At 43.1% G+C, this 54,025-nt stretch overlaps 2 protein-coding genes and 1 long non-coding RNA gene across 6 annotated transcripts; 2 read left to right on the forward strand and 1 right to left on the reverse strand.

Annotated features, from left to right (window-relative positions):
- The first annotated feature begins 1,761 nt into the window (after positions 1-1,761).
- STAR (steroidogenic acute regulatory protein) lies at positions 1,762-6,176 on the forward strand. The gene is made up of 7 exons (NM_001246196.1): positions 1,762-1,827; positions 3,194-3,307; positions 3,635-3,762; positions 4,397-4,555; positions 4,696-4,880; positions 5,449-5,542; positions 6,037-6,176. The coding sequence occupies exons 1-7, from the start codon at positions 1,764-1,766 to the stop codon at positions 6,148-6,150; spliced, it is 858 nt and encodes a 285-aa protein (NP_001233125.1). The 5' UTR covers positions 1,762-1,763; the 3' UTR covers positions 6,151-6,176.
- A 3,065-nt stretch (positions 6,177-9,241) lies between these two features.
- ASH2L (ASH2 like, histone lysine methyltransferase complex subunit) lies at positions 9,242-41,410 on the reverse strand. 3 transcript variants are annotated; one of them, XM_023252610.2, is made up of 17 exons: positions 41,193-41,410; positions 40,459-40,525; positions 40,182-40,327; positions 36,179-36,267; positions 35,799-35,893; positions 31,165-31,260; positions 30,441-30,536; positions 29,004-29,079; positions 28,253-28,270; positions 26,706-26,799; positions 25,751-25,968; positions 17,602-17,769; positions 17,111-17,304; positions 12,265-12,357; positions 10,874-10,972; positions 10,074-10,133; positions 9,242-9,979 (listed from the first exon to the last, which is right to left on the reverse strand). In XM_023252610.2, the coding sequence occupies exons 1-17, from the start codon at positions 41,378-41,380 to the stop codon at positions 9,872-9,874; spliced, it is 1,905 nt and encodes a 634-aa protein (XP_023108378.1). In that variant the 5' UTR covers positions 41,381-41,410; the 3' UTR covers positions 9,242-9,871. The 3 variants fall into 3 exon arrangements, with proteins under 3 accessions (XP_023108378.1, XP_023108379.1, XP_003984832.3); XM_023252611.2 differs by lacking the exon at positions 41,193-41,410 and adding an exon at positions 40,744-41,058; XM_003984783.6 differs by lacking the exon at positions 28,253-28,270 and having other exon boundaries at positions 41,193-41,409.
- Positions 41,411-41,433: 23 nt separating this feature from the next.
- LOC109498849 lies at positions 41,434-43,540 on the forward strand. 2 transcript variants are annotated; one of them, XR_002155809.2, is made up of 2 exons: positions 41,434-42,389; positions 43,076-43,540. It is a non-coding gene; the product is annotated as an uncharacterized LOC109498849 (long non-coding RNA). The 2 variants fall into 2 exon arrangements; XR_002155810.3 differs by having other exon boundaries at positions 41,434-42,096.
- Positions 43,541-54,025: the final 10,485 nt, after the last annotated feature.

A 54,025-nucleotide genomic window follows, 5' to 3' on the forward strand; every position in this document is an offset into this window, starting at 1 on the left:
CACCAGCACCCCTCCCTGAGTCAGTGGCAGCTTCTGACATCAGCAACAGCTGTGTGCCTCAGTCCCGAAGTCTCCCCCCCACCCCCAGCTGCGCCCTCTCACAGTGGCCATAACTCTCCACAGGATGGCAACAGCAGGGCCTTGAACATTTTCTGCACCGTCCGTCCATAATAAGCCCCTCCCCACTCCCCACCACCTCCACTGAGGTACACATGTGCATGAGGGCTCACGTGTACAGGCAGAGAGGAGAAGCCTGGGTACCTGGTGTCCGACTTCTGCCGCATGCCCTCTGCACCTCCTCTTTCCAGCCTGTGAAAGGTTAAGTACCCCCCAACCCCTCACCCAGGCCAGAGATGAACCAGAGGCCAAGGCCCATCCCTTTGGTGTTGTCTTCCCCAGGACTCCACAGGGGCTGGAAACGAAGCCTACAGGCACGTTTCCTAAGCCAAAGACATAGCTACACCCCCACCCCACCCCACCCCCCCCCCGCGGCCCCGCAACTGTTCACCCAACAGAGAAGCACCAGCCTGCTCTGTGCCCCGCCTCGAGCTGAGTGTGGGGGTGGCGGGGGGGGGGGGGATGCGGGGAAGGGGACATGCCTCAGGGAGAAACAGTCCCACAGAAGAGACAAGCCAACACTTACCAACTGTTATACAAAAGGGGACTTGAGATGATGAGCCCTCTGGGGATAGTGACAGGGTGTGCTTCAGAGGAACAAACCATTCCAGAAGGTTGAGGTGGTCAAGGAAGGTTTCCCAGGGGAAGAGGGCCCACAGTGGGCCTCGAGAAATGGGCCTCCAGGCAGCCACCGCTCGGAGAGGAGCCCAGGACAAGGGCCTCTGGATTACTGGACCCTTCCCACTCTCCATGAGGAGTTGACAGGGCGGGTGTGGCACTCTGTTCTGTATGGGCTCCGGGTACTGGGCCAACCTGAACAGGTCCTGTCCCCTTCATCTTTCTGTAGTGAGGAACCCAGCAAGAGCCAGTGGGGACCGCCACTGCTCCCCACTTTTCAGGCCTTCCCTCTCTGACTCTGGACAGCAGTGCTAGGACACAGAACTCTCTCACACAGAAGGCCCTGGGCCAGGGGCCAAGCCAGTGTGCTTCTCTCGCCCCCAATACTCTTGCCAGGTGAATCTGGCTTGAAAGCAACCTCAAGTTCAACCTTAAAGGGAAAAGACTTCGTCCCAGACCGGGGCAGGGTTTCTCAAAGAGTAGCGTGCAGTTCACAGGATACCTGCGCGGCAACCCGGGCATTCTAGCCTCAATTCTAGACCGGGTTAGATCTAGAGTTTCTGAGGCCAAGGGCCGGAAATCTGCATTTCACATGCTCTTTGAAAACCACAGTTGGATGGTGTATGCTTTCTTCTAAACCGCCTTGACCTCAGCTGCTGCTTTTTCTCCCCGCTCCATCCGCTGGAGTCTGGCACCAACCTCCCTGCTCCTTTCTGTGCACCCGCCTCCCCCCCCCCCCCACTCCCCGCAAATGGCCAAAGCCATGGCGTGAGGCAATCCCTCTGCCCTTGACCCTTTCCTTTGCATGGCGAGTGATGGCTTTTTTATCTCCTGATGATGAAGTACAGCCTTCAGCCGGGGGCATTTAAGACACGGGACATGCAGCTGGGCGCAGCCACAGCCGCAGGACCCAGAGGTAGACCTTGACGGCTGGGGAAGGAGGGAAGAAGCCACCCTCGAGAGCAGAGGCCACAGCAGCAGTGGCAGCAGCACCGTTACCCTGCCTGTCCCCCCGCTGCCTGGAAACAATGCTCCTAGCGACGTTCAAGCTGTGCGCTGGGAGCTCCTATAGACACGTTCGCAACATGAAGGGTGAGTTCTGGGGCGAGAGGCTGACTGCGTGGAGGCCATGTGGTTACTGGGACGGTGGGGGTGGGGGGGCGGGGGGGCGGCCACTCCGCACTCATCTCACTTGCGCCTCTTGTTGGGTGAATGTGAGCAAATCTCTCACCTTCTGGGACCTCCCTTTTCCCACCTGAATGGTTGGCCTGGATACGAAGACGCTTCCGTCTCTTCTGGATTCTGTCACTTGTGCTGTCCTCTCTGGGGCACCAATCTTTCTTGAACTTTGCCTGGATTGGCACTAAGGGTACCAAGAGAGCCACAGCCACAGTGGCAGAGGTGGGAGTGAGCCTTGACGCCAGCAAGCAGTGTTGGCAGGCCTGAGACATCATGGGCAGGGAAGAGAGGAGAAAAAAAAAGAAAGTGGGGAAGGCTCCGAAGAGCAAGGCAGAGAGAGGAAGTGGGTGCAGCAGGAAGTCGTGTTCCCATCCTACAAGGAGGAAGCAGAACCAGGTACCGAAGTCTGATTTGGTAGAGCTAGTCAGGACCCAGGGCCATCCTAGTCAGTCCCCTGCAGTCACTGAAGGGTACACAAACCAATCTAAAGTCCTTTCCAATTACCCTGGGTTGAACAGGCTTCCGTTTATTTTATTTTCTTAAGTTTATTTATTTTGAGAGAGAGAGAGAGAACACACAAGCAGTGGAGAGGCAGAGAGAGAGAGAGAGAGAGAGAGAGAGAGAGAGAGAGAGAATGAATCCCAAGCAGGCCCTGCACTGTCAGCATGGATCCCAATGCAGGGCTTAAACTCACAAACTGTGAGATCATGACCTGATCCAAAACCCAAACTGGACTGAGCCACCCACCCAGGCACCCCTGGGTTCTGTTTAGAAGGAAGCCGTGCTTAGAAGACCCGGCCCAGCAGTAGGGCTGTTCCACCAGATCAACAGGATCCCTTGCTCAGACCCCAGTGGCACGCAGAGCAGTTACTCATGCGAAAGACCCCAGCTGCTGACAGCTACACAGGCCTCAAGGGCTGGGGGTCTTGAATTCTCCTTCCACAGCCAGGATTTTTCTGCTTGTTTGAACAGAGCTTCTTTCCCTTTCAAGAAGGAAACTGCAGCAGGTTCTGGTGCAGCCCCTGCCTCCAGGCAGCACCAGGCCTGGCCAGCCCAGATGGAAGACCGACTCTGGGCCCAAAGGCGGCCTGGCACAGAGTGACAGCACTGGGTGGAGGTGGCCTGGCTCTCATTCAGACCCCACCAGGGATCTGTGTTCCTGTGCAAGTTACCTCTCCCTCCACGCGTTTCCTCCCCTGTGGCAAAACGAAGGGGTGGAACCATCTCGCTCTAAGGGGATTCCTCTGTTCTACGCAACAATATTCTCTCCTCTCTGCAGGGCTGAGGCACCAAGCCGTGCTGGCCATCGGCCAGGAGCTGAACCGGAGGGCACTAGGGGGCCCGACCCCGGGTGCATGGATTAACCAGGCTCGGCGTCGGAGTTCTCTGCTTGGTGAGTGCTGACGCTTCTGGGCTTGTGCCAGTGGCAGGAGCTTGTGTACATTGCTCTGTGCACGACCCACCTCCCCCTAACTAGCCCTCAGCTGGCCTTTCTCACTTTGAGGGGGTGGGACTGGGGTGCAAGGCTCTGCAGACCCCCTGTCGGCTGTAGCTGTGTGTCTAACTTCACCTGCAGGCCGGACCCTATGACTTTGGCCTTGGCTCTTCAGAGGAAAGAGCAGATCCAGACTGGAGGATGGAAGCGCGGGTGGCAGGTGGGGGCGGGGGATAGGCTAAGGAAACGTAAGCAAGCTCGGTCTCTCCTGGGCTGTGTATCCAGGTTCTCAGCTGGAAGACACTCTCTACAGTGACCAGGAGCTGGCCTATATCCAGCAGGGAGAGGAGGCCATGCAGAAGGCCCTGGGCATCCTCAGCAGCCGGGAGGGCTGGAAGAAGGAGAACCAGCAGGTGAGGGTGGGCCTGGAACCCCCGTGCCTCACTGTTCCATTGCCATCCTCAAGGCCATTCTCACAATTCCCGCCTCACGCAGCAAGTGGTTTTAACTTACATGCTGCCTAGTGTCCAGAGTTCAGGTAAACCCTCTCCTTCTCCCAAGTTCTGAGTTAGCAGACACTAGTTTGGGAGTCAGGAAATCGGGGATCGAGACCCAGCAGTGCCCTAAGGGTCTCTACATCTTTCTGGTGTAAAATGAGGACTGAAAACATCCTTAAGATCCCACCCAATACTGTGTACGTAATGAGCTGGTTGTAGACCACTTTCCCGCTTCCAGTTTTGTTTTGCTCAGGAAATTTGAGCTTCTGAGGTCAGGTAGGGGGGCCTTTGCAGTTGGACCTACCCACATTTACCACCAAGAAACAAGGGTCCAGAAGCAGGCAGGTTACTGCTCAAGGTTTCAGCAGATGTATGAGGCTCATGGCGGGAAAGATGACCAACTGTCTTAGAAGAAGCAATTTTAGGCTTCCTCATGCTTAGAGTTCTTTGTGCTGTTCCCCTTCCTGCCTTGCCTGTCCTGGTCATATTCCTGCCTAGGAATATTTTTCTGTAAACTTTATCCTGAAGCTCCTTTTTTTCTCCCGGACAGGCAAATGGGGACACAGTACTGAGTAAAGTGGTCCCAGATATGGGCAAGGTGTTCCGGTTGGAGGTGGTGGTGGACCAGCCCATGGAGAGGCTTTATGAAGAGCTTGTGGAGCACATGGAAGCGATGGGAGAGTGGAACCCGAACGTCAAGGAGATTAAGGTGAGGAGGTTCCAGGTGTGGGTGGCAGGAACCCATGGGAGCCCAGTCTGAAAGGTGTGCCAAAAAGGTTGCAAGCTGTGGGTGGTGCCTTAGCCTCAGCACTAAGGCTCCCCATGATTCTGGCTCCCCGTGGCTGGTAGGTCCTGCAGAAGATTGGAAAAGATACAGTCATCACCCACGAGTTGGCTGCAGAATCAGCAGGAAACCTCGTGGGGCCCCGGGACTTCGTGAGCGTGCGCTGCGCTAAGCGCCGAGGCTCCACCTGCGTGCTGGCTGGCACGGCCACACGTTTCGGTGAGATGCCCGAGCAGAAAGGCATCATCAGGTAATACTGGCAGTCGCCCAAAAGCTCTCTTCCCTCATGCAGGCTTGTGGGCACGTGCCCGGCGAGGGTGTGATGAATCCTCGGCTCCAAGAAACCAGTCCTTGGTCCCTACCTTCAACTGCCTTTTGCACAGGAATATGGAGGAAGACAAGTTCGGCCCTAACCAACCTTCCTAGAAAGTTTAAGAACCTTAATAATTTTCTAAAACATGAGGTAGGGCTGAGGTTTAGCTGGTACGCTCAGGTCTGGCCGTACTGGCGACTGAAATGCAAGCCATACTGCTTAGAACACAGCTGCTATTTGTGAGGGGCCACACCCATCACCCGGGACGCTTTCCCTGGCATCCGGCAACTCACAGGCACCACAGGGGCCTTCAGGCTCCAGCCCCAACCAGCATGTGTTCCGGTGAGCTGGTAACCAGGCCAACTGTTAAGTTTATCACCCTTGACAAAATAGTTCTGAGACTTAGAAAAGACAAGGTACCAGAGAAGCGTGGCTCGTATAACTGGTCAGCATAAAAAGAGCATTCTGCCTTGTCCTCCTGACTGGACTGCTCTCCATTTGCCAGAGGAGAGCATGGTCCCACTTGCATGGTGCTCCGTCCCCTGGCCGGAAGTCCCTCGAAGACCAAACTCACGTGGCTGCTCAGTATTGACCTCAAGGTGAGGGGCACAAGAGGTGGCTAGTGGGTAGGGGGTGGGGAGAAAAACCGACTCTTACCCTCCCACGTGATCCTGCAAGAACAGGAAAAACCCTCCTCCATTTTGAGAGACAGACTGTTGGGAGAAGGACGAGGCTTGAGTATCGGCCTGCTGTTCCATCATCTCCACAGACTACAATAGCTCCCTTTTACCTCATATCAAATTTCAACTCTGTAGTTGCCCGTTTGGAAAGAAGGAAACTTAGGCCCCCAAAGATATGGTTGCTAGCTCAGGGTCACACAATTGACCTTTGTCTTGACACAATTGACCGTTCTTACACGGTCATGACACAGCAGGGCAGTAGGGCAGTCCTCCCGGGTCAACTCCAAGGTCACACCTATAAACAGAGCTGGAAGACCAAGCCCCAAGCAATCCATGTTTGTCACAGGGTACAGAGGTGTCTACAGGGGAACACCACCCACAAGGTGGCCAAATTCTTCTATCTTCTACTCTAGGGATGGCTGCCAAAGACGATCATCAACCAGGTCTTATCACAGACCCAGGTGGACTTTGCCAACCACCTGCGCAAGCACCTGGAGTCCAGCCCCGCTCCTGACGCCAGGTGTTAAGGACCAGCCTGCTGCTTCCAACTGTTTCTAGCGCACTGGCTCGCATGCCCTTCAGGGAGATCCCTGCTAGAAGCCTACAAGTCTGTTTAAGCTCTTCATCCGGGGACTGTGGAATGGGCTGGAGTATATTTAGGATGCTGGGACTGGCAAAATTTTAGGACCAAAAAAATGGGGACAGAGCTTTTAAGAGAAAGAGCTTTCTAACTCTATTCAATGATTAGCTCTGAAATGAAGGTTAAGGGCTCCAAAATATTTATAAAACTCCCTTCTGGGCCCTTACACATCTATTTAAAAACATCTTTATAAAATGCTACTAGCTGACACAGGGTGCAAGTACAAGGACTGGGACCTCATACTTTAGGGGCTCAAGAGCTCCATTCCCCACAGGCAGTGTGGGGGGGTCTTACAAAAGGGACTCCAGCAACCCTCTGCTCCTCTACCAAACAGGTAGAGAGCTGCATCAAAGACCAACTAACTCCCCACAGCGGATGCGTTCTAGAAATGTAGTCTAAGTTTTCTTGATTGAAAAAGATACGAAACTAATTAAACTAGTTACCCTATTTCTTCCATGGGCACCCGTCAGAATAAAGAGTTGTAACTAAGACGCAAACTTCAGTCTGTACCTGTTTAAAAATTCTACTCTTAAAAAAAAAAAAAAAAAATCATTCTAGTAAACAGCAACTTCATGCTAAAGGAGTCCTGGACAAAGATTTTAATTAAACTAGATCCCCGAGCTCATTAAAAGGAAAAACTACTGGGGACATAGGTCACTCAATTATTTAGAATCTGCTGCCAGAATCTTTCATGAGTACTTAATTTCCACAATAAGCACAAGCCTAATTCAATTTTTTAAAGTTTATTTAGACAGAGAGAGCAGGAGTGGCAGAGAGAGAATCCCAAGCAGGCTCAGTGCAGAGCCTGATGTAGGGCTCGAACTCACGAACCCCAAGATCATGACCTGAGCTGAAATCAATAGTCGGATGCTTACCAACAGAACCACCCAGGTGCTCCAAGCCTAAATCATTCTTAAAAGAACTCTAGAACTGGTAGCTGACAGGCATTGCAAGATGAAGGTGATGACTGAGGATTTTTATGTATGTAATTAAAAGATAGGATGGTACCAAATGAAGAAAATTAATGATATTACTAAGATAAACAAAAACAAATTTTATTATTTTCCCTTCTGTGAATGTTGACACCTAACAAGGGAACTGAATCTGTAAGGTTTACTTATTTATTCTGAGAGAGAGAGAGAGAGAGAGAGAGAGAGACAGGGGCAGAGAGAGAGAGGGAGACTCCCAAGCCGGTTCCACACTGTCAGGGCAGAGCCTGACACTGGCCTCTCACAAACCCCAAGATCATGACCTGAACTGAAGTTGGACACTTTACCTACTGAGCCACCCACGTGCCTTGGAAACTGAATCTTCAGTTCACTCAATTACATCTGCTTCCAGCTTGGCTCAGGGCTGCCAATTTCACGGCTTTTAACAAGTCACTGTTTTACTACTTTGAGAGAAAGCCAAAAGAGGGAATATGGTGAGAGCAAATTCCCCTTTCAAGATTCAGAGAATTTATGCTTTCAAAATATAGATTGGGGTGGGATTACTTTGCTAAGAAGGGTGAGTAGGATGAAAAGCCAGCCATTACCACTTGAAACTTTCCCATTCTAGTTATAACAGCACTGATGATTTAAACCATCCAGAAACAGAGCCCCGGCTTGTTAAGTAAACAGGTTAGCAGTCGTGGGAATGCTCATATTTATGGAGGTACTGAAATTTTATATCTGATAGAAGTGTTTCTTCTTATTTATTCTTATCTCATAGAGTAGTCTATTTTTAGCACAGACCAAATTATTATTTACCAGGGAGCCTCAGAGCTGTAGAAAGTATTTCTAGAACAGACTATCCTCCACCCCCAGCTAAGTAAGGGAAAATGACCATCTAAAGATGTGTAAAGTGATACACACTGATTTCAAAAAAGAGCAGGCTGGAAGCAAGGAAATGGGCTTTCTTGCTGCACACCACTGTTTGGAGCTCAGTTAAAATTTGCCTTCTCCAAACCGTGCAACTGTGTCTTTGGGGGGACTGGGAGCCACTTCCCCACTTGTTTAATTTTATGTTGGAATAAAGTAAGTGGTCAGTGATGATATGCTCACTGACACCATTTTATAGAGGACTCCATGGAGAGTGGGTATCCTGTGAGTCCTTCAAATGAACCTTCTCAAAACACACACACACACACACACACACACATTTAAATATGAAATATAAATAGGCAACATCATAACTTCTGTAACCTGATTTATGAAGATCCAATGTACAGAAATTTTATCAAATGGAGAGTGGGTGTACAAGTAATAAAATACGTGGTAATTTATATTACAAAGAATTTACCTCCAGCTTCCTCTACAGAACACTACCCTCATTCTCTTAGAGTTCTTCAAACTCTGATGGTCCAGCTTTATGACCAAGTCTGTCCTCTAAGACCGGCCACGAATGAATGGGTGTCCAGCGGTGACAGGCTGAGCCTTCAGCCTACAATCACACTGATTCTGTTAGGTTTCCTGTTAAGAGATGTGGAATGGCCAAAACAGCCTGGATGGTTCATTAGGAGACAAATCTATTAGTCAAAGCTACCAAGTTAAGGTACCAATAGTCACATGAAATTTGGGAAATTCCTGGGAGGCTGCATTGTCACTGATGTATTAAAAAGGGGGACAGGGAAGCCATAAGGGAGCTCAAGGGAAGGCTCGTTCTTACATTCCAGTTTTTAGTATTCTGAATCGTCACGTATTTGGAAGGAAGGTAAGTAAGGCAAGAAAACAACATGCACGCATTAGCATACACATTCAAAGGGAAATGCTGGAGGGACACCATTAACCCTTTTAAACTCTTGTTCATCTCCTTGAGGTGACTTCCACTGGAGAAAAAGGGTGGCTGAGCTGGCTAGAGAGGATGGAAGCAGGAGAAGAGGGGTTGGGATAGTCAGAAACCCGCCTCCCTCCCCCTGCGCTGGCTCCCTTCCTCACTGCCCACATAGCTACCCCTGTCACCAAGAGGAACCCACCCCGAAAGGGAAGCAGAGTGCCACACACACTTGAAGACAGGTTTTATTTGGGAAGAGTTTCTAATTGTTAAAGCTGCAAGCAAGTTCTTTTTACAATTACAGTTCTAGAGACCTAGTAGTTTCAGAGACCCCAGTGTTCAAAAATATTTCAAAAGGAATAAAAACCCATACCAAAAGGAAAGACCTTTTAGATCTGGAATGTACAGCCACTGATTTCAGCTGTTCTCAGAAACAGGCCTACTACTTCCTTGGAAATCGGATGGGATGGAGTCAATGCCACAAAAGGAGAGGTCTTTAAATAAGTCAGTGCCTTAGACGAGATTATTCACTCCTTAGAAAATACAATAAGGTAACTAGTCCTGGTCGGAGGGATACGTGGTACAGCACCAGTTTCACAGGGGGCGCAAAGGATCCTGGGGTCAGCAGCTGTTGGCATATGGCACACAAAATAGAAGCAGTCACCAGAAGTGGGGAGAGTGTTGAAAAGCAGGGAGTCTCCCAGTCTCACCCATACTTTTAATTTGCCTACAGCACAGGCTGTGTCCTGCAGTATCTTTGGGAGAATGTTTGCAACAGTTCAAAAAAAACAAAAACAGGCCTCCCTCCCCAATTTATTCCCCAGCAAGTCCATGTCTGCAAAGAAAGAGGGACCTGGTCACGGTTCCCATGGAGGACTCCGCCTCCCATCCACTTCTGTTTCCACATGATATAAGACATCAGCCAGAGTATGTTCTACCACAGCGCCCCAGCCCATGTCACTCATCTGTGGGAGGAACAAGAAACAGAAAGGAGGTGATCAGAATAAGTATGGCAAGAAGGAGCAGAGATACTGAGGATGCACTGTGAATGTTACTCACAGGGCGGTAAGTGAGATCCTTTGGAGGATACTTGAAGCACGGTCCAAAGTTAATGGAAACCTGGGATAGATCAATTCAAGCAGACAGGAGAAAACAGAGGAAAATAGTGAAAAAAAGCTTAATGTGACCTGGGAACTTTTTATTTTTAAATGTAGCTATGATATTCAGGGTATAAGTGGAACTAATGATATAGATTACCAGTGCTAAAAGTGGTCAACACCCTAATGTCCATCAAAAATTAGGTAAATAAAATAGACTTTTGTTGATTTCTTTTTATTACCTGAAGATTTCCTTATCTTACTCCAGTGGTGGTTACTGACAGACTAAAAAGTATATGTAAATTTCCAGATATTACCTTTTCAAATCACTTAAAAAAAGACAAAAAACCCCACAATAGGATCTGATGATAGTCCCCTTCATACTGTATCGTGTTAAAAAAAAGATTGGCATAAGCAACACTTACTAACCAATGATGGTGGGTTATCATGACATATAACACCAAGCTGACTTCTGCATGCATATACTTCACATCCTTTACACTGAACAATGACATTTACCGTACAGCACATTCAAAGTCAAAGTATGGAGCACACTAGTTGCACAATCTTTTAACTATCCAAGCAAATACTTCCTAAGACACCCAACTGTTTTTGGAACAAACAGTAACAACAGGAACGCATTCCCATCTCATTCTTAGGCTACTCAGATTTCTTTGTAGAATTCACATCAATGGTCATCCATCACAACCATTCACCTATTTCCCTCAAGTTCTGTTCACAGGGTGAACAGACGATACATACCGTGCAACTCTTATACAGTGAGATGGCCGGAAAGTAAACCCCTTCAAAAATATCTTTGTAGGCCACACCTTGATTGACACCGTTTTTATAAAATATTATCTGAAACAAAAACAACGGTTTTACTTCAGAATTTAACAACAGAACAAGCAAACTGAAGAACTCCCTTGGAGAACCCTTTACAAGCACTGCCACCACACTGGTAATGATGTCTTCTCAGAAGAGCATACAGCTGGTGTAATAACGTCTTCTTACATTTTTAGGGCATATTTACATGCACCAATCTAGCTGGTCTTCAGGTTTTTCAGAGCATATTTATATGCACCATGTAAATGGTGGTCTTTAGGTTTATTTGCTTCGGAATTCCTACATTACCTGTACCAAAGCATTCTTTCTATTATTCGTTATACTATCTGTATAACAAACAAACTGGTCTTCTGCCGATTCCTCAGAACCGTACCTACTTAAGCTTATTTATTTGATCCCTTCCCTTGCATCAGATTCTCACTTCTGCATTTTTACTTTGAAAATCTCTTCAGATCCTCTAAGTTTCTGAATCCTCATTTTCTTTGTCCTTTCTGTCTGGAAATTATTCTGAATATCCTCTCTTAATCACTACATATGGACTTCAGAAAAGACCCCCTTTTCTCAAGTAACTTTCTCGGCCTGTTCTTCCCAGCAAGAGCTGTCTTCTCCTGGGCTGGATTTTCTGGCTGTATCATCCTAGGTCCATTACCTGTTTCCCTTTACTATTTTCTCCCCTAAAAACAACTGGAAGCCTACTTTATTTTCTCCTACATTAGCTTCTATTACTGTCCTAGACAGCGATCACAGCATTTTTAGGGAACAGTGTTTCCAGCTCAAAATTTTCTTCCACCCCTTCTCCTATTTTGGGCCAGACTGTATTTATGGTATGACTTTGGCCAACAACCTTGGAAAGGGGAAGTAGGGAAAGTTCTAGAGGAACTAAATAAGCCATTACAGCTCCTGCTGCCTCTGGGTCACAGAGCAAGGTCCCCTCCTCTTCTATTCAGTGTTCCTCCCTCTGTACTTGATACTTCCCGAGCAGAAGAAATATCTCTGCCTTGCTTCCTCAATCGCATATGGATTTCCTTATTAGGCTGCTGCTTTTACCCTCTGCACTGGAGACTGTCCCTAGAAGAACACTGATCATCTCTCTGAAAGCGGGATGGTGACACAGGAAGAGCGATCTGGTCCCACAATCACAGCAGGCAGGAGAGGGAGCTTGCTCTGCGGCTGGCGAGCTCTCATAGCACATACCCCTTCAGTCCTCTCTGGGCCTCACTTTCCTCACTTTCATAATTAGGAGCCTGGTCCCAATCTTCAAAGTTTTCTAGTTTTGACATTTTTATGATCATGACTCACCGACTCACCTCACTATGGGGGGTCTGCTTTAGGCTCTTCTCTGCTTTATCCACAAAGTCTTTTTCCTCAAAATACAAATAACTCTTGAACTTTATCAAAGCCTTGAAAACCAAGAAAGAAGGAAAGGGAAAAAAGGGAACATTGAAGAATCAGCTACATCATTATCAAATTAAAAAAAAAAAAAAAAGGCAATTTCAGACAAGTAGCACTGAGTCCTTGTGTTTTGCAACAGAAATTAAAAATCTATGCAGGGCTAGCTTTGCTAGATTTTATTTTATTTTTTTTAATTTTTTTTTCAACGTTTATTTATTTTTGGGACAGAGAGAGACAGAGCATGAACGGGGGAGGGGCAGAGAGAGAGGGAGACACAGAATCGGAAACAGGCTCCAGGCTCTGAGCCATCAACCTAGAGCCCGACGCGGGGCTCGAACTCACGGACTGCGAGATTGTGACCTGGCTGAAGTCGGACGCTTAACCGACTGCGCCACCCAGGCGCCCCAGCTTTGCTAGATTTTAAACTATGTGCTTCTTAAAAAATACCAGATGGCACATACTTGCTAAACATTTTCAAAAAAAGACATTTTCTAAGATTTGCAAGGAAATACATACACACATATATATACTTTCATCACAACAAAAATACCCATTAAGTTAAAAATAATTCAGTTTTTTTCCCCCTCAGTAATCTCAGTGAAAGAAATGACAACCTTACTGGGCCTAAAATCTCCTATTCTATAAAAACATTTTTTTAGGGCCAATTCCTTCCCTCCTAGTTCCCTACCTGTTTCTCCTATAGGTGGGCCTCTGGGTCACCCCTTCCTTGCTGGTTCTCAAGAGATAACTATTCACTCCCAGGGAAATACATGACATTAACTTTTAAAAATTTTAATCTCTAGCACATACATATATTAAGCATAGTAAAAAAAAAATTCAAGAGATATATAAGAACATGAAATTTCTCTACCTCTCCCCATGTCCCTCAACACTTAGTTTCTCTTTGCCAAAAGGGATCTCTGCTCCAGTGGCCTTGTATCCTTCCAGAATGTCTAGGCATATATTAATATCTTCAAAATTAAAATCAAACAAAAAACCCCACATCAGACAAAAACACAAAGAAGCAAAAAGGACTGATACTACCCAATTTAAAGACTGACTCTAAAACTACAATAATTAAGACAGTGTGGTACTGGCATAAAGATCAACAAATAGATCAATGGACTAGAGAGCCCAAAAGCTAAACATCTGCAGTCTACTTATAAAACCATCTGATTCCGGGCGCCTGGGTGGCTCAGTTGGTTAAGCGACTGACTTTGGCTCAAATGATGATCTCACAGTTCATGGGTTTGAGCCCCACATCAGGCTCTGTGCTGACAGCTCAGAGCCTGGAGCCTGTCAGATTCTGCCCTCCCTCTCTCTCTGCCCCTCCCCCACTCACACTCTGATCTCTGTCTGTCTCTCTCAAAAATAAACATTAAAAAATAAAAAAAATAAAAAAAAAAGGGCAAAGCAAGACCCCAAAAACTCATCTGATTTTCACAAAGGGCACCAAAGAATTGAGAGAAAAAATTTTCAAAAACTGATGCCCATATGAGGCGCCTGGGTGGCTCAGTCAGTTGGGTGTCCAACTTCGGCTCAGGTCACGATCTCATGGTTCTCATGAACTCATGATGTGGATTTGAGCCCCACATCAGCCTCTGTGTGGACAGCTCAGAGCCTGGGGCCTGCTTCAGTCTGTGTCTCCCTCTCTCTCTGTCCCTCCTCTGTTTGCTCTCTCTCTCAAAAATAAATAAGAAAATTTAAAAAAAATTAAAAAAAAACCACACCCATCCATGTGGAAAAAAAATTAAGCTTCATCTCTACTTTACACCATATACAAAAAGTAATTTGAGGTGGATCAAAGATCTAAATGTAAAAGCTAAAACCATGTTTTCAAAGGAAAACATGGAATATCTTCATGAGTGGGGAGTAGGCAAAGAATTGTTAACTTATAGAAAGCAATAGAACTATAAAAAAAATTTGACAGATTTCATAAAAATTAAAAATGTCAGTTCATCAGAAGACACCATTAAGAAAATGAATAAACAAGTCACAGACTAGGAGAAAAAATTTTTTTAAAAAGTCATTTTTTGTAATGTGTATTCATTCTTTTTTTTTTTTTTAATTTTTTTTTCAACGTTTATTTATTTTTGGGACAGAGAGAGACAGAGCATGAACGGGTGAGGGGCAGAGAGAGAGGGAGACACAGAATCGGAAACAGGCTCCAGGCTCTGAGCCATCAGCCCAGAGCCTGACGCGGGGCTCGAACTCACGGACCGCGAGATCGTGACCTGGCTGAAGTCGGACGCTTAACCGACTGCGCCACCCAGGCGCCCCTGTAATGTGTATTCATTCTTGAGAGAGAGTGAGCAGGGGAGGGGAAGAGGGAGAAGGGGACAGAGGATCGATCTGAAGTGGGCTCTGTGCTGACAGCAGCGAGCTGGATACGGGGCTCAAACTCAGGAACCGTGAGATCATGACCTGAGCTGACGTTGGATGCTCAACTGACTGAGCCACCCAGGAGCCCCCAAAAATAATTTTTAACCAAAGACCGTAATCCAGAATATATTAAAAAAAATTCCACAACTCTATAAAAAAAGATAAACAATCTGATTCTTTTTAAAAAGGCAAAATATTTGAAAAGAAACTTTACAACAGAAAATAGATGAATGGCTAGTAGCACATGACAACCTGCTCACCAGCATTAGTCATCAAAGAAACGCTAATTTAAACCATAATGGAACACTATACTAGGCACCCATCAAAATGGCTACAATTAAATTGGCAAACAACAAATGGTGACAAGGATGTGAAGCAACTAAAATGACCTTACATCACAGGTGGGAATGGAAAGTCTGTCAATTTCTTCTAAAACTAAATCTATAACTACCCTTTGACCCAAAGAAATGAAAACATGTTTACAAAGACATTTGTACAAGAATGTACATCGCAACTTAATTCATAATAGCCCCAAACTTGAAACAGCCCAAGTGTCCATCAATAGGAAAATGGAACCATACAATCCAGTAATCCCATTACTGGATATTTTCAAAAGATACATGAACACTTATATTTAGTGAAGCATTATTTACAATAGCCAAATTATGGAAGTAACCCAAGTATCCATCTATAGGTGAATGAATAAAGGAGATATGGTATATACATACAATGGGATATTAGTCATAAAAAATAAAACCCTGCCATTTGCAACAACATGGATGGATCTAGAGGGTATAATGCTAAGTGAAAGTAATCAGAGAAAGACAAATACCGTATGATTTCACTCATATGTGGAATCTAAGACACAAAACAAATGAACAAAGAAGAAAAGAGACAAACACAAAAAAAGACTCTTAACTCTAGAGAACTGGTGGTTACCAGAGGCGGGGGTGGGGGAGGAATGTGTGAAATATGTGAAGGGGGAAAACAAAAAATAAAAAAACAAAAAAAGGAACATGTGAAGGGGATTAAGAGTATACTTATCATGATGAGCACTAAATAATATATTGAATTTTTTTTTTAAGTTTATGTATTTATTTTGAGACAGAAAAAGTGTGGGCAAACTAGGGAGGGGCAGAGAGAGAGGGAGAAAGAGAGAATCCCAGGTAGGCTCCGCACGGTCAGCACAGAGCCTGACGTGGGGCTCAAACCCATGAGCCACGAGATCATGACCTGAGTTGAAGTCGGACACTTAACTGACTGAGCCACCCGGGCTCCCCTGTATGGAATTTTTTAATTACTATATTACACACTTAAAACAAATGTAACACTGTATGTTAATTATAATGGAATTTAAGAATTTCTAAAAATAGGAAAATGGATAATTATGTCAACTATAATCAATAAACCTAGAAAAAATGGGAAAATAGATAATGCCCCTTCCTCACATGCTCTCTCTCACAAAATAAACATTTAAAACAACAATCACAAAAAATCCCAAAACCCAAAAGATTATGTACTGCATGGTTTTATTTATAAAATAAGTTTAAGAACAAACAAAACTAATGGAATAGAATTATGATAGGGAAAAAAATTTCAAGAATGGTTGGCTCTGTAGGGATGGCAGTTGGGACTGATTGGGAAAGAGCATGAGGGCACTTCTTGGGGTGATAAGATTCTAGTGTCTCCTTAGGGGTTTGGGCCAAACTCAAAACTCAGTGAATATACATTTAAAACTTATACATTTCATTTTATGTAAATTTTGTATCAAAATAAATAAATAAATAAAGGTTGAACTCTAGCTAATGATATGTATCTTGAAGTACTTGGGCGCAGGTGATGTATACATATTTTTAAAGTTCATTTATTTTGAGAGAGAGCGTGCACGCACACACACAAGCATGAGTGAGTGGGGGAGGGGCAGAGAGAGAGAATCCCAAGCAGGCTCCACACTCAGCGTAGAGCCCACAAACTGTGAGATCATGACCTGAGCTGAAATCAAGAACTGGATGTTTAACTGACTGAGGCACCCAGGCGCCCCCTCCCCCCTCCCCCCTGCTGGTGAGGTATGTTGATGGCTGTAATATTTTCTGAAGTGCATTAAAACAAGATGGATGGATGGATGGATGGATGGATGGATGGATGGATGGAAGAATGAACAGATAATAGGTTAAGGTAGAATCTAGGTGATTGGTATTTGGACACAGACTTTAAAATTCTTTCAACTTTGTTACGTCTAAAAACTTTCAAAATGAAATCTTGGAAGAAAGTGTGAATGCTAGGTCAGCATTACAAGAGAACACTCAGGCCACAGGTGCAGGAATATATTGGTTGCCATAGGTCTTCAAACCCAGGAATCTCTCAGGGATACAAACTCACCTTATCTTTATAAGTATCGGGCAGTGACTTGGCTGTCTCTGTATCTTCAGGAAGATTGATATAGAATCCCAGGACGTCTCCCTGTCCATAGCCAGAAGAGTAGTGTTTGCCAATTGACTGGTGGAACTTGGTTCCCTTTTTGCTCCTCCACGAATAGCTAAATTTATCATAACCTAAGGGAGCTTGGAGGTTACCTGTCCCAATAAAGAGATGTACAGGAAGTCACAAGATTGCAAATTGACTCTGGTTTGCTAAAAGAAAAATTTCTACTCCTTTTCACTGTATTTTTTGGTCGGTTTTGCAAAATTCCTGACAAGCTATTTCTCACAAGTAAAGAGTTATAAAAATATTTCTAGGAAATGCAAACCACCTTATCCTTTAGGAAGTGAATTTTATGCCCATAATCCAATAAGCCAAAAAGTCATGAAGCACAACCACATGGTCTATACCTTTCTGCCTGCTGTGATGTCCTCATGATCGCTCCCACTCACCTAAGGGCTGGGACCAACCCAGTCTGGCAGCAGTGTCAGGCGGCATCTCATCCACTGTGATTTCAAAGTACCAGGCACCCTTCCGTACCCCATGAGAAGCCCGGACCATGGAGTAGCCCTTCTCTCCAACCACAGTCAGCCGGTCATCAGAGATCTTTAACTGGGGAGCTGCAGTGTGGAGATGGAAACAAAGGCCTGCATCTTACTGGAGGCACTTAGAGACGATTGCCACAAAAACCGGAGTCTCCTACACTCCAGTAAAACAAAGTAAAAAATCAGAAATACCAGATCAGGGCTCTCAAGTTCAGAAGGTTCAAAATCTCAACATTAAGATACGGCCGAAGGAGAGAGGAAGAAAACGGAAGTTAAGTGGTCAGATAACCTAGTTTCTATTAAATGTGATATTTGAGATAACAGGTTAAGAGTTAATTATGCTGTCTATTCCCTAAAATATAACAAACCAACTGTAATGTGCTTGGATCCTGATTTGTATAAACCACCCCCCTTTTTAAAAATAATATGTATTAATTTTTGAGAGACAGAGAGAGACAGAGCAGGAGCAGGGAAGGGGCAGAGAGAGAGGGAGACATACAATCTGAAGCAGGCTCTACGCTCTGACCTGTCAGCACAGAGCCCAAAGTGGGGCTCGAACCATGAACCGTTAGATCACGATCTGAGCAGAAGTCAGACACTTAAATGACTGAGCCATTCAGGCGCCCCCTTCCGCCCTTTTTTTTTTTTTTAAAGTAAGTTTTAGGCCCAGCATGGGATTGAACTCATGACCCTGGAACCAAGTCACATGCTCTACCTACTGAGTCACCCAGGTGACCCTGTGTAAATCATCCTTTAAAAGACTTGATATTTTAGGGGTACCTGGGTGGCTCAGTTGGTCAAGCGTCCGACTCTTGGTCTCAGCTCAGGTCGTGATCTCGCAGTTCGTGGGTTCAAGCCCCATGTCAGGCTCTGCACTGATAGCACAGAGCCTGCCTGGTGCTATCTGTCTCTCTGCTCTGTGTCTCTCAAAATAAATAAACTTTGTCCCTCCTCTGCTCTCTGTCTCTCAAAATAAACTTTAAAAATAAAATAAAAAAATTAATAAAAGACTTGGTATTTTATTTTGAAACAATGTTAGACTTCCAAAAACAGTACACATTCCCCATATGCCCTTCACTCAGCTTCCCCAAATGTTAACACCACCTAGTCATAACACAATTATCAAAACCAGAAAATTGACAATGATACAATGCTATTAAATAATCTATACATCGTCTTCAAATTAAGCCGATTATCCAAATAATATCCTTTTTCTGTTTCAGGATTAATCCAACATCCACATTTCATTTAGTTGTCATGTGTCCTTAGTTTCTTCCAATCTGGGACAGTTCAAGTCCTTCATGACCATGACATTTTAAAGAGTGCTGGTCACTTTGTTTGTAGAATGTCCCTCAATTAGGTTTGTCTGATGTTTCCTCCTGTTTAAGCCCAGGTTAAGCTTTTTGTAAGGAATATCACCGAAATAATGCTGTGCCTCTCAGTGCATCATATCAAGAAGCACATGATGTCAAAATGCTGATACTGTATTAAACTTTGATCACTTGATTAACGTGGTACCTTACAGGTTTCTCCACTATAAAGTTACTATTTTCCCTTTGTAAATAATGAGTATTTTGTGAGGAGATAAAAAGATATTTCAAGGAAATCTGATTATGGACTGAATTCAGATGAGAGCAAGAAATGATCTATTTTGTTAAGTGTGATAATAGCATTGTGGTTATAAAACAAAATATCCATATTTTTAGAGTATGAAGGGTGAGATTTACTTCTTACAAATTGAGAAAAAAAAGAGATGCAGAAATAAACAGATAAAATAGAACAAAAACTTGGTAATTGTTAAATCTGGGAGAAAAGTATATGAAGATTCATCGTATTCATCTTTCTATGAGGCCGTTATGTAAGATAAGGGGACAATCTAAACCAATAGGAGGGGGCATAATGACTTGGAAGTGAAGAAAAAAATGACAAAAGATAGGAGAACATTTCCAGGTGGTGTAGGTTGATTTTATCAATGTAGAAACATCACAAATCCAATTAAGACTTAATTGAGGAAAAAGTATTTGAAACAGTGTTTAACACTAGAAGTTGTCTGAATTCTACTGGAGGAAGCACAAAACTTAGCTCTAGCTTTTACAAAGGCCTTTACGACTTACACAGTACTTTCGTAGGTAGACAGGCAGGTAGGCAGACTCTCTGACCCTTGCAACCACCATGCCTACTATGCAGATGCGGAAGCAGAGCATGTGGCTGTTCAAGATCACACCGCAGGCCGGTGTGGCCTGGCTGACAGTGGCAGAGATTGAAAAGCCCTGGATCTGCACTCTTTTGGTTATGCCACCACGGCTTGTGTACCAGCCAGATACAATGGCAACCTATTTAAATTAAATGCATGTTGTTTAGCAGAACTTTCTTAGGTGTTTGGGAAATTCTACCTTCTCAAATACAAATTCTTCATCCTTTACTCCTTCCTGAGAAATTCAGCCCCTGAAATCACTAGGTGGGGGCTGAGCAAGGCAAGTGTTCAGGACAGAATAAAACACTAAAGGACTTACCGCCTCATAAAACACTTATTAATTACATAGGGGAAATAAGTTAACGTTACAGTGGCTAAAGCCAGCCGATACCACCTTAGCAAAACGATCAAAGTGGACATGATCAGTAATGGGACAAATTAAAATCAAGAACCACCTGACAGGATGCAATATGAAGAACACAGCATTTTACTGATATTTCTGTCAAAGATGCAGAACTGAATTGAATCCCAAGTATTCAACCAGACAAACTCAAACTGAGGGATATTCTATAAAACAAGTGGCCTCTAATTTCCAAAAGCTTCAAGGCTGGGGTGCCTGCGTGGCTCAGTTAATTAAGCGTCCGACTCTTGATTTTGGCTCAGGTCATGATCTTACAGTTAGTGAGTTTGAGCCCCGTGTCAAGCTCTGTGCTGACAGAGCGGAACCTGCTTGGGATTCTCTCTCTTCCTCTCTACTACTTGCCTGCTCACACTCTCTTTCTCAAAATAAATAAATAAACTTTAAGAAAAAAAAAAGCTTCAAGGTCATCAAAGTCTAGGAAAGACAGAAAAACTATTCCAGATTAAAGAAGACTTGAGACAGGACAACTAAATGTAGCACACACTTCTCAACTGGATCCTCTGTTATAATGACATTGGATCAACTGGAGAAACCTGAATATGATCTGAGGACCATCAGAGAGTAGTTAATTAGTGTTAATTTCCCATCTTTGATGGCTATATACTGGTTCTGTAAGAATGTGAAAGTTTAAAAAATACCCACTAACTCTTTGATACTCTTCCTTTGTAGAGGTGGAGCCTAATTTCCCTCCACCTGAGTGTGGGCTGAACTTAGTGACTCATTTCTAACAAATAAAACAAAATTGAAGCGACCAATTTCAAAGATAGGTCATAGAAGATACTCAAACTCTATTGCGATCTTGGATCACTTGCACCAGAACTCTGCTTCCAGGGTGAGGACAAATAAGTGGTCTATGGAGAGGCCCACATGGTGAGGATCTAAGGGCATCCTGTCAAAGCGGCATGAGTGAGCCATCTTGGAAACAAATCCTCCAGTCTCTAAGTCCTCAGAGACGGCAGGCTCATCTAAGAGCCTGATCTCAGCCACGTGAATTCTCCTGAGCCAGACCACACAGTCAAGCTGCTCTCAGATTCCCAACCCTCAAAAACCATAGAAAATAATGAACATTTGTAGTCTTAGACTGCTAAGTTTTATGTTAATTTGTCAAGCAGCACTAAATAACAACAGAAGGATAATGTCCTTGCTTGTAAGAAATACACAATCAAGTTCTCAAAAACCAGAGGGCATCATGGCAACTTACTCTCAAATGGTTAAAAAAAAAAAAAAATTTGGTACTGTTCTTACAGCTTTTTTTTTTTTAATTTTTTAACGTCTGTTTATTTATTTATTTATTTAAAAAAAAATTTTTTTTTCAACTTTTTTTAATTTATTTTTTGGACAGAGAGAGACAGAGCATGAATGGGGGAGGGGCAGAGAGAGAGAGGGAGACACAGAATTGGAAACAGGCTCCAGGCTCTGAGCCATCATCATCCCATAGCCCGACGCGGGGCTCGAACTCCCGGACCGCGAGATCGTGACCTGGCTGAAGTCGGACGCTTAACCGACTGCGCCACCCAGGCGCCCCTGTTTATTTTTGAGAGAGCAAGACACACACAGCGTGAGCAAGCAAGAGGCAGAGAGAGAGAGAGGGAGACACAGAAACCCAGGCAGGCTCTAGGCTCTGAGCTGTCAGCACAGAGCCCGATGTGGGGCTTGAACTCATGAACCACAACACAGTATCATGACCTGAGCCTAAGTTGGACACTTAACCAATTGAGCCACCCAGGCGCCCCTGTTCTTACAACTTTTTTACACATCTGAAATTATTTCAAAATAAAAACATTAAAAGATATAATACAGATTTATCATTAATTTTTATTAGGCTCAGCATGAGTAGCATAAATGGCAAGCATGCATTGCTTTTCTATATATTCTAATAAATGAATTTACTATTAAGGACCAGTGTTCCTACTTTTTCTCCCCTCCTCCAGAATTAAAGCTGTGAAGTATAGTGAAACAAGACAAGTCTCACTTCTTAAAACCTGAAGTCACTTATTTGGCCCTCCCCTACTTGCCCTACTAGCAAAGTATGCTCATCACTACAAGAAGTCAAACAATCCACATATAATGGACATCACACCATGGAATTACATCACTTCACTTCCAAATGACCAGTATCAATACAAGTGTTCATTTCTAGCATGAAATCAAGAAATAACGGGCTTCCAAATGCAATAAATATATGACCTGTTTGGATCCAATTCAAAGAAACAACTGAAAGAAGTGTATTTTAAACAACCGTGGAACTGTGAATGTGGACTGGGTATTAGATCATTAAGGAATTATTATCCATCTTATTTAGGAATAATAATGGTATAATGGTTTCATTCTAAAGAATCCTTGTTAGACACAAATACTGAGGGTTTTTTTTTCATATTTATTTTTGAGAGAGAGGCAGAGAGAGAAAGAGCGAGAGCACAAGCAGTAGAGAGGCAGAGAGGGAGACACAGAATCCGAAGCAGGCTCCAGGCTCCGAGCTGTCAGCACAGAGCCCAACACAGGGCTCGGACTCACAAACTGCGAGATCATGACCTGAGCTGAAGTTGGACGCTTAACTAACTGAGTCACTCAGGTGCCCCTAAATACTGAGGTATTTATTGGTGGATAATATGCTATTTGGCACTTGCATTAATACTCTAGAAAAACAAAGACAAAATTCATAAGGTACGCTTGTCTAAAAGTAGTGAGTTTATTATTTTAAGTAGTGAGTGTATTTAAATTCACTTTCACATTCTAAAGGATAATGAAGGCTATTCTGAATAAATCATGTCATTAAAAGAGCTACTAAACATTAAAGAGTTTTATGACAAAAAAGTCATAAAATCAAAAGACAACTGACAAACTAGGAGAAAATGTTCACAATATGTACCACAAAAAGCCAATATTCCTAGTATATAAAGGGACAGATAATTCAAGGAAACACAAATTAAAACAGCACTGGGATATCATTTCTCACTTATGAGACTGGCCAAAGTTAAAACACAGGACAACACATTCTGTTTGTGAGGCCACGCGGAAATAAACACGCTACATTGCTGATGGGAATACAAAATCACACAACCTTCTGAAGGGAAATTTGGCAAGGCTAGCAAAACTACATATATAGTTGCTTATCTTTTGCTCCAGCAATTCTACTTCTGGAATTCTACCTTGAAAACACACCAGCAACAATACAAAACACACATGCTCACGGTTATTCACTGTCTTTTTGTGATTGCGAAATACTAGAAATAATCTAAGTGCCCACAGAATGGCTGAATAAACCAGGTACATCCACATAATAATCATGAAGCTAAAAAAATAGAAAACAATTAGGATGATCTCTTCAAAGTGCTGTGGAGTTATGACATGAAGCAAAACGCAAAAGAGTATCTATAGTATGCTGCCCTCCGCATACGAAAAAAAGAGATAAAAGGAAATACACATATATCTGCTTATTTGTGCAGAAGAAACACAGCAAAGATAAACTAGAAACTAAAGAGACTGGTGGTTACCTATAAAGGGTAGGTGAGGGGAAAAAAGGGAGAATGGGGTTGCAGGGATGGGGTTGCGTTAACATTTTCATACAACTTTACTCCTGGAACCACAGTAATGTTTCACACACCCTTCACATAACCCCCTGACACAGACACATAGACACAGACACACAGACACACAAACACACACACACACACACACACACACACACACACACACACACACACACACACACACTTTGCCCCTCCCCCGAAAGAGATGGGAGAACCTAAAAACAGCATACAAAGAGTAACAAATGAGCCTGTTATAAATGAGAAACACAAGCACACTGAAGGTGGTGAGAAAGAACAGAATGAATCTAAGTTAACAGTAACTTGAAGGGATACTGCGAGGCCAAAGACAAAGAGCTGTGCGTAAACACTGGAAGCTCGTGAAGGTTTCTCATAGAGGTTAGCAATTCTGAGACTGCTTTATGTGCATATGAGAAGTGAACAAGGGAATACAATGCAGATAGAGTCAGGTGTCTCACAGTTGGAGAAAGAAGTGACAAATAAGGAAAGGTGGAGGCCTGGAACAACCCTGCAAGCATTTGGGAGCCAAGCTATCAGTACAAACTCAGTCTAGCCCTGTATGTACACGTGTCAGTTGGTATACATATACTTTCCTACTTCTGTCGAGGGAGTCTGGAAGTGACACCCAGGGAGCATACCTAACACTTAGGTCTTTATTTCTAAACATCATTTTCCAATCAAAGGAACCAGGGCTCTTCAGAGAAATAGCAGATACTTGGCCTGGGGCATGGAAAATACAAGATAAGCCAGGAACATTTTGTGATGCCAGAAAGTAAAGAAGTACTTAAAAAAAAAAAGATGAGGCTTATCAAAAAAAAAAACCACACAGGAACTAACCTAAAGAAGCTCCCAATGGCCAAAGCGGGAATAATTTGAGCAACTAGATAAAGTATACCCCAACAGAATAAAATAAATATCTGAGTTCACACTGATATAAATAATCGAGTAAATAATAAATGGAGAAGAAATAAAAAATCATCAGGCAAACACCATGTCAATAATCACTGCAGAAAAGATCCAGGTACTAAAATTAGTGAGCAAAATATAAACAGAATCCAAAACAGACCTGGGAAAGGTGGCCAGAGATTTACAAATTGTGAGATCCTAGAAAAGAGGCATTAATGAGGAAACTAGTGAAATGTAAATGAAGTCTTTAGTTTCATTACAGCATTTACTAATGTTTACTTCCTGGTTTTGACAACTATCAATCCTATAAGATGTTACCATTAGAAGCTTGAGGAGGAGATGTTACCATTAAAACTATTATTTTTGTAACTTTACTGTAAGTTTAAAATTAGTTCAATAAGGGCACCTGACTGGCTCAGAAAGTAGAGCATGCAACTCCTGATCTTGGGGTTGAAAGTTTGAGCCCCATGTTGGGTGCAGAATTACTTAAAAAATAAAAAATTAAATTAAAAAAATAATAAGTTCAAAATAGAAAAGTTAAAAAAACCCATATATACATATATATATGTATATATACAAATGGCTAGAGCTTAAAGGAAGACAACAAGGAAATTATTTCTTGTGTGTTCAGCTGAGTCTAGTTAGAACTAGGCGGCAGGGGAGTGGTAAAAGACCGACATGTATATCTAATTCTAAACTGGACAAAGCTGAGGACAATATTCAAAGTAACATCTGGGTCCAACATGAACATTATTATTTTAAAGGTGTTTTTAAGTTTGTTTTTGTTTTTTTGAGAGAGAGGGAGAGATGGAGACAGGGAGGGTGAGAGACAGAGAATCCCAAGCAGGCTCCATGCTATCAGCACAGAGCTTGATGCGGGGCTTGATCTCATGAACCGTGAGACCATGACCTGAAACAAGAGTCAGACACTAAACTGACTGAGCCACCCAGGCACCCCCCGACATTGAGTATTAATATGTTACATACCTCGATCATGTAGGGCTAACAAAACCCGTTCATATAAACAGGCTCTGTAGAGGTCTCCAGGAATAGGTTTTCCTGCCCAGCAGTCAAGTTCAAGTTTCTCAGGGTCAGGGGCATGGGGATCAGGCTCAGCTAGAATATACCGATAGCCGTCTTTGTTAAACGGGTGTTCCAAGGGGTAGCCATGAGGGGGAAGGCGCTGAGCAGAAAACAAAGGATCACTGCAGAAAGGAAAAAAATAATATCAAGAAACTAAAACCCCCTTAGCTCAAATGGCTTCAATTCTTTAAGAAGGACATCTGATTTATTTAGATTTCAGCAGGAACACATGCAATTTCACACATGCTTTTCATTGCTCAAACAGAGGATCCTGCCCTCTGCAGGTAAAACAGGGAAACAAAAAGCATCCGCTTTTAAATTTAGCAAAGTAGTTTTGGTCAAATTACTCTAGCCTGTAGGAATAGCTATGAAAAGGAGGCAGTATGTCCTAAGGGGAAAGTAAGGAAGAAGGGGAACAAGGGTGATTTCCTTTATTATGTTAATTACTAAAACTAATGAACAGAAACTCAGAGATAAGACTGGGAGTACTTACAATCTTAAATAAGAAAAGACCAGGATTTACTGAATAAAGAGAAGGGAAGAGGCTTGAGGGCAGAGGCACACAGCTGAAGTAAAAGAGATAAAGTTCAATCCTTTCTCAGGATGCTTAACAGCATTGAACTCTACTCCCCAGGCAATGTGCCCCAGCACTCCCCTAACAAAACAAATGTGTAAACTTCGATTCCCAGCCTGGCATTATTTTATCCCTCAAAGCGCTCAAGATTTGAGAAAAATGGACAGGCTTTTTAATCTCAGACACCTGAGCTACTGAAGAGTGCAGCTCTGTTCCCTCTGATGGGCTGTGCCAGCACCAAAGATGGCCTAACAGTGGTGAGTGCGAGTGGGTGTTTCTGCCCACCTCCGGGCCTTCTTGGTGGTCCCCGCGGTCCCTCCATCTTGCTGCTTGCGCTTCGCTCCTCTTCCTTTTCCACTGCTTCCTGCTGCAATTCCCCCTTTGAAGAGAAGGCAGATCACTTTCAATAAGCTGTCACAGAAGCTTCATGTGGATGTGGAAATTCCATGGTGACTAACACTCCTGTCGTGCATTTGTGTAACACCACACACAGGAGGATTTCCTTCCTGAAAGCATATTGGGGTTTCACCCTGGTTCTGAGAGAGTTGGCTGAAGGTCTCACAGCTCAGAACGTTGGGTTCTGGCAGTGAGCTCAAATGAACCTAGCACTAATGACACCTGTGTTACACACTCAACCTTCCTTTCTTAAGGAACTGCAACTACTGGTACACTTTCTGAGGATGTGACACAAATGCATTTTCGCGCATTCAGACTCCAAACACCCACATCTAAAAACAACTGCAAGGATAAAATTTGTTTTCCACCCAAATCAATACGAACACCCACAACGAATATCCTCACTACAAGTAGATGTTCACTCACTTGATCTATGCAGGATATATTCCATAAACATAATAAAGGCACAGTATCCGCTAAAGCACTTAACTTGAATACCCAACAAGACAAAGGTACATAAAACATAGAAAACAGAAACAAAAATACTAAAAAGGTGTTTCTCTCCAGTGCTGCTAGGTATCCACTCTGGTTGTTCATGACCCAAGTAGAAAGGCTTTAAATTTAGTAGGCAACTTTTACAATTAAGATTGTGCCAATGCATAAAATTCAGGTCAGACTAACCCAGCTTGTGGAATTAAGAGCGAGTATCAATAAAAAATTTACATATTTTATGCAAAAAATAATTTAGCAACGTACTAAGGCCACAAGGAATACTACCTAGTGACTTCTGAAATAGGTACTTAGAAGTTTTTGTCCAGTTCTGTCTTTCCTCTCAATTTGTTTTTCTGTCAGAAAATGTCCCTGAACTGCAGGAAAACACCTTTATGGTAACAACTGCATAGAGTACTGTATCTTAATTTGGGGCAAGCTTGGAAATTCTCAGCAGTTCTGCTGGAATAAAAAGGATCAAGACATTGAGAGCAGGTCATATTCTGCATATACAGGACCAGATTGATGCAGAACTTCCTTTTATGAACACACCATGTATTATTCCTATTTTTCATTTTTAAAAAGGTTTAATGTTACGCTGTTGCAATATCAATTTGAGTTTGTGTTACCTTAAAAGACTATGGATTTCTTACTGTTACTGGTATTTTAATTAATTTGAAAGAGAAGTTTTAGAACCATCTTGAACAAGACGCACTATATTAAGGTGACTGCTGGCCATGTTAGGCAGAATATGACAACGTACAAGCTTTTAATTACTAACATTCAACTGGAACTATGGTTTCATATCAAGTGCTATTGCCATCATTTCACGATGCTTTAAAATTTTAATCTAGTTTTAGCTTCTACCACAACTCAGCAAAAAGCGTTTTCCAAACCACATAATACTTAAGTCTGAGAGGATGAAAGAAGACAGAGGAGGAATTCACCTCCAAAAGAGACTCCACCTGTAAGAACAGAAGTGGCACCATGTATTTGTCAAATTTTAACAATTAAAAAGGGAAAAAATGGTGTAAAAAGATAAACAATACAGTTAGCTATTTCCAACCCATCTCAGAATATTAGTGACAGTGGAAATGATTACACATTTAAGATGCTACTGCACCAAAGGACAAGTTAATGTTGCCAAGTGTTAAATGAATAGCTAGTTGCCTCCCAGCTACCCCAACCGTTGTTAGATTACCATTAGTAATAAAGTCCATTCCTGTCATTAGGTGGATTACTGGCAGAAAAACATCTACAGCTAGTGATCAGTACAGAAACGCTGTAATGGGAATAAGCTGAAGTTTCAGGGCAAGAACAATTAGAAGATGGGCAGAGGAAGTCTGTTAAATAACAGCTGAATTAGCAGTAAGAGAGAACAACCAAAACCACACTGGGTGTCAGTGATAAGGATATAGATGGGGAGTCTAAGATAATAATCACAGTAAATCTGACTTTAAACCTGTACTTTGTTTTATGCTAAATCTGTTTCACTTAAGACCAAACTGTGGTGTAAAGGAACAAACAGTTCTCCACTACCATCTGTCAAATCTTTGGCCAGCTTCACAAAACTGAGGTTTGGACTGTAAAGCATCTTTCTAAATATCCAGTTAAGAGTCAACCCAAAGGATGCCCAATTCTAGGCATATTTGGATCCAACAGCTTACAAATATTTCATCGAGACATTTAAACACTTACCATTTAGATTCCCGCTTGTAGACACAGCACTGCTTTGTTTTTGGTTGTCATAAGCAGGACCAATGTTACTAAGATCCTAGAGGGAAAAACATTCAATTATAAAGGGAGGCTATATAATCAAACCTATCTGGCAATGCTCAAAAAACCAGGAAATCCTAGTAGAATGTGAATCAAAACTGACAATCCTAAGAAGCCTGAAATTTACAGGGGTCCAAACCTGGATGCTTCAGAGATCAACAAGTAACATGTGTGAGGCAGGCCAAGTGTAAGGATCGAAGTTGTTAACAGTGAATTGGCAGGGGGCGGGGGGGGGGGGGGGGGGTTGTTGGAGCGGGAGATGGCAAACAGGTGTGCATGAATGCTATTTTCTCAGCCCCCTGTGGGAATTCAGGCCCACTGTAATCAGATCTTCTCATTCTAGAAGAAAAGACAGAAATCTGAATTTCTGCCCCCAGCACATTAAGTTAACAAATGCTTGATTCATCTACCCTAAGAAAACTCTGGCTAACCTGACTGATTCACATGAGCCTGTTTTGTAGAGTCGCCTGACCACAGATAAGGGGAGCCAAGCAACTGCGAAGAAGGGACCAGGAGTGAACAAAAGTAACCTCTGTGAGGACATGCCCCAAGATCCCTCCACCCCACGTCATCATCCTTTATGCTGTCATTTTTTAAGCACGCGTCCCATGAAGAGGCTTGATTCCTTAATGTGCACGCCCAGAAAGGAAGAGACCTCCTTTTGTCCCTATATCAAATCAGCATATTCCATTCAACCTACATACCACCCTGTGACATCCGGACTCCTACCGTTAAAGGCACCAACCCACACCCTTTGTGAAGGCCGATCTGAGAAATTTTCTCCCATCTCCTTGCTTCGCACCCTGCGATAAAACCCTTTCTGCTACAAAACCGGTGTCAGCGTTTGGCTTATGTGCATCATCGGGCAATGGGTCCTCATAGAGTAACATTTCTATGTGAAACCTTTAACTTTCAATGCTGGCAGATCAAACATTTCAAGGCACAGCTGAAAGATTTGGCCTCCTGAGATGCCAAATGTGACCCATCGAACAAAGAGTGGACATTTTCTTTCTCCTCAATTGTTCACCACAAATTTCTCTTAATAACACATTTTGAAGAGTAAAATTTGAGATGGAAAGAAAATTAGAAATAACTTGGCCCAGCATATTTGTGTTACAAGTGAGGAAATTAAAATTAAAAAAGATAAAAATGATATGCAAAAGGTTGTAATGTTAAGTGGAAGAACCACAACTAAAACACTAGTCTCCTGGTTTAAGGTAGGGGTTTTTCTCCCCACACATGACAATAACTGCTTACTTGGGGCTCCCCATGTTAGAGGCCTGGAATGGCCTGCAGCAAACAGACAAATGTAAACAAAACCTGATTCTGTCTCCAAATCAAAAGGGGAATATAAAGTACCTGATCCAAAAGTCCAAATTTGGGGTAATCTTCTTCTGGGTCCTTACTCCCGGGATCAGGATGTTCCTTTACTAAGAATACATCTCTTTCTTTACTCTAAAAGGAAGCAGTATTTTAGCATTACTGGAAATTTTATACTTCAAAGTAGTATCGAATGGATGATCAACGAGCAACTCCAATTACTAAGTGTAATCTCCCCAAATGATAGTATTGCTTTTCCCTCTGATTAGAAAATACACGACCATCAAAAAATTCAAACAGAGGAACTTGAAGAAATGAGAGCCAAAGTCCTTTGGAATCCTCCCCTATCCCTTCACCTCACAGATGTAAGTTAGCACTGTTAACAGCTTGCTGTGGCCTTCTCCCCAGGTACTCTCTTTAATTCTAAGGACAATAATGTTTAGAACAGTGTTGCTTTTGTTTTTAAATCAAAGGGAAAAACAGTCTGCCATGTCAATATAAATTATACTTGCAAAAGCACAGTGGACCAAGGTTCCCCTGTCGTGTATAAAACGACATTGATGTTCACTTCAGACACAACTTGGTGATTGTGCGAAAACTATTAAACTCTACAATCAGTGATACCTCACTGTCCAAGATTTAAAACTAAGTTGTTCTCATTTTCTTAGTCATCACGTTATTTCAGTGAGACTAAAACAGATTTAATACTTACAAAGAACACGGATTTTTGAAACGTCAAGTCTGATCATTTTGGTCTACTCACCATTGTTTTAACAATATTATTTGGCCAGGTCATTTTCCCGGGTCTCTGTCTGGTCGTCATGCACTCCCAGTATTTATCAATAAACGGTATGATATCCTAATTTTTTAAAACAAAATATATTAAGAGTTCTACAGTTGCTTTCAAAGTTATACTCACAAAAATGGAATGAAAACTGCAGCATTTTCAAAGAGCTTGTCAGAATCGAGAGAAAAATCCACGTTTAGTTTTTTCATGATTAAACAAATACAATTGCATGCAAACAATATACAGATTGTGAGGAATTTCATATAAGTATATACAAGTCTTAGCCTCAGAAGGTTTACAATCCAGTTGGAGGGAAAGATCCACCCCATTCCCTTGGGTGACATTTGGACAATGACTCCCAAGTGATTCTCTCTCCTGAGCTCCTGTTTTACCTACTTCTAACATCTCTATTTGGTCATCCCAAAGGCACCTCAAACTTCTTGTTACAAAACTAAACTCTGTATCTCAACTCATAAATCTGCTCTGCAGATCTCTATTCTTGCTCTTAATGCTCAGAATCACCTACCTCCTAGAATCACAAGCTAGAAGCCAAGGGCATCATCCTTGATTCTTCTCTTGTGCACAACCATCACATCTAAACCGACACCAAATGAATTTTAAGATTTCAGAAAATTTCTCACCCATCAGGTCTCTTCTATCCCCACTGCTCTGATTATTATCCTCACCAGTTCTTGCTGACATGACTAAACAGATATCTGAGCTTGACCTTGACATCGACCTTCCCCCACTGTCACCATTCTGCCAAAGTCCATCAGAGTTAGAGTCTACCACCAAAACCTTCCACCGCTTAGTTCCATGAAATGACAACCAAATCTTTACCAAAAGGAACTATTTGGAGTGCATGGCTGGCTCAGTCAGTGGAGTGTGTGGCTCTTGCTCTGAGGTACAAATTCAAGCCCCATGTCAGATGTAGAATTTACTCAAAAAAAAAAAAAAAAAATCTTTAAATAAATAAAAGGAACCAGGGTCGAATCAGGGAAAGTAGAAGGGAAATCTGGAATATTCTGTTGTTCCAGAAAGTAAGGAAGAGTTCAAAAACCCATAGGGACATATCAAAAAGTGCAGGCATCAGACTCAATGGGGATATACTGATCAAATCTGAGCACCAGAAATCAGAAATCCACAAATTGGGGCACCTGGGTAGATCATTTGGTTAAGCCTCCAACTCTTGAGTTCGACTCAGGTCATGATCTCACAGTTGGTGACATCAAGCCCTGCGTCAGGCTCTGCACTGAGGGTGCAGCCTGCTTGGCACTCTCTCTCTCCTTTTTCTCTGCCTCTCCACCTCTCTCTCTCTCTCTCTCTCTCTCTCTCACTCTCTCTCCCTCCCCCTGCCTCCCCACTCTCTCTCAAAAATAAACAAACTTAAAAAAAATAATCCACAAATCTGCAGGGATACTTTAAAAAAAAAAGATGGACAGAAAGGAAAACTCTCTTAACAGAAGAATTGCAAGTAACAAATGTATTCTTTTTCACAATGACCACTCTATTAACTGATTCAGGCTAGGATAATCAGGCTAGTTGCTAAAACCATTGCTTGAAGGGGTCCCAATGAGACATTTACACAATCTCAACACATCACCACACAGACTGCTTAATAATTACAAAGACAAAGGGCCCTTTACAATGGAGAAATCTGATAGATACCTCCTCTTTACCCAAGTAATCAAATTTAAGGTCATTAATAATAAAACAAACCAGTATTTTATGCCTCCTGATGTGATACAAGGAAAAAATACACTATACATACATTATCTACATAATATTCTTGCCAAAAATGTTTAACCTGAACTCTATCATGGGGAAACAATCAGATAAATGCAAACAGAAGAATCACGCCAAACAACTGTCTGGGCTCCCCAAAATTTTAAATGTCATAGCAGACTGGGGTGCCTGGCTGAGTCAGTTGGAGAAACACACAACTCTTGATCTCGGGGCCATGAGCCCCACATTGGGTGTAGAGATTACTTTTTTTTTTTAAATTTTTTTTGGGTTTATTTATTTTTGAGAGACAGAGAGAGAGGACGAGCAGAGGAGGGGCAAAGAGAGAGGGAGACACAGAATCTGACACAGGTTCCAGGCTCTGAGCTGCCATACAGAGCCCAATGTAGGGCTCGAACTCACGGACCGTGAGATCATGACCTGAGCTGAAGTTGGATGGTTAACCGACTGAGCCACCCAGGCATCCCTGGGTGTAGAGATTACTTAAATAAATAAACTTTATAAAGAAATAAACTTTATAGAGAAATAAGTAAATAAATGTATGTCACAGCAGACCAAAAAAACAAAGTAAAATAAATTCAGGAACCATTTTAGATTAAAGACAAAAAAGACATTACAGGGCACCTGGCTGGCTTGGTTGGTAGAGCATACAACTCTTGATCTCAGGGTTGTGAGTTCCAGCCCCATGTTGGGCATGGAACCTACTTAAAAAAAAAAAAGACCAAGAGAGACATTACAATTAAATGTAATGTGCAATCTTTGCCTGGATCCTGGATAGAGAAAAAAAGCTATGGAGGATATTAAAATGATAATTAACAATGAGAAAATATAATTATATACTTTATATAAAAAATAAAAACTATATATTAGATAGTAGTATTACATCAACATTAAGTTTTCTGAGTATGATCACTGTACTATGGTTGTGGGAAAATACTGGGTATAGTATTCAGTTTAGTCTCATATAACTTAGGGAGATAAAGCAAATGCAGTAAAATATTAATAACTGGCAAATCTAGGAAAATAACTAACAGATGGTTCACTGTATTATCTGAATTTTTCTATGTTTGAAATTTCAAAATAAGAATTTGGGAGGAATAAAAAAACCAGAAAAAACGCAAATCTAATCATAACACATCTCTACTGCAGGAATATAAAGGAGGTGAGAGGGCTGTCTGATTACTCCAGCCTGCAGGATTAAGTCCTAACTTCTATTCAGTATAAAAGCCCTTACAGGTCTGATCCCAACTATATTGGTCTCACCATATACCCTATGCCAGTGTCTTTCAAACTGTAGATTGCAATCTATTAATAGGTTATAAAATCAATTCTGTAAGTCAAAACTAGCACTGACTAGAACAGAAAATAACAATGCAGAGGAAAAAGAGTGGAGGGTAAGCACTGTTCAGTGAAAAAAAATTTTTTTTCAAGTTTATTTTGAGAGAGAGTATGTGTGCATACACATAACAAGGGAGGGACAGTGAGAGGGAGGGAGAGAATCCCAAGCAGGCTCTGTGCCGTCAATCTCACAGACCACCTCACAGACTGTGAGATCATGACCTGAGTGGAGATCGAGAATCAGAAGCGTAACCAACTGAGCCACCTAGGCGCCCATGTTTGGTGAAATTTTTATTTATTTTTCAAGATTTTATCTTTTATATTTTTTGAATTTTTAAAAATATTTGTTATTTATCTTTGAAAGAGAGAGCGTGAGTGGGGGAGGGACAGAGAGAAAGAGAGGGAGAGAGAATCATAAGCAGAGAGAATCCACACTGTCAGCACAGAGCCTGACGTGGGGCTCGATCTCTCAAACCATGACATCATGACCTGAGCAGAAATCAAGAGTTGGATGCTTAACTGAGCCACCAGGGACCCTTAAAGATTTTATTTTTAAGCAATCTCTACCTACGCCCAACATGAGACTCGAACTCAAGATGCTCTACTGACTGAGCCAGCCAGGTGCCCCTTGTTTCAGCTTAAATGAAAGTGGGCAGGTATTAATGTATAGTAGGCATAATGTAAACTCCATCGTTCTAAAATTTACTTAATTTTCATATTTTCTTACCGTGAATCACAGTAGGAAAGACTCATGGGTGGGCTAGTCGTCTAATTTTGAGTCCTGACTTCAGTTGTGTGGTTTTGCAGTTTAATAATAAAGGATAATTCGTTTAAATAAAAGGCATGTATAAACCTACCCCCTTCCCTCTGACAAAATCTATAATAATCGTCTATAAAAATAGTTAAACTGGGCTGAGAAGGTTCAGCTCGAGATCTGATTTTTTTTCCTGGTTAAGTTTATTTTTGAGTAATCTTTATGCACAATGTGGGGCTCGAACTCAAGACCCTGAGATCAAGAGTCACATGCTGTACTGACTGAGCCAGCCAGGCACCCCCTCAAGATTTTTTTTTTTTAAGTTTGAGAGAGACAGAGATAGCGCCAATAGGGGAGGGGCAGACAGAGAGGGAGAGAGAGAATCCGAACCAGGCTGTCAGCGCAGAGCCCGACATGGGGCCAAAGTCACGAAACTGTAAGATCATGACCTGAGCCGAAACCAAGAGTCAGACACTTAACCAACTGAGCCACGCAGGTGCCTCAAGATCTGATTATTAATTGGGGGATAGACAGTTGTTTGCTTCTATAAAGCCAACCAAAACTATTTAAGGATTCCCCCAACTAATAATTTAGCCAACTGACATAATGTGCACATATTAGAAGTTAGTAAATCACATGAAATCAGTAACAACCACTGAATCTACAGTCATATATTCATAAAAATTGGGGGCAGAGTACTCATTGTTAAAGAGTATATTTAGATGTTCTACCTGATTCTTTGGCATAATTGCAATTACATTAATCTCTTCTCTACCTTATCTTTGGAGAACATGGTTTTTGGATGTTCATCTTGTGTTCGAGACTGCCAAGTTAGGTTGGCCAAAGCACTAAGGCACATTTCTTTCAAGTCTGTTAAAAAGAAAAAGGAAGAAAAAATTATCTATAGTATTATAGTCATGTTACCTAAAGGATATTCAACTAGGTGATCCAAAGTTAACAATTATAGCAGCAAAAAAATAAGAGTCATGATTTTACCTGAAGTGGACCATAGCCATTATTTGGAGCTAAACTCCAATGTTACATAACTTTTACTGGCTACTAGGCAGGAGTTCCCTGATCCTGCTAAGCCCAAATCTCTTTTCTTTTGCAGCTACCCAGAGGACAATTTTGCGGCACTCGTGAGTTTGTTCTTACTTGCTTGCTTCCGGAGGAAATAGGTATTCCCACTATGATGGCACACGTTGCAATGAAAACTGTAGTTGGTCATGAAAGGCAGACAGGATCTGCAGAACAGCCAGATTAAAAAATCAGTGAACTTCTAAATACACACTTCTTTGTAGAAGTAAATCAACTGAATCGACAGGGATCCCTTCCCTGCAGTGAAAATAATAATGTTAATATATTAACATATGATTAAAACTTACAAAGGTCATCAAAACCAAAACAGGGCTTATATTTTCACAAATACCTGGATTTTTCTGTTAAAACATTTAATAAGATATTATCTATCATAGTAGATAATTCAGCACCAGGAAGATTATCACTGGTGCCTTGTCCAAGCTAGTTTATTATAGTATTTAAGCACCTAAAAAGAGCATGCCAGGCCAGTTGTGGAAGACAAAGTAGTCTCCTTAAATATAGTTACATGCAAATATTTGTATGTAAATTATATTTAAATATATACAACTCTAATTTACACACAGACATTTATACACTTAAATACTTAAATATCTCTTTAAAAGGCCAATAATACTGCTGGAAAGGGCAGACAGAAGATATGACAAGATTAATTAAAAATGTAAATAATTATTCAAGAAGACAACACGTAAGTCACAAAACATTACTTGTCTCAGTACCAAAGGAATCCTACAGGTGATAATTACTCCAGAAGAGTTTTAAGGATCCAAGTAGTAACTTCAGATTTAAGAGTTAGAAACATTTTGGAGAACGTACGTTATGAACTAGATTTGGGAAGATGAGTTGGTTTTCTTTTGTCTAAGTGAACTATATACAGAGATGAGAAAGGCCAACAAGGGGGCAGAGGAGCAAACTGCTGTAGATAAGTTTGTCCCAGAGAGGGGATTTGGAAGAAAAAAAGAAAAAAAGAAAAAAAAAATAAAGAAAAATAAAAAAGGCTTGAAAGGCAGGAAGTGCAAGGAGCCAGGTAGAGTTGGATTTTTTCTGTGGGTAATGGGAACTCCTTGAAGGGGAAGTGACATGGTTAAAATTTTAAGTGACAGGTTGGGTCTGAAGGAAGAGATGAGAAAAAGCAAATGTAGGGGCACTTGGGTGGCTCAGTCAGTTAAGCATTAGACTCCTGACTTTGACTCATGTCATGATCTTACAGTTTGTGAGTCTGAGCCCCAAGTTGGGCTCTGCACTGACAGAGCACTTAACAGAATGAGCCACCCAGGCACCCCTACGTAAGACACTTTTGTAGCAGTTCCAGCAGAAGGCAAAGAAGGCCTCACTTAGGGTGAAAGAATAAAAACGGAAAGGACAAGCCCATATACAAGAGAAAAAAATTGGTAAAGCTTGGTGACTGATTAGATATGGAAGATGGGGCAGGGGAAAGGAAGTGAAAGGAGTTCTAACTATTAAGACTGCTTGTATCACAAAGATACCTCCTCAGAAGTGAGTTTGGGGGCAAGTGAAAACTTGTCTGTATTGTATAAGCGGGACTTACTCTTTTTTTTGTTTTTAATATTTATTTTTGAGAGAGAGAGCAAGAGAGAGCCAGCGCCGGGAGGTGGGGAGGAGGGAGGGGCAGAGAGAGGGAGACACCAGGAAATCTCGGGAAATCGCAGGCTCCAGGCTCTGAGCTGTCAGTACAGAGTTCCACGCTGGGCCTGAACTCACAGAACCAGGAGACCATGACCTGAGCTGACGTCAGGCGCTTAACTCACTGAGCCACCCAGGTGCCCCAGGAGACCTTAGTCTTAAAAAGGAGAAAGTAATAGAAAAATACAAGACTGGTTTAGGTTGTAAGAGAAGAAATCAAAATAAAAGCAGATTTATCTGGACTCAACTGAAACTTGCTTTAAGTATCCTCGAAGAGAAGGTTCCCAAATGTGTGTCTATTGTCACCACTCAAGAAATTAAGAAACATTCTTGTGAATGTTAAGACTGAATTCCCTTGCCTTTACCTTGCTCTTGAACCCTTTCTGTTCAACAGCCCACCATGATAAAATCACCTACAGAAAGTAAAGCCTCAGACTAGAGACATGTAGAAGTATAGTTATTAATTCAAATATAATCAGGTATTCACAGCAGCCTTTTTCCTACCCTGACTAGCTCCCTTCCTCCATCTCAGCTGTGAAAGACAATCCGTCTCACCTAGTTGGGCTTTAGGTGTAACTTCTCAAATTCAGGTACAAACTGGTTTCTACCAAAACTCTTGAACTGTGGTTTGCTTCTTCCCTAGATCACCCCAAGTTAGCTCTCTGGTAAACTTCCTTTCCTAGGCTCTGTCTATCCAAATAAATTCTCTTTGGCCAAAGCGGCCAGATTTTAGTTGGGCCTTATCTAAGTGACCAGCTTTGCTTATCTTTTAAAAAAAATTTTTTTTTAACGTTTATTTATTTTTGGGACAGAGAGAGACAGAGCATGAACGGGGGAGGGGCAGAGAGAGAGGGAGACACAGAATCGGAAACAGGCTCCAGGCTCTGAGCCATCAACCTAGAGCCCGACGCGGGGCTCGAACTCACGGACCGGGAGATCGTGACCTGGCTGAAGTCGGACGCTTAACCGACTGCGCCACCCAGGCGCCCCCAGCTTTGCTTATCTTGTATACTTTCCCTATAGATCCTTCTACCAAGATCAATTCTTTCTTCCAGATCCTTCAGTATTTTTTTTTTAAATACCGTATCCTAGATCACTAATCACATGTTAATTAGAACATTAGCATTTCTAAAGTCCCCTACAACTTTTTAATTAGAAAGCACACAATAAATTATAAAGGAAGGTGTTTCCTCGACAACCCACCCAAGAAGGAAGAATTTCAAAATAGTGCAGCCTTATTTTGAGGCAGTCTTATCTGAATTTACTTGCACAATAAGAACCATAAAAAACACCAAAGAGAGCCAGCAGTACAATGATTTCCATAGACAGTATGTCAATATCAAGCACTTGCTAGCTGTTGGCTAACTCCCTGCAATAAAGCAAAAATTATTTTACTTTCAATCAATCATAAAGTGATTTTGATTTATTAGAAGAGGTAAAAGATAGGAAATATGTTTTGCTGAGAAGTGAACACAGAATATTTAAAGGGAATGAGTTTGAAGCCAAAAGGGAAAAAAGGATCGCTCAAGCATGAAGAGTCACTGGTTATCTCAAATTTTTGACAACAGGCTTTGTCCACCATATACACCAACCCTCTCCCCAAAATCCGTAACACCAAATACAACATCTAAATGCTACTGTCCCATAACTGTTTATATAATGCTTCGTAATTGCATGGTTTTGTCTCCTAACCAGGTTGTAAGCTCAAAGCAGGGAGAATATCTATCATTGTACCTATTAGGGCTCGACCCTCAATAGATAGAAAACAGTTCAGATTATTAAAACAATTCTTGATTCAAATCCTACTACTCACTGAAGGTGAGGTTAGAAGACATAGGAAATAATATGCTTTTATATTTGCCTACAAATTATTATTCAACTGTTGAACATACTGAGATTTATTTTAAAAAGCGATTTTAATTTTTTTAAATTTTTTCTTAACGTTTATTTATTTTTGAGACAGGGAGAGACAGAGCATGAACGGGGGAGGGTCAGAGAGAGAGGGAGACACAGAATCCGAAACAGGCTCCAGGCTCTGAGCTGTCAGAACAGAGCCTGATGCGGGGCTCGAACTCACTGACCGTGAGATCATGACCTGAGCCGAAGTCGGACGCTCAACCGACTGAGCCACCCAGGCGCCCCTAAAAAGCGACTTTTTTAAACATTTTTTTTAATGTTTATTTTTGAAAGAGAGACAGAGCATGAGCGGGGGAGGGGCACAGAGAGAAAGAGACACACACACATAGAATCCAAAGCAGGCTCCAGGCTCTGAGCTGTCAGCACAAGGCCCAACGCAGGGCTCAAACTCACAGACCGCGAGATCATGACCTGAGCCAAAGTCGGACATTCAACTGACTAAGCCACACAGGTGCCCCTTAAAAAGCGATTCTTAACAAAGATTACAAAAAATACTCACGAGGTATCTATGCCAAAGGTGTCCGCTGTGAACCATTTTGTACATATGCCACACTGCAGCTCTACCTCTCCTAACTGTCGGCCATTCTCTTCATCCACGGAGCCCGCCTGAGTATCCATCACCTCTGAAGTGTCCCCAGCACCTTCCTGTGTCCACACAGCAATTAGAGAATCAGGTCAGTTGACCCTATTGTATTTAACTCACTTAAAAACTTAAAACAAACAAACAAAAAACAGAACCTATTTTGCCTTGCATACATCCAAAAAGAAATACTTACTAGTGTATCTTTTCCATTAGAAGATTCAGTCTCCAAACCACCACCTACATCAACTGAATTTGCATCCCTACAAGATAGTGAAAGTACTCAAGTGAGAATCTTCAAGGGAAACAAACCTCAAAACGCCTATGCCTAAGGATAATGATCAAAGTACAGGTGAACTTCACACTCCTACAGCTTTTTCAGCTAAGCCTATTCTCTCAGCCTGGGTGCCCAGGGTTAGGAAGAATATGACCAAGACAGACGCAGGCCCATAGGGCAGAGGGAAGCCTAATCTGTCCTTACTGACAAATCTACAGGAGATGGAATTAGTCCTGGGGGAGGTTCGCCTAGATGCAGCTCTCCCACTCTTGTTTTCAGAGGAACCGTTACTTCTTCCAGTCCGGCAATGCAAAGTGGTTTCTCCTCTGGGATATCTGAGGAGTTCCTGCTATAAGAGTGAGCTACCAGACCTCTCAGGAGCCTGAGAGAGAACAAGAACCTTGACTCTCAGGACCCGCGAAAGGTACGGAAAGGGGCGTAGTTACAGACACAGTTCAGAGGGGAGGGAGAAGGGGACGGGCCAAGCGGCGGGCGGGACTACAGTCCTGGAAGGCGGGGGGGGGCGGAGGGCGAGCCGTTGGCTGCAGGGCCTAGGTTCGGAGGGTGCGGCAGGAGAGTTCCAGGGAGCCGCGGGACTCCAGGAGGGGTGGGCCTCCCTCCCAGTGTCCCCCTCGGGCTGCAGGACATCTTACCCACTTTCTGCCTCTCCAGAACCGGGTTCTGCTGCTGGAGCAACAGATGTTCCCTCTCCAGCCGGGGCAGTTGCCACCGCTACCACCGGTTTTGTCTCCCCTTCTTCTGCCACTGTTGCATTTGCTGCCGCTGCTGGGCCGGGTCCTGCATCCACTCCAGGTCCCGGTCCGGTTCCCGCCGCCGCCATCACTGCCGCCTCCCAGAGTTCTCGCGAGAATACGCTCTCCGTCTCGCGTGAGTTGCTGACTGGCTCTGTAATCTTCAAACAGTAAACGCGTTTGGTGGGTCCGCCGCTTGCCTTGACGAATAGGCCCTCCAGGCCCACTTTAAGGTCGGGCAGGCGGAGGCGAGCAGGGTCCTGGGATTTGGAGTGGTAGCCACAGAGCTAGGAGAAGGCGGAGGTACTAGTTTGATTTCCTCCAGGGCTCACTTCGTTTTCCGGGCTGGATGTTGTGATTTTCGTGGCCGACACTGGAAATCAGCGCTGATGAGGCGCCTTGAGAGCGCTGGGTGCCTACGGACTCTGAAGGCTGTGGTGTGCATTGCAAACGTTCCTCACCATTAAATGTAGGAAATGTCTTCTACAAACACTAGCACTCACTGCCCTCCCGCCCCAGAAGCAGTTCGTTACTGCCGTGGTGATCTGCCACTTTGAGCACGTTTTCAAGTGGCTACTTAGCCTAGAAAGTAGGAGTCCAGAGTCCCAGCTACATAGGTGAGGACCGGAGAGGGGATGTTCCATCCAGGCGGAAGAGGTAAGCAGCAATGTGTGTTCTAGAAGCTGCAAGCCACTTAATATTTTAAGAGGAGGAAAATGAAGCCCGAGTTAGGAAGCCAGGTGCTGGAGGACTTTCCGGTTGAGAGAAGATTGTCCTTGGAGGAAGGAACAGGTAGCGACCAAAGGTAAGAGAGGAATCAACCTCAATATTGGTAGGTGAAATAACTGGAGTAGACTTATTCAGAGTCTTCAAACTCAAGAATATAAACCTCTAGAAGTATTCAGGCCAGGAGAGTTTTCAGGAAATCAGTGTGTACATCCTAATTTTTAGAGTCGCCCGAGAACACACTTTTCTCCCACTTTACAAAAAAAAAAAAGGCATACCTCTCTCCAATCGTGAATCAAATCTTAACTATGATGTCTTGCCTAAGGGTGTACAAACCTATGGGACACCAGACACAAGAACAATTGGAAATATGTAAGTATTTGGATTTCCCAGTTGGTTCCCAATTATTTGTTTTCAACAAAATTGAAGGGGCTCCTAATTGAGTTACCAGTTGATAGATTATTTTAAAAACTGATTATTATTATTTTTTAAATGTTTATATATTTAGTTTTGAGAGAGAGAGAGAGAGCACAAGCGGGGGAGGGACAGAGAAAGAGAGGGAGACACAGAATCTGAAGGAGGCTACAGGCTCCGAGCTGACAGTCCATCGCAGGTCTTGAACCCATGAAATGGGAGATCATGACCTGAGCCCAAGTCGGATGCTCAACTGGCTGAGCTACCCGGGTGCCCGGAAAAATTGATAGATTATTTTAAATTTTTAAATAATTATTTTAAAAGTGGTGGGTGAAATTTTAAGAAGAAACAGAATACTTTGCACAGACTCAAAGTATCTCCTCCAAAATATTTACTCTAGTATTAAATGTTTTAACATACAGCTACAAAATCTTTGATACTGCTTCCTCCGAGGTAGAGCTTGAATCCCACCTCTTATTGAGTGTGTGGGCTGGATTTAGATACTTGTTTCTGAACAATAGAATATGGAAAAGGAAAATGGTAAGTTTTACAGTAGAGAAACTGGCAGATACCACCTTAACCAAGTGGTCAAGGTTAACACCACCAGTAATAAATCAGGTTGATATCATTTGCCCCTTTGATAGGATGCAATGAGAAGGACTTCATCTCTGTGGAATTCTTCCCCCAAATCTATAACCCCAGTCTAATCAAGAGAAAACAGCCAAATCCAAGTTGAGACATTCTAGAAAATATCTAACCAGTACACCTCAAAACTTTTCACATCATGAAAGACATGAGAAACTCTGGAGGAGACGAGGAGATGACAACTAAATGCAACGTATCCTGGATTGAATCTTGGAAGAGGAAAGAGACATTAGAGGCAAAAAATGGTGAAATCAATAATGTCTGTAGTTCATAGTATTATAGCAATGTTAATTTCTTAGTTCTGATCAATGTACCATGCTTCAAGATGTCAACATTAGGGGAAGAGCTGGGTTAAGGCTATGTGGGGGAACTCTGCACTATCTTTGTGACGCTTCTGTAAATCTAAAAGTAATTGAAAATCTAAATTAAAAAACTGGTGGTAGATGACAATGTGATTTGGCATAGAACTTCGAAGGAGTTCGAATAATTGAGTTCCGGGGCGCCTGAGTGGCTTAGGCAGTTAAGCGTCTGACTCTTGATTTTGGCTTAGGTCATGGTCCCAGGGTTGTGGGATTGAGCACCTCCTTGGGCTCCTCGCTGAGCATGAAGACTGCTTAGGATTCTCTGTCTGCCTCTGTCTTCCCCTCCCCTGCTTGTGTGTGTGTGCACATGCATGCTCCTTCTCTCTCTCTCTCAAAATAAACATTAAAAAAAAAGTTGCACAGTCCACAGACTGAGCCAGCTGGCACCCCAGAAATTTTTTTTTTAGTTTTATTTAACAATGCTAATGTTTGCAATCTGTCTGAAACCCCCTGTGGGTAATTAAATTTACAATGATAAATTCATTCATGCAAACAAAATTTTGAAGACCACTAATTTAGAACAGTGTCTTTCAAATGTTTGGCCACAACTCCCGTAAGAAACACATTTTGCAATGTGACCTAGTATACACGTTATATTAGTTACAATTAGGAGATTTATGAAACAATCTGCATTTGTATTATGTCTTTTTTTTTTTTTTTTTAATGCCAGTAGTGACACTCTAAATTGATTGGACAACCTCTGATACAGAATTGTTTTCAAAGAGCTGTGATCTGGGGGTTGTGTTCTGGGCAGCAACTTCATTTTATTTTATTAAAAAAATTTTTTTTAATTTTTATTTCTTTTTGACAGACAGCGTGAGCAGGGGAGGGGCAGAGAGATGGAGACACAGAATCCGTAGCAGGCCCTAGGCTCTGAGCTGTAGCACAGAGCCCGACGCGGGGCTCGAACTCACAAGCCATGAGATCATGACCTGAGCTGAGGTCAGACGCTTAACCGACTGAGCCACCCAGGCACCCCTTAAAAAAATTTTTTTTTTTAAATTTTAGAGAGAGCATGAGCAGGGGAGAGGCAGATGGAGAGAGAGAATCTTAAACAGGCTCCCTGCTCAGCAGAGAGCCTGATGGAGGGCTCGATCTCATGACCTGAGCCGAAATCAAGAGTTGGATGCTCAATCAACTGAGCCACCCAGGCACCCCATCAGCTACATTTTAAATGAAGGCCATGAATGATTGATTTTAAATGAAAGTGATGAGTGATTCCAGTTTCTTGGAATCATTTAGCAGAACCCACATTATAGTGGATTGAAAAGGGAGTGGAAGGATAGAAGCAGAAATAGCTGTGTAGACAGATCTTTCCAGTTTTTTGAGGCTCACTCTTTTTCTTCTTTCTTTCTTTCTTTCTTTCTTTCTTTCTTTCTTTCTTTCTTTCTTTCTTTCTTTCTTTCTTTCTTTCTCTTTCTCATTTATTTTGAGAGAGAGTTGGAGCGGGACAGAAAGAGAGGGAGAATCCCAAGCAGCCTCCAAGCTATCAGTCAGTACAGAGTCCAACACGGGGCTTGATCTCATGACCTCAAGATCATGACCTGAGCCGAGATCAAGAGTCAGGAGCTTAACTGACAGCCACCCAGACATCTGGAGACATTTTATTTCTGCAAAGAAAAAACTGAGTCAATGTGGCAAAATGTTGACATTTGTTAAATCCTTCTTTGTTACCTGGTTCTTTGCTCTGTTTTCAGTGTGTTTGAAATAGTTCCTAAACAAAGGTTTGGTTCTGAAGGAGCAATTAGATGATAGCTGGAGGGGAATGCAGGGTTGGGAGAGAGGCTCATGACACACTTTTATTCATCAGTATGGAGCCAGAGGTTGAAAATGCAGGAGAGGTGGTAGTTGATGAACAGCTTTCTAAAGAAACTGGGTTAGGGCACCTGGGTGGCTCAGTTGGTTAAGCATCTGACTCCTGATTTTGGCTGAGGTCATTATCTCACAGTCTGTGAGTTCGAGCCCTGTGTTGGGCTCTGTGCTGACAGTATGGAGCCTGCTTGGGATTCTCTGTCTCCCTCTCTCAGTCCCTCGCCCCATGCATGCGCACTCACTGTCTCTCAAAATAAATAAACTTAAAAAAATTATTATTATATATATATTTTTTTAATGTTTTTAACGTTTATTTACTTTTGAGACAGAGAGAGACAGAGCATGAACAGGGGAGGGGCAGAGAGAGAGGGAGACACAGAATCTGAAACAGGCTCCAGGCTCTGAGCGGTCAGCACAGAGCCCGACGCAGGGCTCGAACTCACGGACCGTGAGATCATGACCTGAGCCGAAGCGAGATGCTTAATGGACCGAGCCACCCAGGCGCCCCATATTATTATTTTAATGAACCGGGTCAAGGAGCTGATTCAACTGGCAGAGATGAAGTTCGGCTTGATGACAAGGAGAGAATCCATTCATCTGAAACAGGAAGAAATCGAGAAGATGGAATAAGGACGTGGTTTGTAATTAGGAACAGGAGACTATGAGAAAATATTGGTGGCTGATAGCAAGGGCTTCACTGAGCTCTGAGGCTGCATATTGATAGTGCCTACAATTTATATCTTCCAGTTCCTGCAACACCACAATGCTATATAACAGCGAAAATGATTTGAAACAATCATCTGAGTTTTCAGTTTTGCCAGGCAGGTAAAAGTAAGGGCCAGGATAAAAGGCAGCCAAAGATGATAGCAAGAAAGCAGTTCAGGTGATTAACCATGGCATCTGAGGAAGCAGAAAGAGAGGGAAACGGGGGAATTCAGCGTCCAGAAGTCTGGATGAAAAGGCAGGAACTAGAATGGGGAGAGGTCAAAGTAAGAATATTTGAGTTCAGGATTTTCAGAGAATTCCACAGCCAGCTCACCTGTGGGTAAAAGTGGGTGATGCTAAGGTGGAACCAGACCTAATTTCTAGAATTGGGAAGCAAGGCATCACACACACTGGACAGCTGCTCAAGATGAAGGTTAATAAAATCATTCATAGCACCAGCTTACAAGTTTAGGCTGGATAAAAACAGGAGAAACACATTTTGGGAAGGTTTCCCTGTCAGCAGTGGGGGAACTCACCCAGCTTGTCAGAAAGCGGACTATCCAGCTGGAGTGTTGCTTATTCGCCTGGCCCTGGTGAAAATATGGAGCGCATTCTCTCATCCTCAAATACAGTATTCAGAGTGTTCACAATTGTTATTCTTGAGCAGTGGGTTTATAAAGACTGCCTCTTACTCTCTTCTCTGTATTTTCCAAGTGTTTGACAGTGTGCCAAGAGTTGCTCAGAAGTAAATAAAGTCTTCAAAAAGAAAACTTGTCTCCTGCCACACTTTTCTCCACTAGGTCTCAGATTTGTCCCTTCTCCAACCTATTTGTCCCTCCAACCTATTGTGGTTTTGTTTTGTTTTGTTTTGTTTTGTTTTGTTTTGTTTTGTTTGAGAGAGAGAGAGAGAACAAGCAGGGGAGAGGCAAAGAGAGAATCCCAAGCCAGCTCTGCGCTGTCAGTGCAGAGCCCGACGCAATGCGGGGCTCAAACTCCTTGAGCGAAAGTCAAGAGTCTGACACTTAACCAACTGAGCCAGTCAGGTGCCCCCAGCCATTTTTTTTTCACCTCACTAGGATTACCACACCTGAATCTTCCTGATTCGGGCTTTCCTACTCCAATTCAGCCTGGCCAATGATCTGATACCTCTGCAGCACTTCATCTTTCTTTAGGGAACTACTTACTGCCTTTCAGAGAAAACTTAGAGTCCAAGAGTGCCCAGCAAATGACCCCAATTCCTGTGGGAACCCACCCTTCTCGGCATACTCCACCCCATCTTCCAATCTCTAGGTTTGGTCCTCCTTCCCTCCATCCCGATTGCCCCTGGCCCCCCATTACCCCTGACCCCCCGCGTCCATTATATCAAGACACATGCCTAAGTTACTTCCCCTGGAAACCTTGCTTCCCGCAGTCTTTATGTGAGTGTATGTGATTCACTAGGCCTCAGTTGCAAATTAGAACATTTTTATTGTAGACCCAGTGTTCATAATCCTGTTTGGCTCCTCTGTACGGGGACCAACACAGGGGATCATTTCGTTTGTAACACACCATGATGTCTTATGAATAATTGACTTTAAAATGTTTAAAAGCAGTCAGCACCCCACTCTGCATTCAGTTCACTTTTGTTTTCTTTTTCTTTTTTTAAAGATTTTATTTTTTTAAGTTTATTTTGAGAGAGAAGGAGCACAAGTGGGGGAGGGGCAGAGAGAACGGGAGAGAGAATCCCAAGCAGGACTGTCAGCGCAGAGCCTGACATCGGTGTCAGAGCCTCACACGAACTGTGAGATCATGACCTGAGCTGAAAGTAAGAGATGCTTAACCGACTGAGCTACCTGGGCGCCCCTAAAGATTTTAAAGTAGTCTCTGCACCCAACCTGGGGCTCAAACCCACAATCCCAAGATCAAGAGTCACATGCTCCAATGACTGAGCCAGCCAGGCACCCCATTGTCTCTCATTTCTTTGCTTGAGCTCTTCTCTCCAGTTCGAGTGGCAAATGTTAAAAATCAAGTTTCAAAAGAGTATTGTTTCATCCCATAGGGTTTTAATATTTTGGATGAAGTTAATAGCACGCCTGGCTGGCTCAGGTGGTAGTGCATGTGACTCTTGATCTCAGCGTTATAAGTTTGAGTCTTGCGTTGGGTGTGGAGTTTACTTAAAAATAAATCTTTAAAAAAAAATTAAGCAGGGCCCCCGGGTGGCTCAGTTGGTTATGTTTCTGGCTCTTGATTTCGGCTCAGGTCATGATCTCACAGTTGGTGAGTTCTAACCCCACCTAGGGGCTCTGCGCTGACAGTGCAGAGCCTGCTTGGGATTCTTTGTCTTCTTCTCTGTCTGCCCCTCCCCTGCTCTCACGCATGCCCTCTCTGTCTCCAAAATAAATAAGTAAACATTTTTTTTTTTAATTTAAGAAGCAATTATTTTGACTAATGGATCTTCTGGATTTGAGAATAAAAGAGTGTAAAGACAAAACAGTATTGGGGTGCTCTCTCAGTCGGTAGAGGAAGCGATTCTTGGAGTTTTGAGTTGGAGCCCCACGTTGGATGTAGAGATTACTTAAATAAATAAACTTCAAAAGAAAAAACAGTATTATGTTGTGATTCTACTTTTGTATATTTTTAGTATACACAAAGAAATCTGGAGTTACAGCTTATATCAGTGGTTATGTCTGAGGGAATGGAGGTGATTACAAAGACTTTCTGTAATGTACTTCTGTAGTATCTTAGATTTTTCTATGAACTAGATTTGTAATCTGAAAAAGGTGGACACATGTTCAAGAACTGTACACACAGGTAAACTAAACCACACAAAGTAATTTCCCCAGGATAAGTGTTGAAGTGAACTAACCTACTTCTATCATCTTTCAAGCAGAAAAAACGATGCTCCCTCTCCTTAAGGAACGGATCATTTTCTTCTCATTTAAAGACAAAACGAAGACATGGATGAGCTGGCTTCTAATTGTTTTGAATTACTCCTCGCTCCTGAAACGCACCCAAGCTGTGTCCATTTTGTCTGTCACCAAGCAGCCCCACTAACTTCTTGCATGAGTGTTTTCTTGCTGTTTTTTCAGAGATGAATGAAGCTTTCCAGAAAGTTCTACAACTTAAAAACCCAGTTCCAGACTTTCCTCCTCCCAGGAGTCTGCTTTAGCAAAATAAATGTGTTAGGCAGTACTTCGCACATGCTGAAAGTCTGATGGGGGGGGGGGGGAGGTGGGGGCTGAGATTCTTGCATTTCTAACAAGCTCCCAGGCGGGTGGCAGGAATGCTGGCCTGAGGATCATAAGTATTTGTGACCCTATTTCACCTCCCGACTAGCTTCTCTAACGTGATCCCTTTCAACAGGGCTGTGTATACAGCTGGTAATAACTAACTATGCTTAGCTATTAGCTAACATAGCAGAGTAATTCCACATAGTAATGAATTTCCCATCTACCCTGTCTCCCTTCCCACATAGTGCTTAACCCTGGCTATACTTTAAAATCACCTGAGGAACTTTACCAAAAAAAAGGCAAGGACCCTTGGCCAATACAATTTGACCTTGTGAACGGGGGATCCAGGCATTGATAGCTTTATTGATTTTTCAAAATTTTCTTAAAGTTTATTTATTTTGAGAGAGAGAGCACAAGCAGGGTAGAGGCAGAGAGAAGGAGAGACAGAATCCCAACCAGACTCCGCGTCATCAGCGCAGAGCCTGATGGGCTCAGAACTCAGAAACTGTGAGATCATTACCTGAGTGGAGATCAAGAGTCTGGATGCTTGGCCGACTGCGCCACCCAGGCACCCCTAGGCATTGATAGCTTTAAAAAGGCTTCCTGTGTGGTTCTAAGATGCAACAAGCGTTGCTCTGTGCTTGTCACTGAAGGGGAGATAGGGCAAGGTGAAAGAGAAATAGTCTGTCATCTCCGTTCCTTACAGGTACAGAAAGAACTCAGAACTAAGATACTTGGGATACATACTTCTACCCCCATGTAGACTACCTACGAGATGAGAAAGGGACGCACCATGACTGTGGGGTAAGTCTAGACAGACCAGGACTGAGCCTTGCAGAGATTTGGGTGCCCTGGTGCAGCGCATGCAAGACGGGATGACTCCCATATCCTCTAACCTGGCCCAGAAATAGCAGAAGGGGCTGCTGGAGCTGCAGGGCCAAGGCTTCAATGCCCCACGTGAGGCCATAACTGAACATCCGATGGGGTGGCTGAGGAAGCCATTGGACGCCTTGGGGGTTAGGCTTGGGTATACCACGCTCAACAGAACAAGTTCAGGAGAACTTTGTTGGATTATAAAAAGACATGTAAAAAGAATGTAAATTATGTTGAATTACAAAAAGATAGCCCTATTCCTTGCTAACGAGTTGCAGACCAAGATTCACATCTGTTACACTAGTAAAGATTAAAGTGTGAGCCCTTCAGAAGCACTGTATTTGTACTTTATATAGAGTTCTTGACTAGCAGAGGGCCTTCAGTACCCAAGGGAGAGAACCTGTGGGAAGCAAGCATCCCAGACCAGCCTTTGCCAAAAGTTTCCAGGCCCTTTCCCAAAAAAGAACAGTGGGTCGGATGTCCAGGACTCTGCTCCCTGCTCCCCCTTCCCCTGCCCATACCTCCATGTTTTTATCATCTGTAAAGCAAGACAACAACAACAACAAAATGTTATGTTTGTTGTAACTATCAAAAAGATGACGATAACTACTGCGGTGGTTTGTCTCAATGGAGCATTTATTTAGTCTGCCTGAGTTCTTCGTCCTTAATCTCTAGTGTATATAAACTGAGTTAACTAAACACTCCTGATTCCTCCCAGTAACCACATATCTGAGTCCTGAAAGCAGTGAAAGGGTTTTATCCTTCCTTTTTAAAGAAAAAACGAAGCTCCACGTGGGTGGGGATTTTTGTGTTTTGCTCACTGATGTATCCCAGACACCTAGATCAGTGTCCAGCACACAGAAGGCACTCAGGAAATATTTGTTGAGTGAATCAAACTGCATCACTCTCCTGTGAAGGCTTGTCCCACTATAAGGCCAAAGGTGCCACCAGTCCCACTGAGGAAAGTGGCCCAGAGGCTTCAGCAAGGGGGTCCTCTGGAGTCTGAGGAGGACCTACCCAAGGACGTAAGGGCACCTGCTGGCTGATTCTCCACTCTGGCTCTTGTAGTGGATGCAAGCTTGCTGTGATAGTTTGGACTAATAGAGCTGATGTCCTCAGATTATGTAGCTCAGTGGTTCTCACAGTGGACTAGCAGCATCAGAATCATCTGGGAATGTACTAGCAATGCAAATTCTCAGGCTCCACCCCAGACCTCCTGAATTAGAAACTCGGGGGGTCCAGCCTAGCAAGTTGTCTTAACAAGCTCCCCCAAGTCGTTCTAATGCCCTCTGAAGTTTGAGCATCACTGATGTAGCAGGATGAGGGGCAAGAGGATGAGCTGGAGAGGGGACAAGGATTGGAAGTTCGGGCCCATTTTGAGTCTTAGTGTGGGGTCTGCATCCAAGCAAAAAGATGCTTCCTGCCTTCCTGCGGTTCCTCAGGGAGCTGGTGATGAACACTGTTTAGAACACATGGGGTAGGCATGAGTTTCTCTGGTGAGAGTCCCTGTGGAATACTCGAGGCCAAAAATGTGGGCAGGGAAAGAGTGAGGTTACAGTTTTCCCTTGCTCTAGACATAGTTCTGACCAGGATGTGGTGGATGGTTGTTCTGTTGGAATTGTAGGGGATGAGGTGTAGTCAGGAGCGCAGAACATAAATGAAGCTGTATGGTACAAGAAACCCAACTATCTGGGAAAGGTCAAGAAGACAGTAATTATCAGAGAATTGAAGTAGGGGAAATCAGAGAGTGGGTTTACTTCATTCAGGAGTCCATGAAGACTCCTGGGGAGACAATGTTATGACCTCCTTTCTTTCCCTTCCTTGGCAAAAGAAAGCTTCTGACTGAACTGTAAATTTTAATGCAGCTACTCATTCAGGGATTTAAGTTTTCATGATGCAGGCCCAAGAGCCAGGGCCCTCTGCTACCCACCCCTCACTGGATCCAAATACCCACTGGTCACATATACTTTGTGTGGCATCTATGTGAATGTTATACATAGCAGGCCAACTGTCTTGATGGGTCAGGATCAATAGCTCTCCTTGGGTTGATAATGTCTTCCTGTTTGCAATGGCTTATCTTCAACCCTGGAAGAACATGAAGGAAGCTGTCAAGTCTGAGATGAAGAAGAAAGAATTGGGAGTCTCCAGGAGGGAAAGAGGAATCAGTGGTAAAAGGTTTGTTCCATTTGAAGGTGCCAAATCTTGTCAAAGGAGGGACTATCCACTGATGATGGGAGTGGCATTTCCAATTATATCTTGACTACAGCAGAAAAATTGTGGTGCCATCTTCTTCCTTTGGGATTTGAGATCTTCTAAACCCAGGGCTGAATAGGTGGAGGTAATGAACCACAGCCTCTGGGCCCCTTGCACTACAGAAAGCTGATCTGGTTCAGATACCATCTATGGAGGAAAGGAGAGAGGAAGTCATGCTACTTTCCCTCCAAATCAGTACCACTAGCATCATTTGTCAGTGAATTGAGTGGCAAAGTTCATCAGGCTTACAGAGTAGAGTTCAATGCCACTATGTAGGACATCAGAACTGTCTAGTACATTGTAAAATGTCCCTAGTCTGAGTTAAGAGGCTCAGCTTGGGGGCCAGGAAACACAGCTGTGGATGGGCTTCTTGGTGGTTCTTGAATGGCTCAGAACTTGAAAGTCCCAAGAGCTGAGGGATTACCCGAGGGACAACTACATTATTATTTTTTTTCAATGTTTAGTTTTTACAGAGAGAGAGACAGACACAGAATCCATAGCAGGCTCCAGGCTCTGATCTGTCAGCACAGAACCCAATGCAGCCCTCAAACTCACGAATGTGAGATCATGACCTGAGCTGAAGTCAAACAACGGACTGAGCCACCCAGGTGCCCCAGGACAACCACATTTATATCCATGATTCCACTGCAAATCTGAATCTATCCTGATAGAGCCTAAGGAAAGAGTTCTTAATAGTTCAGAGTCCTGTCTGTCCTATGGGAAGGAAGTCTTGTTCCTCCCATGTCAGGGTAGAGTGACTAGAAAAAGGTTTAAATGCAACCCAATGGCAAAAGCTCAAGTCGAGAAGCCATGCAAACTTTGTTCCTAGCTGGATAGAGCTGACTGATGAGTGGTGAACTGAGGTCAGAAGGTAGCACATCTGCCTGCATGGCTGTGTTTGACTGGAGAGGAGAGGCAGGGTTGTAACTAGCTTGTCCCAAACCAGACCTGAGCAGTGCAGAAGCGTTCTATGCTGTCCCTGGTTCTGCCCACCCCCCCCCACCCCCCCACTTCCCCCAGCAACTCTGGTTAGGCTGTCTGGAACTTTTCCTTCAGTATTCATCTCAGACAGCGTGAAGCCAGGCGCATCATCTTGAGATAATGTGAAGCAGTCTGCTGAGGTGTACAATCCTTGTGGCACCCCTCACTGAATGGTACAGAAGCATGGAGACTAGACTTCCTTCCTTGTTTTAACAAACTCTTCCAGCAGGAGGCAGCACTAACTTGAGTATTGTGGCTGGAAACTAAAACACACACACACACACACACACACACACACACACACACACACACACACACACAACTTTTCGTAAAGAACCTAAGAATAAGGAACAAATGACAGCTCAAAGGTCTTCCTTTATTTTTACTTTTTAACATTTTAAAAAATGTTTTATTTATTTTTTGAGAGAGAGAGAGAGCAAGCGAGTGAGCAGGGGAGGGCCAGAGAGAGAGGGAGACACAGAATCCGAAGCAGGCTCCAGGTTCTGAGCTGTCAGTGCAGAGCCTGATGTGGGGCTCGAAGTCCAGAACTGTGAAATCGTGACTGGAGCCGAAGTCAGTACTCAACCAACTGAGCCACCCAGGTGCTCCCAAAGGTCTTCCTTTAAAAACCAGCTTCCTGTGCTATGGCCTCTTAACAGCTGGAGGAAGGAGGGATTTGCTTCCATTTTGGCCATGGGGTCCCCTCCCTCCCTGCCGGGCACATTCAAGTCATATTCTTTGGAATGTGTACATT

The sequence above is a fragment of the Felis catus genome, chromosome B1 (genome assembly GCF_018350175.1).
Source record: "Felis catus isolate Fca126 chromosome B1, F.catus_Fca126_mat1.0, whole genome shotgun sequence".
NCBI classification, from domain to species: Eukaryota; Metazoa; Chordata; class Mammalia; order Carnivora; family Felidae; genus Felis; species Felis catus.

Coding starts and splice junctions, on each gene's coding strand:
- STAR (NM_001246196.1), top strand. CDS start 1,764: ATGCTCCTAGCGACGTTCAAGCTGTGCGCTGGGAGCTCCTATAGACAC. Junction 4,881..5,448: donor GAGCAGAAAGGCATCATCAG/GTAATACTGGCA, acceptor TCCATTTGCCAG/AGGAGAGCATGGTCCCACTT. Junction 5,543..6,036: donor TGCTCAGTATTGACCTCAAG/GTGAGGGGCACA, acceptor CTTCTACTCTAG/GGATGGCTGCCAAAGACGAT.
- ASH2L (XM_023252610.2), bottom strand. CDS start 41,380: ATGGCGGCGGCGGGAACCGGACCGGGACCTGGAGTGGATGCAGGACCC. Junction 35,894..36,178: donor TTTCCTCCGGAAGCAAGCAA/GTAAGAACAAAC, acceptor TCTTTTTAACAG/ACTTGAAAGAAATGTGCCTT. Junction 31,261..35,798: donor CCATGTTCTCCAAAGATAAG/GTAGAGAAGAGA, acceptor TTAAAAAATTAG/GATATCATACCGTTTATTGA.